We start from the raw sequence: 72,089 nt of genomic DNA on the forward strand, positions 1-72,089 counted from the left end.
ACACAATATCATTGTAGTGTGGCTTCCTGTTTATGACAACTGGTGTGTTGAGGATTTTAGTGTCAGCAGGACATCTGAGTTGTGACAATGGTGATCATACCTTGCAACATATAGGGGTGTGGTCAGTTGAATGTGCACAATGCTGTATGCAAGAGTGACTTTCGCGCAGCTGTGTGTCATTGTCGGCAGACTGTGAGGTGCTCATGTTCATGTAGTTGTGTTTGCAGTCACTCATATGTCAGATTTGAGTGATGTAGGTTCATCATAGTCCAAGAACAGTGTGTGGCAGGGGACAGACTGGTGCACTTGTCAGCTGTAGTGTTTGGTATGGGCAAAACCTATGAATGTGACACAGTGCAGACTGATGTTGTCCAGATGCATTGCCCCATGACATGTGACAGTGAAGACTGACTTACCATGCATGTCTGTGCCAGGGCATTGATTTGAGAAGAGGGATCCTGCATTGGAGTCAGACGTGCTCCATGCACCCCATTGTGTCATTAACTTTCAGGACGTAAGGACATCATTGTGTGTTGTGCTGCTAGGCATCACAAGATTGTGAAATGAGAGTCTGGGCATATATTCATCCAGACCCCTGTACTGAGTGATTGGCATGCAATGTGATGTATGTCAATAGTACTGTACTTCTACATGGTCATTTGCATGCTCAACAACTGTGTATGAGGTGCATGTGTGCTCTTTGGGGTATTATCAGCCAGCATGCAACAGACATAAGAGTACAGGTCCAAGAGGGATATGTGTGCCATGGCTGATGTTCAGACTGGCTATTGCCCTATGTACACCTGTGTGTGAATTTTGAGCAAATATCAGCTAAGGATGCCAGTTTATGGCCTGTGATGTGTTGTATTTACAGTGTTGTCACGACACTCCTGAGGCACAGCCGGGAGCTCTGTCCGTTTGCTTCGTTTTTTTAAAATGGTTGTAACTTTGAACTATTTTTAAACATTTCATTCCTACCTTGCCTGTGTACTCTGGGGCACTTCTCTCCACCCTGTGACCCCCGCGCAGCCGGGGTAAACGCTGCCGCGGGCTAGGGAATTTACATTTGCCGCCATCAGCGAGCCTGACCTCAGGCCACGCCCACTTTCACTAGGACACGCCCCCCTCCCCCCCCATCCCCCCCCCCCTTCATAACCGAGCTGCTTACGAGCTCGATCCCAGATCACGACACTCCTGAGGCACAGCCGGGAGCTCTGTCCGTTTGCTTCGTTTTTTTAAAATTGTTGTAACTTTGAACTATTTTTAAACATTTCATTCCTACCTTGCCTGTGTACTCTGGGGCACTTCTCTCCACCCTGTTGTGAGAAGTTGGCCTGATATGCAGTGCTCACTATTCTAGTGATCACTATGCATCAGTCCAAACGACCCTTATGGTGATTGGTTGTAAGTCAACCTTAGACCAGCTATCCTAGTAGCGTGGATACGAGCAGTCTTCGGGCTAAACTCTAGAGGGCGTGTTGAGCCAGCTGTTATACCATCACATACCCCTTGAACACCAAGTGAAAGGACACCACGCAAGTGTTATGAAAATAAACAGTGTATTTATTGGAATCACAACAGCCCTGTACTCTTTATGAGGACAGGGTACTAAGCACACAACAAAACTCTTAGGAAAATACTTCAAGTGCACAATCTACACAAATGCCCGAGGGCACGGAAAGTTTAGTGTTCTCGGGCGAACCCGATAAGGTAAGTCGGAAGCGACAGGGACTCTGGACCCTAGATAATGAGGCTATGCGGGCACCGAAATGCCGAAGTTACCTAGCCCAGGGGCTGCGGCTGCATAAGTCTTTTACAGACGTCTGGAATCCTCGCTGACGAACCAGGAGCCGGAAGGAAGGAGTTGCTGGCCGGCGACCAGTGGAGATAGTTCGTAGAGATCCAAGCCTGGATCAGAGATGGATGACACCTGAAAGCAGAGGGGACCAAGTTCGTAACTACTAGCCAGTAGTCAGAGGGTACCAGGAGGGCACCGGATGATCGTCACCTCGGCTAGGTGAGTGGGCGACGCTAGGCTCTGCAGTCTCACGGACCAGGAGGCGTTGTCGGCGACCAGGATGGAGGTGCGAGCTGTCCCACGAAGGTTGATGCTGTCGGCGTCGCTGGGCCCAGGATTGGGGCAACAAGCCTTGGCAAATTCAGGGCCACGTGGTGGACCTAAAATGGCGTCTTGAGTGGACCAGGAGGGTCCGGGGTGCTCCTCTTTCAGAAGGGAGCAAGGCCAGTCTGGAGCAACCAGACCAGCAGCGTTGGTTGTCGGGCATCGTCGAGAAGGCCACAAGCCGGCGGGCTAGTAGCCAGACAACGTGATGAGCAACAAAAAGCAGAAGGGCCCCACGCAGATCGTGGATATGCTGGGAGGCTGAACTTCGGTGCTGGAGCTGCTCAGGGTCGGGGCGTCTCGGACCCCAAAGCACTCACCAGAGGATCCCTCGGCGGTCGTGCTGGTTTAGAAGTCGTGCAGGTTCTGATGATGGCTGGTCCCTTGAGGTCTCGTCGCACCCACGGATCTCAGCTGAGCTGACGATGTGGGTAGAGGTCAGAGGTGCCAGGGAAGCCGGTTCTCGTCGAGCTGGGCAGTCGGATTCCTGAGGAAGGACGTGCAGCAAACCGCAGAATTCTTAGATGGTGCCTGCGGATGCAGGGTGACTACTCCTTAGCCACAAGGGAGAAATCTTGAGAAGAGTTTTGAGTTTCCTTTCGTAGAAAGTAGTTCTTGATTCAAAGATGATCTAATTTGGAAGGGGGCCCGTTCCTAACTTTATACTAGGAAAAGGGGCTGACCCGGTGACTAGGTCCTGCCTATGGGTGGGACTAGGAAGGGGGGTGGTTACACCCCTCTCCCATGCCGGACTTTCCCCAGGCCAGGGGCTGGTGTGCCCCTGGAACTGGTTCTGGCCGGCCTATGCGTAGTGAGCACCGGGGTGCCACTCTGCAGTCACCTTCCTGTAAAGCCCTGCCTACCCAGGATACACAAAACCCTGTCTGGGATGGTGCTAGCACCGCCCCTGACAGGAAACCCTTTGTCCAAGCTCCCCTCGCTGGGAGGACTCCCAGCTGTAGGGGGTCAGACTTGTGTCTGTGGTAGCAGCATCCATTTTGTGATGCTGAGGCTCGAGTTAACTTTAACCGGGGTTCAGGGTTGCATACATGTCGTGTCCCTCTAGAAGGGTGGAATGCTAACCCCGTCGCCAGAATTGGCGAGGGGTTAGTATTCCAATTCGTATGACACCTTACTCGACATGTTTTGATAAAGCAATACCAGAGTTAGCATATAACCGCGAGGATTATAATGCACTTAAGAGTATATGGTATGCGTTATCAAGGAACAGCTATTAGGACTTGGTTCCGCAAGCTGCAAACGGGCTCAGCTCATGCCAGAGCACCATCTCACACGATTCCAAGCACTCTGCCTTCAGGATTGTCAAGGCCTGCCATAGGAGTGACTGATAGGAATCTGTGTGTCCATTTTTTAGGGTTAGATATAGGTATACTATATCTATAGCAAAGGGTGTTTACACCACCTTGCCCCAGCTGTCGTGCAGCCAGTTGTGTCAGATTTAGATGGCTAGCCAGGGGTGGCATAATACATGCTGCAGCCCCTGGCAGCCCTGGGTACACCTATGCCCTGAGTTACAGGGTCTGATAAGGTGGCCCAGTACCAATTGGAAATGTACCTAAGGTACATGGAATCCATTTTACAGAGAGAGCAGTAGGCCTGGGGTCCTGATTGGCAGGGTCCCAGGTCGACTATGTCAAAAACCAGCTAAAACACAGGGCAAAAAGTTGGGGGCAACCATAGTCAGGATTTACCTTCCTACACAACCCCCCCCCCCCCCCCCAAACGAAAGGAGATAAGGCTATCCTTGTCCAGGTAAGCCTCTATTACCTAAGTGGCCATATAAGGAAGGACCAGCTCTGGCTTGGTTTCCCCCTGTGTCATGGTCCACTAAGCAACCCCTCACCCTAAGGGTATCTGAGGGTCTCCACCATAGGGAATCTCTGTCTTTGGTGTGTCTTGGGAAAGAAAAAGGCTGATGCTGGGATGGAGTGCTGAAGTGAGGCTCCTCTACCTTTGGGCTCAACTTCCTCCAATCACCATCCATCATGTGTGCCTTTCTTTCCTTAGCTGAGATGCACTGTGCTCTCAGGGTCAGCCTCTGGCTACCTAAAGCTGGAGGCTGAGTCCCTCTGTTTGGCTTACTGGAGGGACAGGTCAGGTTTAGGGTTTTTAGGCCCCATGTTTGGCTGTGCCCAACAGTGTCCAGCTGTGGGAGGTCCCTAACTACTTTTAAGGGGGATCCCTCAGGAGTCTGATTTATTTCCACTTGGCTAGGTTTACCAGCTTCAGTGATCCTAATCTGTTGATTAAGGAGTTCTGTTGGACAGGGGTCCCTTGGGGTCCACCACTGGCCTCCCTGACCTCTTCAGCCCTGGGCTGACTGAGGCAGGGTAGAGAGGGGCAGGTTACCTGCTCCAGACTGGGTCCCACCTTGGAAGGGTCCACTGACATCAGGGGCTCTGCCAGGCTAGGCCTGACTACCTCTGGGGCAGTTCCTTCACAAGGGGTCAGATCAGTTCCCTGAGGAGGCTGATCCTTTCCTAGAGTCTGGTGGGGGGGAGATTTCTCTTCCTCCTCAATGCTCTCTGTCTGAGTGGAGTGATCCATTATTTCAGGCTTCACAACACTATCTGTTTGAGTGGAGGCTGAGACCATTACAGCCTTGCCAACCTTTTCAGGAGGGCACTCAGTTTGTGTTTGGGCTGTGACTGTCACAGCCCTCCTATCCTGTCCTGGGAAGTCTGTCTGAGCCTGGGCAGTGGCTACCACTGCCCTTCCAACCTTTTCAGGGAGGACTGGTGCTTGGACTGGGGCTGCAGCTATTACTGCCCCACTAACCCTTCTGGATAGGCCTATCATCCTGGAGTGGGTTTCTTGCTCCACCTCAGCCCATGCTGAGAGTTCCAGGTCATTCCCCAGTAAGCAATCTACAGGTAGGTTATCTGTCACTGCCACTCTCATGGGCCCTGTGACATTACCCCAGCTGAGCTTGACTACTGCCATGGGATGCCTTCTTTTCACTCCATGAATGTCTGTCACCTGATAAGTAAAACCAGGGGTCAGTTGAGCAGAGGGGACCAGATGGTTTAATTTTAATTTAATTTAATTTAATAACGATTTGTAAAGCGCCTGGTGACCCAAGGGCATCCCCGCGCTCTAGGAATTGAAGTCCAGTTGAGGGAGAAGGAGAGAGGAGAGACATTTATTAAGGGAATTTATTTAGGGAATAGGTGTGTCTTCAATTTTTTGCGAAATACCAGGTAGTTGGGTTCAAGTCTGAGGGAACGTGGTAGGGCGTTCCATCCAGTGGCTGCTTGAACAGAGAAACGTCGTCCTCCTGTGCGTGTCCTTTTAAATCTGGGAATGTTGGCCAGGTGCTCATTCTCGGATCGTAGGGATCTGGGTACTTTGTAGGGGGTGATCATGCTGCTAAGGATCGCAGGGCCAGATCCATTGATCAACTTGTGTGTCGTGCACATGGCTTTGAAATGCACCCTTTGGCGCACAGGGAGCCAGTGCAGAGCCTTGAGGGCAGGTTTGGCGGACACTCTGGAGGGAAGGTTGGTGAGCAGGCGTGCTGCAGCGTTCTGTGTCCGCTGCAGTTTCGTCAAGGTGGCCTCAGGGGCTCCCAGGTAGACCAGGTTGCTATAGTCCAGGCGTGACAGTACTAGTCCCTGGATAAGCAGTTTCCTGGAAGCAGGTGGCAGTAAGGGGAGAATCTTGCGGGTCGTGCGCATGAGCCCGAAACAGGTGCCCGAAGTTTTGGCTGCTTGCGTCTTCATAGAAAGCTCTGGTTCGAGCCACACACCGAGGGTCTTGATTTCACGCTTCGGGGGGGGGGGGATTTCCCCGAACACGTCGGGCCAGAATGCTGGGGGGATGGTCGTCCATTGTTTCCCCAGGAGCATCACTTCCGTCTTTGACCCATTTAATTTTAATGATGAGTCACTCATCGAGCTGTGGATTTCTGTGAGGCAGTTGGTCAGGTTGTCTGGGTGGTCGATTAGTTGTGATAGGGAGACGACCAGTTGAGTGTCATCAGCGTAGCTTACCATTTTTATGTCAAATGGTGTCACCACGTCTTCAAGGGGGGCCATATATGCATTAAAAAGCGTTGGGCTCAGGGAAGAGCCCTGAGGGACCCCGCTTGTGAGGGGGAGGGTGGACGAGTGGTGATTGTCGTCCCATACCTGGAACGTGCACCCAGTGAGGAAGGATTCAATCCAACTGAGTGCCGTCCCGGTGAGCCCTGCTGCCGCGAGTCGATGGAGAAGGACACAATGGTTGACTGTGTCGAAGGCTGCGCTGAGATCCAGGAGGATCACTGCCACTGACCCTCCTGAATCCAGTATGCGCCTCGCCTCCTCGATAACGGCAAGAAGGGCGGTGTCTGTGCCATGACCCGGGCGGAATCCAGTCTGGGATTGCCGTAGTACGTTGTTGGTCTCGAAGAACCGAGATAATTGTCCGTTGACCAATTTCTCGGCTACCTTGCTGATTCCGGGGAGTAGTGATATTGGTCGGTAGTTTGACATGTCCGCTGGGTCGAGCTGGGTTTTTTTTAGAAGTGCCTTTACCACCGCACTCTTCCAGCTGTCAGGGACAGATCCCTGGACAAGCGAGCTGTTGATAAGCTCCATGACCGTGGGAACGATGACAGAGGCCACGGTTTTGAGGAATCTGATGGGTGCCGGGTCCAGAGGTGATCCGCTTTTAATTTTAGTCAAGGTTCGTTCTACCTCTAAGCAGGTTACTGGCCGGAATGTCGCAAGTATGGGGCGTAAACTGCTTTCGGCCTGGCAGGGGGATGAACGGCTGTCCATGTGTCTAGGGGGGCCGGGGGGTGGGAGGGAAGCCAGGATGCGGGAGATTTTGTCGTTGAAATAGGTGGCTAGTTCATTACTTCGGTCGACCCGGGGGGTGATGGAGGAAGGAATGTTAGGTACTTTGAGCAGCTCCTTTACAATTAGGTAGGATTCCCTGGCTGAGTTGGAGGATTCTTTTATCCGCGTGTCGTAGTGGGAAGATTTGGCGTGCCTGATGGCCTTTTTGTAGAGTCTGACTGTGTTGTGGTATGCTTCCTTGCTGGCGTGCTGCCAGTCTCTCCTCCAAAGCCGTTCGGCTTTTTTGCAGTTTTTGCGAAGTAGTCGGAGGTCCGAGGTATACCACGGGGCAGAACCGGGTTTACCGTTTTTGTCCTCCCTAGTTCTAAGTGGGAGCACTGAGTCCAGGGAGGTGGTGATCCACTCTCTAAATTTTTTGTCGGCGATAGCCGGGTCTTCAGCGTATGCAGGGGTGGTCATTTTTAGGATCCTGGCCCATTCTTCGGTGGGGAGTCTGGACCAGGTCCTGTCCCTGATGTAGGTGGGCGGTTTTTGAGGTTTCCTGAAGGTTCCTGGTAGTCGGAAGGAGACTAAGAAGTGGTCTGTCCAAGGAAGGGGAAGGGCCTGCTTCGCTTGCATCGAAGGGGAGCTGGTAAACACCGGGTCCAATAGGTGGCCCTTGATGTGGGTGGCTCCGGAGTTAAGGAGGCGGATGTCAAGTGCCGCCAGATCTAAGATCAAGTCGGTAGCTACCGGGTCTGCAGGGTCATCGAGATGAATGTTCAGGTCACCTACTATCATGAAATTTGATAGGGAGTGGGCCTGAGTTGTTACAGTGTCCAGGAGGGAACTAGCGAAAGGGCCTGGAAGGCCGGGGGGGCGGTACACAAGGACTCCTGTCAGTGAGTTGGTCGGGTCTAGTTTAATAGTAAACTGAAGGCTTTCAGAGTCGGGGATCTGCGCATCACTGGTTTTACAGTGAAGATAGTCCCGGTGAATAATGGCAACACCACCACCTCTGCCTAAGGGGCGGGGTAGGGACTGAATAAGGAAGCCCGGTGGGGTTGCTAGTGCCATATCTGATTGCGAATGTGGAGCGAGCCAAGTTTCCGTGAGGAAGAGGATGTCTATCTCCAGATCCTCTATAAGATGGTTGATCTGTGTCCCATGTTTAGGGAGCGAGCGACAGTTTAGCGATGCGAGTTTGAGGGAGGCGGGCTTGTGAGGTTTTATAGGAAGTTTGAGCTGGACTGGCTTGCAAAGGGAGCAGCGAGTGAAAGGTCCATTTAGATCATGGACATATTCACAGGAGGAGGCTGGGGGTCTGAGACTTAGTAGCTCTCGACGTGAGTAGCTTACCTTTGGGTCAGCTGTGTTCGGCAGGGGTTCTGGCCCTGGGCCCGGTCGTGCGCGGACGGGCGCAGGCGGGCTTGCCTTAGGCGCGCCTTTGGCGCGCAAACGGCGCTCCCGCTGCGCTCGTCCGCTGCGCTTGCGCTGGTGGCACATTTGGGGAGAGGGGTTGTGGGCGTGGCCTGCCAGGGGGCGTGGCCTTGTGTCACGAGTGTTTGGCGTTCGTGCTCAGACTCTGGCACCTGACAGCGCTAGGTCCGCTGTAAGTGGGGTAGTAGCCTGGCTTTTTATTCAAGAGCAGGTTTTTAAAAACAAGTAAACAATCAAAGCAACAATTTTAAAATGCGAGTGTCTAACCTCCGGCTTCCGCCTCAGAGGGTGTCAATTTCAATAAGACGCGCTATTGGTCGGCGCTGTCTTATAGGCGGGGGTTGTGGGCGTGGCCTGCCAGGGGGCGTGGCCTCGTGTCACGAGTGTTTGGCGTTCGTGCTCAGACTCTGGCACCTGACAGCGCTAGGTCCGCTGTAAGTGGGGTAGTAGCCTGGCTTTTTATTCAAGAGCAGGTTTTTAAAAACAAGTAAACAATCAAAGCAACAATTTTAAAATGCGAGTGTCTAACCTCCGGCTTCCGCCTCAGAGGGTGTCAATTTCAATAAGACGCGCTATTGGTCGGCGCTGTCTTATAGGCGGGGGTTGTGGGCGTGGCCTGCCAGGGGGCGTGGCCTCGTGTCACGAGTGTTTGGCGTTCGTGCTCAGACTCTGGCACCTGACAGCGCTAGGTCCGCTGTAAGTGGGGTAGTAGCCTGGCTTTTTATTCAAGAGCAGGTTTTTAAAAACAAGTAAACAATCAAAGCAACAATTTTAAAATGCGAGTGTCTAACCTCCGGCTTCCGCTTCAGAGGGTGTCAATTTCAATAAGATGCGCTATTGGTCGGCGCTGTCTTATAGGCGGGGGTTGTGGGCGTGGCCTGCCAGGGGGCGTGGCCTCGTGTCACGAGTGTTTGGCGTTCGTGCTCAGACTCTGGCACCTGACAGCGCTAGGTCCGCTGTAAGTGGGGTAGTAGCCTGGCTTTTTATTCAAGAGCAGGTTTTTTTTTGGTCAATCACCATGGTGATGCTAGCCCCTGTGTCTCTGAATGCCTCAACTTTCTGACCATTGACTAGGAGCTCTTGTCTATACTTTCCCAAAATGTGGGGACCAGTAGTGAAGTTGGCAAACCCCATGCCAGTCTCACAGACAAGAGTTGTGTCAGGGGATCTGGCTAGGCCATAATCCACCTGATTGCCCAAAGTAATGCCCACCACATTCTTGGGGACACTCCCACCACCTGGGGGATTACCACTAGTGGTAACAGGAGGTCTGGGAGTATTACCTGGGGGTATGTTTTCCTTATTGCTATTTTTAGGGCAACTGACATCACTTTTGTAATGGCCCACCTGTTTACAGGTATGGCAATAAGGTTTCTTCTGTTCTGAAGGAGTGTTCTGGGACCCACCACCCTTGTTGGAGTTTTGGGGCCCTTGGGAAGTCTTCTCTGTGGATTTATCCCCACCCTTCTCTTGAGGCTTGGTTGATTCCTTCTTTTGGTCACCACCCTGGTTCTTAGGCCTGACCCTGGTTCTGACCCATTTGTCTGCCCTCTTACCCAATTCCTGTGGAGAGGTCAGAACAGAGTCTACCAGGTGCTGGTGCAATAACTGGTTCTGACAATTACTTAAGATTTGCTCCCTCATAATTAGATTGTACAATCCTTTAAAATCAGTAACCTTACTACCCAGTCGCCAGCCTTCAAAAGCCTTAGTGGCACAATCAACAAAGTCAGTCCAATCCTGAGACTGAGTTTTCTGGGTGTCTCTGAACATCATCCTGTACTGTTCAGTGGTTAAACCAAACCCATCAACCAGTATATTCTTAAGGACTTGGTAATTGTTAGCATCCTCAACTCTAGTAGTGAGGAGCTTATCTCTACCTTTACCTTCAAAGGAGAGCCACAAGATAGCTGCCCACTGACTTTGGGGAACACCCTGCACAGTGCAGGCCCTCTCCAAAGCAGTTATCCATTTGTGGATGTCATCCCCTTGTTTAAAGGGGGGCACTATCTTACTCAGGTGTCTTGTATCAAAACTCCTGTCCCTATTGCTAGGTATAATGCTGCCACCAGTGGGATTTGTCCCACTCAATTCTTGCTCTCTAGCAAAGGCAAGTCTCTCTTTGGCCAGGGCAAGTTCTTCCCTTTCAATCCGCAGATTGACTTCCCTCACTTTGGCCTCATACACTCTCCTCTGAGGGGATGTCATCCCTCTGTGAGAAGAGCCCTGAGAGCCATTGGTTCGAATGGATCTGTTAGAGCCTCTGGATAGAGACCTAACTCGTCCATTCCCAATGTTAAGCTGGCCTGAGAGGGGCCCCAGGGGTCTCCTAGTACCATTCTCATGCCTGCTTAAGTTGTCCCTAGTTAGCTGACTAACTACTTCTGGACCTTTGTCTGCCTCGTCCTCAGATGGCTCTAGATCCTCATCCTCCTCTTCACCTTCTGCGGAGAGATGGATAAGGTCAGGGTCACCTAAGGTTCCCTCGAGTGGGGGCATATTCCCATCTGGATGAGAAGGTTCTGTGTTACCAGCCCTTCTAGCATCATAAGTCTCTAAGAGACCAATCAGAAACGGAATGGTAGGGTTTGCACCCTGTTTTAGCTTCCAGCATATCTGGAAGTGACCTGTGGAGGGTCGACTGACACAAGGGGAGACTCAGAGTTTCCTCCTTTGTCTGACATGCTGCTTCTAGTGTGGTGTAAGTGATGCACCTACCTACACTATATGTTTACCTACTGATCCCTTGCTAAGAGTTGTAGCCAAGGTGTGCTAAGCCTTGAGGAGCTACAACAGCTGGTTCAGTAGAACTCAGAGTATTCTAAGCTAAGTTATATGTACCTGGAGTACTTATGCGATCTTTCACAAGATATTCTTAGGATACGCGTGGTAGAACAACAGCAACCTCAAAATCCCAACCGCTGCTCACCAATGTGAGAAGTTGGCCTGATATGCAGTGCTCACTATTCTAGTGATCACTATGCATCAGTCCAAACGACCCTTATGGTGATTGGTTGTAAGTCAACCTTAGACCAGCTATCCTAGTAGCGTGGATACGAGCAGTCTTCGGGCTAAACTCTAGAGGGCGTGTTAAGCCAGCTGTTATACCATCACATACCCCTTGAACACCAAGTGAAAGGACACCACACAAGTGTTATGAAAATAAACAGTGTATTTATTGGAATCACAACAGCCCTGTACTCTTTATGAGGACAGGGTACTAAGCACACAACAAAACTCTTAGGAAAATACTTCAAGTGCACAATCTACACAAATGCCCGAGGGCACGGAAAGTTTAGTGTTCTCGGGCGAACCCGATAAGGTAAGTCGGAAGCGACAGGGACTCTGGACCCTAGATAATGAGGCTATGCGGGCACCGAAATGCCGAAGTTATCTAGCCCAGGGGCTGCGGCTGCATAAGTCTTTTACAGACGTCGGGAATCCTCGCTGACGAACCAGGAGCCGGAAGGAAGGAGTTGCTGGCCGGCGACCAGTGGAGATAGTTCGTAGAGATCCAAGCCTGGATCAGAGATGGATGACACCTGAAAGCAGAGGGGACCAAGTTCGTAACTACTAGCCAGTAGTCAGAGGGTACCAGGAGGGCACCGGATGATCGTCACCTCGGCTAGGTGAGTGGGCGACGCTAGGCTCTGCAGTCTCACGGACCAGGAGGCGTTGTCGGCAACCAGGATGGAGGTGCGAGCTGTCCCACGAAGGTTGATGCTGTCGGCGTCGCTGGGCCCAGGATTGGGGCAACAAGCCTTGGCAAATTCAGGGCCACGTGGTGGACCTAAAATGGCGTCTTGAGTGGACCAGGAGGGTCCGGGGTGCTCCTCTTTCAGAAGGGAGCAAGGCCAGTCTGGAGCAACCAGACCAGCAGCGTTGGTTGTCGGGTGTCGTCGAGAAGGCCACAAGCCGGCGGGCTAGTAGCCAGACAACGTGATGAGCAACAAAAAGCAGAAGGGCCCCACGCAGATCGTGGAGATGCTGGGAGGCTGAACTTCGGTGCTGGAGCTGCTCAGGGTCGGGGCGTCTCGGACCCCAAAGCACTCACCAGAGGATCCCTCGGCGGTCGTGCTGGTTTAGAAGTCGTGCAGGTTCTGATGATGGCTGGTCCCTTGAGGTCTCGTCGCACCCACGGATCTCAGCTGAGCTGACGATGTGGGTAGAGGTCAGAGGTGCCAGGGAAGCCGGTTCTCGTCGAGCTGGGCAGTCGGATTCCTGAGGAAGGACGTGCAGCAAACCGCAGAATTCTTAGATGGTGCCTGCGGATGCAGGGTGACTACTCCTTAGCCACAAGGGAGAAATCTTGAGAAGAGTCTTGAGTTTCCTTTCGTAGAAAGTAGTTCTTGATTCAAAGATGATCTAATTTGGAAGGGGGCCCGTTCCTAACTTTATACTAGGAAAAGGGGCTGACCCGGTGACTAGGTCCTGCCTATGGGTGGGACTAGGAAGGGGGGTGGTTACACCCCTCTCCCATGCCGGACTTTCCCCAGGCCAGGGGCTGGTGTGCCCCTGGAACTGGTTCTGGCCGGCCTATGCGTAGTGAGCACCGGGGTGCCACTCTGCCGTCACCTTCCTGTAAAGCCCTGGCTACCCAGGATACACAAAACCCTGTCTGGGATGGTGCTAGCACCGCCCCTGACAGGAAACCCTTTGTCCAAGCTCCCCTCGCTGGGAGGACTCCCAGCTGTAGGGGGTCAGACTTGTGTCTGTGGTAGCAGCATCCATTTTGTGATGCTGAGGCTCGAGTTAACTTTAACCGGGGTTCAGGGTTACATACATGTCGTGTCCCTCTAGAAGGGTGGAATGCTAACCCCGTCGCCAGAATTGGCGAGGGGTTAGTATTCCAATTCGTATGACACCTTACTCGACATGTTTTGATAAAGCAATACCAGAGTTAGCATATAACCGCGAGGATTATAATGCACTTAAGAGTATATGGTATGCGTTATCATGGAACAGCTATTAGGACTTGGTTCCGCAAGCTGCAAACGGGCTCAGCTCATGCCAGAGCACCATCTCACACGATTCCAAGCACTCTGCCTTCAGGATTGTCAAGGCCTGCCATAGGAGTGACTGATAGGAATCTGTGTGTCCATTTTTTAGGGTTAGATATAGGTATACTATATCTATAGCAAAGGGTGTTTACACCACCTTGACCCAGCTGTCGTGCAGCCAGTTGTGTCAGATTTAGATGGCTAGCCAGGGGTGGCATAATACATGCTGCAGCCCCTGGCAGCCCTGGGTACACCTATGCCCTGAGTTACAGGGTCTGATAAGGTGGCCCAGTACCAATTGGAAATGTACCTAAGGTACATGGAATCCATTTTACAGAGAGAGCAGTAGGCCTGGGGTCCTGATTGGCAGGGTCCCAGGTCGACTATGTCAAAAACCAGCTAAAACACAGGGCAAAAAGTTGGGGGCAACCATAGTCAGGATTTACCTTCCTACACCTGTGACCCCCGCGCAGCCGAGGTAAACGCTGCCGCGGGCTAGGGAATTTGCATTTGCCGCCATCAGCGAGCCTGACCTCAGGCCACGCCCACTTTCACTATGCCACACCCCGAATACCCCTATGAAAAAATTTGCCTTCCACGTACGCGCAGCGGACGGGCGCAGCGGGCGCGCCGTCTGCGCGCCGAAGGCGCGCCTAAGGCAAGCCAGGCTGGGCCCGTCCGGGCCCGGCCGGCCCCAGGCCCTGTCACTATGACCAAATCCCCCATAAGTCGCCTTACCTATACCCAAGGCAGGCTCCTCGCACTCAACCCTTCGAAAGACACAGAATGTAATTACACCTATACAGGAGAAAAACCTTTTACTAACTGCGACCTCTGCAACCCGGCCCTTACCGACGCAGAATACCACGGCCCACAGCTCGGCCTTCTTAACTGTAGGTCCCTTCCCAAACACTCCCACGAGATAAACCTTCTCATTCAAGATCTAGCCATCGACATTCTGTTCCTTACGGAAACTTGGCTCACCCCTACACTGAATCCGACATCGTGAATGCCCTACCACCTGGATACCAAATCCATTCTCAGAACAGACCCCTCGGCAGAGGAGGTGGCCTGGCTATAATATACAGAGAGTATTTTTCCTGCAAAACTAACAATGGCAATATCGATGACTGCGAAAGTTGTCATTTTGCTTTACAGATTTCACCTGTAACCTCCCTCTCTGGTCTATTGATATACCGTCCACCTGGAGCCCCAGCCAAGTTCGCTAGCGATCTCGTTGAGGCCGTTACCCTTATGGCAACAACAACTTCCAACTTTCTAATCCTGGGAGACCTCAATCTCCATCTACTAGACCCCAAGGATATAACCGCCTCCGAACTTCTTCTTGACTTAACGTCTTTTGGCATACGACTAGTGAATGTAGAGCCCACCCACGACAAAGGACATCTTCTGGACCCCATTTTTACAAACATCCACGACCTTAAAACCTGTACTCCCCTCCCTCTACCATGGACTGACCATTTCTTGATTCCTATCGACTGGCATCTCTTTGTCCCGCCACCCCAAACGTCCAAAACCCGGGTCACCAATAGACACTGGCACAAACTCTCGCCTGAAGAATGGGCCTCCACGCTCATGGTAACTCTCCCCCCCGGCCCCTGACCCAGTTACTGCAGATATGCACTTTAACTCCTGGCTCACTCACTCACTGGACGACCTCCTCCCCAAAACAAGTACCTTGAAACGAGCCAAAAGAGTGAACGCGGCCCCCTGGTACACCCCTGTGCTTAACCTACTACGTAAGGAGTGCAAAAGGACAGAGCGCTCATGGAGGAAGGACAAATCCACAGCCAAAAAAGATGCCTTCCGCGCCTCCCTAAGAAATTATAAACTTGCGCTACGCAATACCAAAAGCCAATTCTTTGACGAAAGAATAAAAAACTCCTTCTGTTCCGCCAGAGAAACCTTCATCATCTTAAAAGAACTACTCAAAGTCCCGGACCCTCGGCCAGAGAAACTCCCAGATCCCATCACCTCTGAGGATAAATGCCACAAACTGGCAAAATACTTTGACGAGAAAATTCAGAAAATTCTCGCCACTCTACCCCCAGTTGACTACAGTCTCAACGATGAGGGTTGCTTCAAACCTGACCCAACCACCATCCACCTAAACACCCTCGGCCCGGTAACCATTGAAGAGGTCTCGACTACGCTCGCCACAATCAAAAGTGGTTCCCCCAGCGACCCGGTGCCCATGCGCATCCTCAAAAAAGTGGCTCCTACGATCGCCCCCCCTCTTACTGACCTCATCAATTCGTCATTACTTCAGGGAAAAGTCCCCCCCCCAGCTGGAAAGCGGCTGTTGTCAAGGCCCTCCTTAAAAAACCTCTACTAGACCCCCTGGATTTGGCCAACTACAGGCCAATCTCCCTCCTCCCCGGAATTAGTAAAATCACTGAAAAAATAGTGAATAAAAAGCTCTCCCAGTTTCTGGAGTCTAACAACCTGCTCAGAAGCTCACAGACTGGATTCCGCCCAGGTCAGGGCACGGACATCGCCCTCCTGGCTGCAGTGGAGGAGACCAGATGTATTCTGGACGCAGGAGGATCAGTGGCAGTGACCCTCCTGGACCTCAGTGCGGCCTTTGACACTGTTAACCACCAGGTCCTTATCCAGCGACTCAGAGACATCGGTGTGGTGGGCACCGCCCTGGCTTGGTTCGTGTCATTCTTAAACCACCGCTCCTTCCAGATCTGGGATAACGACATCCGCTCACCAGCAGTCCCCCTCCAATGCGGAGTGCCGCAGGGCTCCTCACTTAGCCCGACATTATTTAATGTCTACATGTCCCCATTGGAGGAGATAGTCACCCCGTTCGGTGTGAAAATCATCAGCTACGCGAACGACACCCAGCTAGTGGTGTCCCTATCCCACCCCAACCAAGAACCAGCTAATCTCCACAGCTGCCTTTCCAAAATCCAGGGGTGGATGACCAACTCAGCGTTGAGACTCAACGGGTCCAAGACGGAAATCCTGCTCCTTGGGCAAAAAGGGCTCTCCCTTCCCCCTAACATCTGGCCCTCCTGTCTGGGTGAACCCCCGGCCCCCAAGACCGAGATCAAGAGCCTGGGAATCTGGCTAGAGAAAGACCTGACCTTCATAACCCAAGCCAAAAAAAACGCTGGGATTTGTTTTGGGCTCCTTAGATCAGTCAGGAAAATCCTGCCCTTACACCCTCCCATCTCCTGGAAATTGCTTATCCAAGGCCTCATACTATCTAGGCTGGATTACAGCAATGCCATCTATCTGGGAGCCCCTGAAGCCACCTTCAACAAATTACAAAGGATTCAGAATGTCGCAGCCCGGCTTCTTACCAACACTCCGGCTAGATCTTCGGCCAAACCAGCTCTGAAGCACCTTCACTGGCTTCCAGTAAGAGAAAGAGTTAAATTCAAGGCCCTCTGTCTGGCCCATAAACTCCTGCAGGATAAAGGCCCCCCATCCTCAAAAACTTTATCAGGCCTTACAAGGCTACAAGATCCCTTCGCTCTGACCACGAACACCTCATCACAGTTCACAGAGTGAAAAAAGCGCACAGGCGGAAGGCGATTCTCCGTGAACGCAGCCAGCCTTTGGAACTCCCTCCCCCGTAAACTAAGGATGGAATCAGATCACCTCCTGTTCAGGAAAGCACTGAAAACACACCTCTTCCCCTGATCCCCCCTCCCCTTTCTTTCTCCCTGTTAATCCACCCTCTTGACTGTCCTGGTCTCAGCGCTGGGATGCTTCCGGGTTACTATGCGCTCTACAAAACCCTAATAATAATAATAATAAGTTGTGTGCAGTCAGTGCAGGCAACTAATGTGGTCCTTCTTTTCCTACTTATATGCAGATACATCCACGGGCACAGGAGACAGTGCCATGGAACAGGAGGAGCCGCAGAGCCAGCCTGGGCCAGCACCTGAGAAGTCGGAGGGACCCAGTGGCACGGAGGGTGAGTGGAGCCACACAGAGGAGTCCTCAACACCGTCCACCTCAGCTGAGGACGACAGCAGCTCAGAGGATGACGCCCTTGTGGGGGCGGGTATCAGCAGCCAGGATACAACGGATAGTGAGGCTGTCCCCACCACCACCACCACCACCATCACCCTCCCCTCTGCTCCCATCCTAGAGGTCCGTGTTCGGGAACATGTCTCCTTCCTGCCAGGCACTGCGCCCCCTGCCCCTGTGTCCCCTGCTGCCCTGAGTGTGGAGTCTGTGGACCTACTTAAAGAGATCCATGTAGGGCAGACATCAATGCGGAGTGTCCTCCATGCACACACCGGTCTGTTGACACAACTGGTGTTGTTCATGGAGGGCATCTCATCTAGCACGTCTGCCCTACAGAGGACCAATCAGTCCATGGCCTCCTCCCTGGCTGCAGCAGTATCCCTCCTCCAGCAGTCCCTGACCCCTTCAGCCTCTGCCCAAACAACTACTCCTAGCACCCTACCTGTCCCCAGCACACAAACACCTGCACGGTCACCCAAACACACAGACACAGACAGCACACAATCACCCAAACATAAGTCAAAATGTGCACACAAGCTAAGTCAGGGGACTGATACCACACACACAGGGGATGGGTCGCAAACACACACACAGGCATCCACAACCTCTCTGCAGTCCTCAGATCCCTCTCCCTCCAAGAGCCCTTCCCTTGCCTCACCTGCAACCCCATCACCTAGGAAGCTCTCCCTGTGTGACCTAGGCCTCTTTCTCTCATATCCAGCAGAATCAAGACTACAGGGGGAAGAGGAAGTCCCCAAACACAGAGAAGAGTGCCCCTCACACCCGGATACCCTCCCCCAGGCACAGGCAGACTGAGGCCCCACCCGCAAGTCACCCCGTACCCGGAAGAGCAAGACCTCACCGCCACCCACCCAACTCCACTGCACAGTCTCCTTCCTCCATCCCCCAGGTCAGCACACCACAGGTTCCCCCGCCACTCCCTGTCCCAGGTTCCCCCACCCATAGATACATCATCCCCAAAATGCTCAGGCCCTCCCCAACTCCCACTTGCTCTTCCACTGACACCACCACCAGTCTGTTGCTGCAACTACTGTGGGGAGCTTGTCCACCCCAGCTGTCCTGCCAACCTCACCTGAACCCCTTTCCACTCCCATGGGGTAAGGCACTGCAGTGGAGTCCACGCCCACCCAGTCTGACATGGGCACTGCAGTGGGGACCATCTCCACTACATCTGACCTGCCCACTGCAGTGGTTCCAGCACCCACCCCATCAGACTTGTGCCCCACAGTTGTGGCGGCACAAACCATGTCAGACACCTCCACTGCAGTTGCCACTGACTCTCCTGCACCCAGCACTCCTTCACAGCCTCCTTCTGATGAGCCCTGATCCTGTCCCTGCGGTGCCTGGCCTGCCCCATGTATGCCCCTCAGAGTGGATTTCCCTAGTCCTTATCAGTGCAGGCAAGCAATGGGTGACAGGTGTCACTCACACCATCATTGGACTTTGGATTTTCAAAAGGACATTGGACTACATTTCATTTTTGATTTTCCCTTCCAGATGGCAGATTGCCGAATAAAGCATTTTTAGTTCTCCTTGTGCATTTGATTTAGCTGTAGATTTTGTTGATGCTGTTTACCCTGACCTTGGTGTGATGATGCAGGATTTACAAATGTCTGTCACTGAGGTGTTGATGTGGTGTACTCCAACTCCAACCACTGGTAAGCGCTATCTTTTCCTTCCTTACAGGTTTCCTAATCTAAGTGGCCCACCTTTTCTCCCACAGGGTCATCCCCTTGCCACTTCTCTACCTTGAAGTCATATACAGCTAAAACTAGCGTAAGAAGGTCCTCTTGCGCCTCATCACATTTATGCACCATTTATGTGATACCCGTGTTTTAGCCACGCCACGCCCGCATTACTAGTGCGAACCTCACCATAATGGTACCACCAGTACCATTACACCGTAGCCGTCTATAGTCAGCACCCCTACCGCTACAGTGCCGGCACCTTGATATGTATGACACTATACACTCTAGTGACTCTTTTTTCCTTGTATGTTTTGTCTCTGTCCCCTGTATGTTACATGTACAGGTGCTTTTGAGAAGGGAATCCCCCTCTCACACATAGATAAACACTTTAGGGCGTGTATACACATAGTCTGGATTACACACCCATTACCTTTAATTCACACCTACACCCTTTTATCTTGGTCCTGAAGAAAGCCAGCACAGTTATAAGGCACTGGCTGAAACATGACCAACCACTGGATGTGAGAGGTCGTAACTCGCCTCCTACATCCAAAAAGCCTTATTTTTAACCACTGACGGAGGCCCAGTTATTAAAGTTTAATTTACCCTCGCGTACTGGGACCCCCGCCAAGCCGTTTTAACATCACTATACCTTACACCTCACACTGCACACTCAGCAATATACCTGCTCCGCTGTAATCAGGCGTCGAAGCACACCCGGGACACGCTAGGTATTACTGGGTGGGCCCGATGATGAAGCATGCCACCAACTAGGTTGGTGGGTGAGGGCTTCATGAACACACCTACAAGGTGTTCCTACTCCCTGACAAAACATATTTGAGTCCTTTAACTTAGTAGTTGATGAGCTAGTCTCCTTTTGATTAAATATATATAAACCACGGGGATACGGACTAGCTATCTGGTCCTCTCTCTCTCTCTTGATACGCATATGTACTCCATGTGGGCCATGAGATTCGTTTTATGTTCATGTTGGTATCCATGTCATCCTTTGCAGCTGAGTGGGTGTGTCATGATTAACTAATTTAGCACAGGGATGGTAACATTTCATTGGCATGGCCACATCTGTGGCTTGCACCCATGCACATATGATGTGCTTCACAATGTCCAATTTGACACTTTCGCTGACTGTTGTGCCATCTCCACTGTACATGCAGGTGTGGGGATCATTGCTGTACAGTCAACTGTGTCCTCTGTGCAACTTGGTAGACATATGTATTGTCTATGTGCAGGTGACTTAAGGGTCAATATCGTACCCAGGCGTATGTCACCAGTGCCTACATTGGGTGGTAGATGAAGGTTGACTGTACAGGTGTTGTGCTGACATGCCCAGGAATCATACATACTGTTTGGCATGTGCTGCTATTTCCATGATATTTAACAACAAGGGGTGGTGATGGACAGAGTTTCTGAATTAAGCAGAATACTCTCACCCAGTCAAGAGATCAGGGCTAGATCCAACACCGTTTTTTAGCTCACTGCACCATCCCAGCTCAGAACCTGGCTATATGCAAATTAGTCTGTTCCTGTCCCAGTGCATGATGGGAACAGGGCAAACCAAACTACCAAGCCAATTCTTACACTGGGAAGGAAACAAGCTTCCGGGGACCGGTTTCTGGCATTTCAGCCATTGTCGGCCCGGCTTGCTTGAATCCTGATGGTGCAATGAGCAAGGGACTCACATCTGAGTATAACCTTCCACGCTTATGGTGGACAAAATATTTAACAACAAGGGGTGGTGATGGACAGAGTTTCTGAATTAAGCAGAATACTCTCACCCAGTCAAGAGATCAGGGCTAGATCCAACACCGTTTTTTAGCTCACTGCACCATCCCAGCTCAGAACCTGGCTATATGCAAATTAGTCTGTTCCTGTCCCAGTGCATGATGGGAACAGGGCAAACCAAACTACCAAGCCAATTCTTACACTGGGAAGGAAACAAGCTTCCGGGGACCGGTTTCTGGCATTTCAGCCGTCGTCGGCCCGGCTTGCTTGAATCCTGATGGTGCAATGAGCAAGGGACTCACATCTGAGTATACCCTTCCACGCTTATGGTGGACAAAATATTTAACAACATCGACACCCCCTTTTCTGAATCGCTATTTCCATGATGACACCTACCTTGTGGTCACTGTGATGATGGGGGATTTTCACACTTTGCCACAATGCTCAACTTTAGCTGCAGTTTGTGTCCAGTTTGTGTCCACACATTTTACATTGGATGTACACACTGATGGGGGGTTATCACACATTTGACCAGTACTATTTCAAAGCTTGACTTGTGTAGCCCACACTCTGGTGTTGTTCACACATGTGATGGTAGTTACTTTGTGTGTCATGAATCAAAATCACTGTTAGGGCTATTTGTCAGGCACTACACACTATTGGCATGATGTTGTTGTGAAATGTATTTGGCTGACATGCCTGTGGTAGATGTTTGATGGATGTGTGTCGCATCATCCTCCCTATGGGTGGGGGTCTCAATATTGTCTGCCACACTGACCCCTATGGGTGGGTGAGGCAGTATTGCTAGGCAACAAGCCCCTATGGGTAGGGTGGCATCAGTGATAGGTAACAAGCCCCTATGGGTGGGGTGGCATCAGTGATAGGCAACAAGCCCCTATGGGTTGGGTGGAATCAGTGATAGAGCACATGACACATATGGGTGGTGTGGCATCAGTGATTGAGCACATGACACATATGGGTGGGGTGGTATCAGTGATAGTTAACATGCCCCTAAGGGTGGGGTGGCATCAGTGATAGGTAACGTGCCCCTATGGGTGGGGTGGCATCAGTGATAGGCAACATGACACATATGGGTGGGGTGGCATCAGTGATGGGTAACAAGCCCCTATGGGTGGGGTGGCATCAGTGATAGGCAACATGACACATGTGGGTGGGGTAGCATCAGTGATAGGCAACATGACACATATGGGTGGGGTGGCATCAGTGATAGGTAACATGCCCCTATGGGTGGGTTGGCATCAGTATAGGTAACATGCCCCTATGGGTGGGGTGGCATCAGTGATAGGCAACATGACACATATGGGTGGGGTGGCATCAGTGATAGGCAACATGACCATATGGGTGGGGTGGCATCAGTGATAGGTAACATGCCCCTATGGATGGGGTGGCAGTAGTGGTGGCCATGGGTTCCCTCAGGAGGCGTGGTACTGGTGGGCAGGGTGTGGACCCCTGGGTTTGTTTGTAGGGTGGGTGTCTGTGCCATCCGCGTCTGTTCCTGATCCGGTCATATGTGTACAGGACAGGTATGACCTGCGCAATTGGATTCATGCTTCATCTCGATCCGTTGCTAGGTGCTCCGTTTCGAAACCGTGGAAGGGGTTAATGGCGCGAATCGGAGTTTATATGCAGCTCTCCCGTGTCCTGAGATGTGCTGTACGTGGCGACCCATCTGGAACGTAGGAACTGCGCATCGTGCTTGACCGGCCGGAAGTAGCAGTGTTTATGGTGCGGTGCAGTGCGAATTGAGTGATTCCGGGTCAGGCTCAGATGGATATTGTGGACGGAATCGGAGCGTGCTTGTCGGTCGGAAATTTGGCACTTGTCTGCATCGTACTTCCTCGCCCGGACGGTCCCGCTCCTGGTACAGTTCGGTTGTAAGGTAAGGCTACTGACACGTCTCGGAGGGGTGACTGACCGAGATCGGAATTGGCCCCATAGTGTGAGGACTTTGTAAAGTGAACCATCTTACAATCTTGTGTGTGTGAAAGGAATGGTTGTTGGTTGTTAATTACTTCTAATGCACAATGCTATTTTAATACCTATAAATGAACTGTACAAATATTTCAAAATAAAAAAAAGTTAGGAAAGCATGATTGGAGCATTTTTTTCTAATTCTGAAGTGTGATGTAAATAAAGATTTTAATAGGAACAAAACAAATTAAGACACTTTAATTGGTGATGTGCAAATGACAATTATTCTCTAAAACCTAATTTCCACACATTATTATTTGTGTGCTATATAGTTTTATCAGTAAAACTATGTCTGTGCAAATGTTGTGGTCATGTCAATGGAATTGGATTGCCTGGAAATGAAATTGTGTTACCACACCATGCTTTAGTAATGTATTTGTGACAGTGTGCTCCAAAATGCACAGTACCCACATACCACATCCTTACCGCTCTCCAGCTGAAAGAAGGAGCATCATTTACGACTCTTGTTCTTTGTGTGATGCTTGAATTTTTCAGAATCTCTAAGAGTTCAGTGATGGCAGCACCCCCAGTCTGACATTGTTACAGCTCTACTGTCACATACAGTCTATCAGTCAATCTGACTGAAAGGTATTCATTCTAAAATGGTGCCAGATTTGAAGGTAGGTCATTAAAAGCAGCAAGTGAAAAGCTCTGGCTAATCTCCCCAAAAGCCTCAGGCTAGTCAACAACTTTAGCTTTAACCTTAAAATAAGACAGTAAGATAATATCTGCGTATGCTATACACTTGGGGGCATATTTATTAACATATTATGTAGCGCTGCAAGTCACCTTGCCGCCATCCCGGTGTCGCCGGCAGGGCAGGTCGAATGCTTTACAGCGTTACACATGCTGGACCCAATCAGTGTCTTCTAACTACTGGCTACTGCTGTAAACGATTTTTGCGGGCAGTATTGGTCTACCATGAGAGTACGGGGTATGTAGACTCCACTCACCTTGTAGTGTAGATAGTGTGACTTTGATCCTGAAGAAGTTTTCCGATCAATTTTGACATTTGAGACACGAAACATGTCGATCACTTGAGAGCTGGGCATACTCAACTAGACACATTACGACTAGTTTTTGGCCCCGCTCCACCTTTTAAAATTAGGCAGTTTACCTTCAGAATAAATATTGTTTAGGACTAACTGACCTATTTTAACTCACATTTTCCTTACATCTACACACACTAGGCCCCTCACCCCCACTGCAGCCACCGGCAGAAACAAAAGATCCCCCAAAAGAGCCCCGGTGCAGGGTGCCCATCAGGTATTGCAACGCCGACCTGACGAGGGGCAGGCTCAAATGATGAAGCATAACACCTAGCTTGGTGTGTGAGAGCCCTAGTTCCAAGAAGGAGAATTCCCTCTCCTCCCCTCACATAATAGTGGTTCTCCAGTGACCCTACTACCTTTACATGCTCCAACCATCCTAACATACTATCACAGATGAACTCCTTTGTAAATGTAAATGTATAGGCATTTATATAGCGCACTACTTACCCGTAGGGTCCCAAGGCGCTTCGACCGCTGCGAAACCCTTCCTGGCTTCCCTGAGAGATGGTCCCTTAATGGGTATCTCCAGGGTGAGACCAGGCATCCCCGGCGGTCTGGTGGGGCCGTTAGTGAAGATGAGGCAAGCTAATGCCCAGAGTTGCCGAGTGTGATCGCTGATCAGAGTGGGCACCGAGGCGAGAGAATTATCGAGTCCGCTGACCCTGGTCCAGAAACCTGCCGCGCCTGGAATCGAACCCTGGTCCATGGCCGTCCTCTGCTCTCGGGTCTGCCGCCTCTAACCAGTGAGCCACACTACTTCACTACGCCCCTGTTACTCCGTACCCACCTTGTACACATTACCACTATATGTCATTACATTTGCGCCCAACGCCTCCTGCTAATGTCTGCCAGATGCCCACCTCAAGTTAACTTAAAAAAGTATGTCACACACCCAACACCCAATTCTACGACCACCACCACCCTTCTCCTACCATCTTGGATGTATTCCTGATTTGTAAAAATGTGCTGTGTTTGAAAGGAGGAGACAACGCTGCACCCTGTTTTTCGCCTCGTGCTCTGCTTTCTGAAGGGATGTGACTGGACGAGCGTAATGTAAGTTACGTAACTCTCAGCATCCGAGAAGGATCGGATGTGTGGAGTGCTGAGTGACTGCTGGCTGCGCGCCGGCCACGTAAGGGGCCCCTGTAGCGCGGGCCCCCCTGCACCATGGGGGCCTGTGTTACGCCCCTGTTACCAGCATGAGAGCAGCGTCTGGATTGCCCATGGGGTATCTGGGAGCCTATGCATTGGCTTCTGGGAGTCAGCAGGAGCAAATGAGCAGAATACCACCGAGGCCGTGGCCAACAGGTAAATAGATATTTTCTTTTCCACTTTGCCTTCACAGTAGCCGCCACTGTGTATGTCAGTGTTGTGTTATATTTCTGGATACAATACCAAAAACATCAGAGAAGTACCAAAATACTGGTTGGGTGGCACACTAATGCATTTTACATGTTTAAGCCACGCCCCTTTACAGACCCCCACTATTTTCATGCCACTTAAAGCCCTGGTCGCATTAAAACATTTAACAAAATTAAATGGCGCCCCACTGGACTAAAGTTGAATTTCTATATTTAAATTTTGAACATCAGTCCTCTGATTTTATGAACTACTTACAGTCCCACCAATAATGATGAAAAATGCAAATTCTACCAACTAAGAATTTCTGTAGAGTTAATTTCAGAGAGTGTATGACATGCACTGAGCACATCTCTCGGTGTCATGATGACAAGACGTTAAATTGATAACAGTTATTAATGCTACAGGATGCCCGGCGGTCACCGATTCATTGATTGACATTGTCATAAAGTACATCGGGTCTATCACAAGGAGCCATCACTGGTGAGTAATGCTCACCTTCGTCACGGCTGCACAGCTCGTACCCTAGCTGCCGCCTGGCACTGCTGCAGGCAGGAGCAGTGACTTCTGAATATAGCGCTTGAATCTCCTCGTAGCGGGTGTCCGGGGGTGAAGCGTGTGGGACATGCTCAATAAGGGAATAAACAGTAGCCTGCTCGAGGGCTCCTGGCTCCTCCGCTGATGCATAGAGTCGACTTTCGAACATGTTCACCTGAGGAGGATTAACCAGCCCGATGCCCGGATCCCTCGGTGCACCCTCTCCCTCCAGGGATTTCTTTCTGTTCCTTAATATTAGCCAGGACGTCACAGCTGTAAGTAAAATCATCCCTAAAATGGCAGCCGGAAGCAGGGACTGGGTGAGTCTCTCGGGTGCAGAAGGAGCTTCTGGGTCACCTGCAGGTGCAGCGCTGGGGGGGTCTGAAGGTGTGACGTGGGCACGAGCGGAGTCTGTCTCTTCGTGTGCATTTGATTGGGGACCTGGCGGCGTGTCGGGTGAGACAGGGGCTGTGACTGGCAGACCCTTTGCTGTGATTGATGCCTTTTCAGTTTGATAAAATCCAGGATCAGATTTGGAAACAGCCACTTTAACTTGGTACATTGTATCCGTGCCTACCCTCTCCGTCCCGCACCAGTACAGGCCCGAGTCCTCCTCTTTGAGGCCTGTGATGGTCACTGTGAATATGCGTGCTTTGTGATTGTCTTTGATGGTAAACCGACCCTTCGTCGCTTCCTCCTCGGATCCTGTGCTTCGTAGAATGATGGAGCAGGCGAGCCAATCAGCTCATTTGCACCAGTAATGCTTGTACTTTACAAACCTCCGTGCGTATCGACAGTGCACAGCGAGGGGCTCTCCCGAGACACCCGTCACCTCTTCAACATATTTTTCAGCAGCTCCGAATACATCTGCACATAACATCAACGCCAGAACTGTGACAGCTCTCATGGTGCTGCCTCTCTTCAGCGGTGCACCCTGCCCCTCTTTTCTCTCCTAGCGGTCTCTCCTCTGGCAGTCTCTCCCTCTTCATTGGATGAGGCCTGGCGGGCTCTGTTCAGGGCAGCTTCCCGCCTCGTCTCCCAGGTTCTCCTGCAGGTTCACCTTCGAGTTCCTGATAACTCGACTTCAGTGTGAGCCCTGCTCGATGGGCAGCAAGAACTATGCACCGCGGTGTATGAGTGTGTCTGTGCTATGAGGGCGGCTGTTTCCTCTGGTTTCCAACACATCCTGAGCGCCCCAGTGCCCTGTGTCCAGCGTGGTTTCTTTCACATCCTTTTCAGCAGCAGCACGCTTCCTTCCTCTACAGTTCTCACAGCTGAAGGGGGCAGTGGCTAATTACACCATCTTCCCTTACACGAATAGAAAGGTACAGGGCCGGCACTAGGCATAGGCAGTATGGGCAGCTGCCCAGGGCCCCACGGCCTTCCAAGTCTAGGGTGACCAACTGGCATTGGTGCAAATTCAGGACGGGGAGTGTAAAAATTCAGGACAAAGGGTCGAAATTCAGGACACAAATTCAGGACAGGAGGTCAAAATTCAGGACAAAACTTCAGGACAATTGGCTAGGTTTTACAGACACATCAGAGGTCGAGCAATAGTATAGAAGTAAGCCCAGCCATATCCAAACATATTCAACAATTTGCAAACCTATCCATCATGTATCCTTCCATCTATCATTTCACTCATCCATCCTTTCACTCATCCATCCATTATCCATCCATCCACCCTTTCACCCTATCCATCTGTACACTCATCCATCCACTCTATCCATCTGTACACTCATCCATCCACTCTATCCATCTGTACACTCATCTATCCACTCTTCTACCCATCCCTCCATTCACTCATCCAGCCATTTGCCCTTTCACCCATCCAGCCATCCTTTCACTTACTCATCCATCCACCCAGTCACTCATCCTTCCACCCTTCCACTCTATCAGTCATCCATCCATCCTCCCTTTCTCTCTCCATCGACCCTTTCACTTAGCAATACTTCCTTCCATCCACCCACCATCCATCTACTAATCCACTCATGAATCCATCCATTGACCCTATCACTCATCCATCCTTTCTCTCATGCATTTATCCTTTCACTCCTTCACTCATCTATTCATCCTTTTGTTCATCTACCCTCCTTTTCACTCACTCATCCATCCTTACAACCACCCTTTCACTCATTCGTCCATCCATTCAACCTTGCATTTATCAATTCATCAATCCATCCATCATTTCACTTATCCATCCACCCACTCACTCATCATCCACCTTTTCACTCATCTATCCTTCCACTCATCCATCCACTCTATCCATCTCTACACTCATCCATCCACTCTATCCATCTGTACACTCATCCATCCACTCTTCTACCCATCCCTCCATTCACTCATCCAGCCATTTGCCCTTTCACCCATCCAGCCATCCTTTCACTTACTCATCCATCCACCCAGTCACTCATCCTTCCACCCTTCCACTCTATCAGTCATCCATCCATCCTCCCTTTCTCTCTCCATCGACCCTTTCACTTAGCAATCCTTCCTTCCATCCATCCACCCACCCATCCATCTACTAATCCACTCATGAATCCATCCATTGACCCTATCACTCATCCATCCTTTCTCTCATGCATTTATCTTTCACTCCTTCACTCATCTATTCATCCTTTTGTTCATCTACCCTCCTTTTCACTCACTCATCCATCCTTACATCCACCCTTTCACTCATTCGTCCATCCATTCAACCTTGCATTTATCAATTCATCAATCCATCCATCATTTCACGTATCCATCCACCCACCCACTCACTCACTCATCATCATCCACCTTTTCACTCATCTATCCTTCCACTCATCCATCCACCCGTTCACTCATCCAGCTACCCTTCCACCCATACATCCAGCCATTTACCTTTTCTCTCCTCCATCCTTCCAATCACTCATCAATCCATCCATCCCCTCTCATTATCCATCTATTTAATCTTTTATGCATCCATTCACCCTTTCACTAATTCATCCAGCCATCCATTCATCCCTTCACTTACTCACTCGCCCACCTTTTCATATTCATTTTGAGCAGAGCCTTTTTGACAAGAGGCCCATCAAGAACTTCACCCTCGCTGCAGGAGCCATTCCAGGACTGGGACAGAAGCCACCCAGGGCAGAGACAGGATCCACCACAGGAGGGGGACAGGAGCCATCACGGGCAGGGGGAAGGTGGGGGGGACTGGAGCTATCACTGGGGCGGGGCAGGAGCCATCACAGGAGGGGGAACAGGATCCCCCAGGGTGGACACAGGGGTGGGTATGCAGTATTCTAGTATCATCTTGGTCTCTTCCAGGGTGGGGGAGGGCTCCTCACCCCCTCCTGGACAAGACAACGAGAAGACAGGCTCTTTCCAAAATGTTAGTTGTGCCATCCCCCGCTGTGATGTACAGTACTTACAGGAGATGCTCCAAGAGAACTGATTGAACTGATTGTCCTCCATACTTTGTTAATCAGTGTGGGTGCGATTGTGTCATTTCTTAATTTTATTACATTAAGACTGCATGTTAGAAGAACCGAGGATTTTTTACAATTTAGTGACAGTATTTAAGCTCTGTGAAGAGAACCACGTGCTGCCCCGGTGTAATTAGAGCCGGTTCTAGGATGTCTGGGACCCTCGGCAGAAATTAAATGTGTGAAGCCCTCCTAAATCGCAGAGACATGGCGCATTCAGGGCTGTTTGCATCTGAATAGATGTCGCAGCTCCTGAAGCTGCAGCCCCTCCCTCTCCGTCTCCTTCAAGCCCCTCTTAACAGCTCATCAAGGGCTGGAGGTGTGAGGGTTGCCATCCCGCTGTGCCTCTCCAATGATGCGGGGTATCTGAGCTTTGCATCCGAGTCAAGAAGGGAGGAGGGTGGAAGCTGTGCCTGCTTTAGGGTAGTGCTACCAGTGCCCGAGGTGAAAATTACGGACAAATGGCGTCCGTTAAAGAATCCTTCACGGACAGCGGACAGACGGCCGAAATTACGGACTGTCCGTGAAATTTACGGACGGTTGGTCACCCTACTTCCAACTGCCACGGGGCCCCCCACGAGTCCATCATCATTTTAAAAATGCGCCATTGTACGAATTCCAGATGGACAGCCCTCTCCCTTGGTGTTTGCAGCCATCATACAGCGTGCAAGGCCCAAGGCGGGGCCCCCTCACCTGTGGCCTGCTGCCATGGGCTGAAAGGGTAATGTGACACCTGCATCCCTTTCAGTTGCCGCAGACAGGGCATGGCTGGGTTTCTGGCCATCCTTTGCCGGCTCCTCTTTCTCTTTTTTTAATCGCCGCATCGACATGATAACAGCGGCTAGGCAGATGCTTGAACTGGCATTAGGTGTGAAGTGAGCCCTGCCCCTGCATCAATGTAAAGCAGAGCATCCTGCAGGGCACACAACACAAAAACAAGTGACCTTATGTCACGATGGGCGCCGCTCACTTTCAATGAAGGGAAAGGGAGAAGAGCAGAAAACTGAGAAAAAGGTTATTATTTTTCTTTTTTTAACAGTTCCGTTTTATTGTATTTTTTTCTCCAAACAAGCATGTGCATTCAAAAGGAACATAAAAACAGTTAAACATAAGTAGTAACTCCAGTTCAGAATAAGCGTTTGGCGATTTTTACTTTCATGTAATTTACATGAAACGAAGGAAGAATGAACAACTGGGTGTGTAAACGAATAGAGATGATAACATTCAGATGTGGGGAGGGACAGAGGGGTGCCCCACATCCATCCTGGGGTGGAGTGAAGAAACCCTCCAAGATACACCCAAGTTATATAGCCCCTCAAGCCACCCACACACCATGCCTTGTTTTATACATCTGAAAAGGTTGCACTACTCCCCGGCATCATGTTTGTTCGCATCTGAAATCCCTAATTCTCATGTTCCTGGGTGCATCTTTACGTCTGATGTTCCTCTTTTACTTTTAATAGAAGTATAAAAGGAGAGGCACATCTAAAAGAAGTAAGATCAATAAAAGAAGGGAAGAGGTGGGGGAGATGATAGAATACAGCAGAGAGGGGCGATCTGAACATAATGGGCAAAGCAGCTGTAAAGAAGGAAAGGGAGATGGGAAAGAAAAAAGTGATGTGTCTGAATGGCAGAATCAACAGGAGAAGGAAAGAGTCTTGGTTAGGTACAAGGAATAGCATGCAAAAATGAAAGGTAAGATGCTTTGGGAGAGTGGGAGGATGGGAGGGGAAAGAATGATGTAAAGTAACACGAGCAGAGGTGTAACACAAAACGATGGGGTCCTGCACTGAGACTCCACATCTCCCAGATATTCAGCACACATGGAAAAAGCAAAGCGCCTTGGATTGTTTATGTGTAGGAAGGTGATCCTTCCTGCAAATACAAAGTCCTTAAAAAAATACATTTTGTAACTTCCATGTGAGCTGCATTAAGAAGCAATAGAGATTCATTCCTGCTACCGAACCGATCACTGTGGACCGGGTTTCGGACCCGCCAACTTCTTCCCCACCGGTTTGGTCATCGGGTCCTCCCGAGACCGTGATTCTTCAGACCGACATGGGGATTTATTGCTGACGCACAATTGACTCGACGCCTAAGCTGAAACCCAATACTACTCCAATATATTGAAGGACTGCCCCACGTGCGCCCACGGAACTCCGGACCTAGCATAGGAGCCCGACTACCATTACCCCTTATTCGCCAATCCGGCACTGTATTCTACCCATCTAGTCCTGATGATGATCTTAAACTGCATGGATCGAAACGCTGTCGACTTTTCAGCCAGACTCTAGGCGCTTTTTGCATAGCGGTTCTCTGTAAAAATGATAAACAAAAGCAATTGTTGAAAGTGTATTGAAACCTCTATGTTCAAAGTCACTGTAAATATTCTTGCACAGAGCACTTTGCGCCGTCCACGCTGATCCTTTTGTCACTTGCGTCGCCGTAGTGTCACTCACTTCCCACTCGTGCACCTTGTACACACTTGGGTTATAGTAGAATTTTTGTATCTACAATTGCAGTGCTGATATTAACTGTAAATAACTTTTCTGTCCTATTCCAAAAACATGTTGATTAAACTGATGCTTTTTTAGCACATGTAATGAGTAAATTGAGTCTCCTTGTACCTCCATGGATAATGTTCTCATATCCTTACTATTTGTCCTCTAATCATACCAGTTGGGATATTGTTTTCTATATATAGCCTATTACCACAATCCCAACCAGGTTGACGGGTTTCTACTCCTGTGGTTTTAAACAAGCCTTAAAAAGCACACATATGGGGAGGAGCCAAGACGGCGGCCAAAATGACCGCATAGAAGCCCGGCTCCGCAGCTCGCCCTCGCCTCCAACACCATCCTGTCTATGATCCTGCACCCCAGCCGTGGTCCAGTGCAGCGGAACTGCCGCGGAGCCCGACCGTGTGACTCCGGTTCTCGTACCGCCTCTGACGCCCGAGCATCGTCGTCCTGAAGTTTCTGGCCTTCGCTCTGGTGTGAGCCGGGACCTTGGGTTACGCTGCAGCCGCCCCGCAATGAGTAAACAACGGCCTCGATCGGCCATGATGGTCCGGTGGCCCGAGTGGTGAAACCGAAACTACTCTTTGCCGCAGCCCCTGGATAATTCGCGGCAACGGGCCATTGACTTCTACAGCGCAAGTCCCCGGCCGGTACCGGCGACTTTGGGAAGGTAAATCTGAAGGCAGAACAGCTTGCCTGGACCGGACTCTGGCCGAAATGCGGTAAGAGGCGCGTAGCGCTGTGTCTACATGAGGGCTTGAGTGTGACTCTTTCCAACTCCTTTGAACACCGCGCATTGTTCGTTGAAGCCGGGCCGCCGCTGAGACGGATTTTCTTTGTTCTGTGAGGCCCGAGGTCCTGGGGCGCTGGAAGTGAGAAAATGGCGCTTACGGTGAAGGATGTTTGGCTGGCCCTTCGTGACTGGTGCATTGACTTGCAAGGACTGCGGGCGAATGTACACACCTCGCAACTTACCACCTCTCCTGTCATGGAACACTTGGTCACAGCTGTGTGCACTGAGGAACGTGAGCCCGATTTCTCCCCGGTTGCTGCAGCTGAGGATTCCCAGGCATGTGTGATGCATGATGACGAGACCAGGGAGCACGATGACCGGGACTGCGTCCTTGCTACTCTTTTTGCTCTCCTACCGGCTGCCTTATTTCCTGATTACGATCGCCTTGCCTTCCTGCGGAATATGGTTACATCCCGGGAGAATGCTCTTGAGTTATTACTCTGGTCTTTGTTGCGAACCTGTGTGGCCCCTTCTGGTACTGTTGATTTATTGCCATCACCTGCGTGCCCTTGGGGAGGATTGCTGACTTTCTCTCGGACTGGCCAGGGCTGACCATTGCCTGTCTACGACACTTCTTTGTGACCTCGGTGCCGAAGCGGAACATTGTTTGCACTGGAGACCTTGGGTGGTTGGGATGACCGTACATTGGTGCCCACGTTCCTTTTAAGTGGGCTTATGCTTTTGGGAAAAGGGGGTGTACAAGGGGCTGGTGCTACGGCCCTCCTCTGTTCTTTCCCACTTTTGGGGTTCTTCTTGGGGCGACAGGCATGCCTATGGGGGGGGGGCGTGGCCTTCCGCTGGTATGCAGGGTGGGGGGTTGGGGGATGGGATGTGTTTTATGTTCCTCTGTGTTTCTATGGCCCTCTATCTTTCTTTCTTATTTCTTTTCCTTTATATACCTTATTCTTCATTGGGGATTGGGGTTTACTACACTGCTAAGTGTAGCACCAGCGCAGGGGAAACGCAAGGCTGCACCATATCCTTGTAAGTATGGTGCAGCCTAGTGTTTTTAAAGTGGCGGAGTGAGGCATTAACCCATGACGGCTAACACCTCACTCCACCACTTCCTCCTAAATATGCCCCTTTATTTTTAAAGATATTGTGCTTATTTTAAACAGAGTTTGTGCATTTGTAAACACATATTGCATAATCATTGCACCCATATTATAGTCTGTGAGGTAATAAGTAAGTAGTGTTTTGTGTACTTATGTACATGAGTAGCTCTGTTAGTGGCGAATGCTTAGATATTTAGACTCATTGGCATGCAATCGACTCAAAATCAAACGACATTTAAGACCTCATATCGGTGAAGGAGTGCCACGTATTGATACCCACTGAGATCTGGCCCAGAGACAAATCAACCACATCATTGAAGATCTGCTAACCCTGATACCTTTAAACTCCTATATAAATAAGCATTGGCAAACCTCTAAGGCCTGACTTTAATGTGCCAGTAAATGTAATCACAGGCCATTTACACGCATAGTGGCTCACATGCTGATCTTCACATTAAAGCCCACCCTAATCGCTGACAATCCTGGAACAAATATCCAAAACGGCTTCCTCTCTATATAGTTTCTGCATACCTTTAAATCAGTTAACAACACATTGGTTAAAGTTAATCATTTTACATATTTGGGGATAGTTTGTTCCTTTGCCACACGAAAAATGTATAAAAGGGGGTGGTGATGGACGGAGCATCTGAACCAATCAAACACTCACACCCAGTCAAGAGATCTGGGTTTAATCCATCACCGTTCTTTAGCCCACTCTGCCACCCCAGTTCAGACATGGCTATATGCAAATCAGTCTGACCCTGTGCCTCATGGGAACAGTCCAGCCCGAACTGCCAAGCCATGCCTTCCCTGGACCGGAAACAAGCTTTCAAGTACCGGTTTCTTCCATTTCAGCCGTCTTCAGCCCGGCTTGCTTGAATCCAGTGGCAAAGTGAGCAAGGGACTCACGTCTGAGCATACCCTGCCAACTTATGGCGAACAAAGCGGTAGAAAAGGGGGTGGTGATGGACGGAGCATCTGAACCAATCAAACACTCACACCCAGTCAAGAAAAATGTATTCAGTCAACAGGCGCTTTACTAAAACTATCCACTTATTTGGGATGAAAGCCTATTGTCCCTATGTTAGAAATGTATATATTAACATGCATAGCCACCACAACATATGGGTGCAGGGTATGAGGCTATGATCCACAATATGATAGAGAATTGTTTTTGCAGGTACACTCTTTCTGTACTGCCTTGCACTTCTCTCTGTCATGAGGAACTTGGCCCCAACTATTTTGAGGATTATATTAGGTTCAGACCCTTAGTGCTATAGATGTCGTTCTCGCTGAGTCCCTATGCAACCCTAATTTATTTAATGATAGAGAACAGTTTAACATGCAATAAAGGGATGTCTATCCCCGATTGTCGTATGTTTAATCTTATTTACTAAAATTGGTACACCTGTTGCTATTTGAGAATCCAGTGCCCATGATGGGGAAAGACAAACTTTAGGTAAAAGAGACGTTCACAGAGGGTGTATACCTAACCAGATAAAACGAGCAATATGATTCAAGTTTATTTCTCCACCCCATTCAAACCACCAATTAAATATATGCCGTTCCAAGGAAGTGTTATAATTGAATCAAAATCACACATAAATTGAAAAGAGCACTTTGTCTTCAGTGAACTGTACAATAAAGCATTAAAGTGCTACTGGGAATTCAAACACTCTGTGCAAAAAACGCTAATGTGGTACAGGGGCGAAGCAGTTTGATACCCATTATTTAACTATTTAAAACGTTCCTTTATAAACTTTTCCCCCACCTAATAAAAAGTTCACATAATTCGTCTCCCCGGAAAACCCTTAAAAAAGAAACAATTTTCGACAATAACAAAAGCGCTTAGAAAACCTAAGACCTATGCCGATGATGTCATAGCGTCGTTTAAGGATCCTTTGACCTCGCTGGCAGCTTTCATGAGAGAGCTGGAACAATTTGGTCAAGCGGCAAGTTTCAAGATCAATATTCATAAATCCCAAACTCTCAATCTATCTCTTAAAACCACTACTCTCATGGAACTACAAGATGCATATCCTGTCCAATGGGCTTCATTTGCACAACCATATCTGGGGATCCATCTCACTGAGAATACACAACACACATTGACACTTAACTATAATACCTTGCTCTGCCAAATATAGGAGGACCTAAGCAGCTGGAGAACGCATGCTCTTTCCTGGCTAGGTCGGGTACCCACAGTGAAAATGACTATACTACCTAAACTGCTATATCTCTTCCAATCCCTGCCATTGGAACCCCCACAGACTCCCTACAATCCATGCAACGGGAAGTAGACCAGTTTATATGGGCAGACAAGAGGCCCGCATACATACCGCATTGCAAATATGGCAAAAACAGAACTAAACATTTTAAATATATCATCAGTTGGGGGATCCTTTGACATCCCTGTGAGCTCCCTTTGAGCTTTCAGCCCTATAACTCTTTTCTCTTCCAGATGGATTTTGAAATCAGTTGGATTCTAATATAACATCGAACAAACCTTTACAATCAATTTCAATTCCTGATCACTGTACTGTATTGTAAAGGTATGTTGAAATTCCAGTTTTTTTCACTGTACTTCAATCTGTGACTTCCTTCTAACATCTTAGTTTTGGACAGATCCACCTTGTATCTCTTTGCCAAATCTGTTAGTTTCTAATGTGCTGACCATGCCTTTTGAGTCACATCCTTCGCTTTAAACAGCAACTCGTCAGGTTCGTATAAATCCACCATATCCAAAGGCAGGTTCCCATTAATGATTTAATCTACCTCAGCTTTCAACCTCCCCACGTCCAAGATCTTTGCTATGACAGCCAATTTCAGGGTCCCTCGAATAGGTGTTCCACTCAGTTCCTCACCCTCATTGCTCTGGTCCCCACATCGGTTCCCTTCTGCAATGTCCCTAAGAGCTGGTCTATTTCCTGCATTCCCATGATCCCACCCTCCTGTCATCCTGTCATTCTGATTCCTCACAGGTGGTGCCCACATCCTCAAATCAGATCTTGAATCAGTAAGAGACCTTGGCCTCACCGTCCTTACATCCACCTTTCCCCTTGAGAAGTCTGCAGTGGTTGGTAATGGTGTATGCGATTCTATGGGTCTCGGTAGGTGAGCTATTCCACTAACTGTACTATTTCCTCCCAAACCAGTTCCTTCTCCGGCTACTGACTGTGCTAGACTCCCATTCCTCACCTGGTCTGGATCATACACTGACCCTATGGGGCCGATGATAACTAGCACTGTAAGAGCATCCAGCAACCTCGTGACGCCTGTAACTCCATGAGTTTTTGTACTTGCAGGGGTCTGTGTTTCCATCCCTTCTGTTCCTGTTGAGATTCTCCCAACCACTGTCGCACTAGGTTGAGTCTGTGACCCTCCATTTCCCTCCGTAGATCCTGCTTTTCCCTCTTTTAAATCTGGATTGTATGGAGGCGGTCTCTCTGACAATAGTCTATCTCTCAGGCCGCCATCGGTATCACTGTAGTCCTCCTCACCACACTTCGTTTGGGCATCTCCTACCTCTACCAACAACAGGAACAGCCTATCTCCCTCCATAGTTTCCACTCTTCATATTTTTTCCAACACATCCCATTTCGCATCTTGAAATGTCCGGATCAACATTTTCACTTTTTCCTGACTTCAATCTCTCTTCCTGTCATGGGCTGTTTTAATCCATGCATGTAGTGCCTCAAACTGTGTTGGTCTGAGTAGGGGTCGTATGGAAGATATCACTGATTTTCAATTGATACAACACCTCCAACCTGAAAGTGCCATAGCGGGGAAAAGTAAATTCTGCCTTTCCTTCAGTCATTTCATGCCAATTCTCAAGCCAACGTATGGTATGCAAACCCACATTCGTGGCCATGTAATTGGCTGGGGTATCCTCGGGCAGAGCTTCTTCTCCTCCTCGAGTAACCACCCTACTTTCTTCTCTACACATATCTTGTAAAACTTTAAAACAATTCAAGGTAGAATCAACTTTTCCCTTTTTGCAGCGCTTCGTTTACTTCCTAATCTCAATCCACCAATACCAGCGCAGCTTCACACCAACCGACCTATCGCAGAGCGGCACTCTCTGACGTCACTATTCCTCCGCTTGCAGCGGTTCCCCTCCTTTACAATTTGTCTCTCATGCACTCATGCGTCTCTTTCATACAAATGAAATAACTGTTTGTCATCGAAACGACCATACAGTCTCTTCTCTGACTGTCTGTCCACCACACAACCGGACAGTCTCTCACAATTGTTGACCTCAACTCTGGCAACTGTCTGTCTGTGAAACGACTGGACAGCTCCCTCAAGACTATCTGCCCGCGAACGACCGGACAGTCATGTACTTAATCAATAGGATCCAATCACTCTGTTTTCCACATACATTAACCCACTACCTGCGTAGTTACTCACGCACTCACACACACATTTCCCTATCACCGGTAGGTTAGTCAACAACTTCTCTTGACTCCCACAATCTCTGGTCGGACAAATTCAGCTCTGGGTATCTTCTACACCACAATCTCTTATCCTGGGATATCAAAATCAAATCTCATGGACTGCACGCGTTCGGCTCGAAACCACAATCACTCAACTCTCACCCAACTCAGCAAGACAAATCAGACAACACCGCAATCTAACAGACACTTCTCAGCAGATAAAAAGGTCCAGTCGACCGAAGATTCTTAAAAATGGTAAGATCTGATAAAACGAGATAAGAATCTGGTGCAATCAGCTGCTTGGGTACATTGACACACTTGCTCTGGGACTGCCCTAAAATCCCTTTTAATTGGAAGCAAGTACTTGATGACATAGATACCCACCTAGTGAGAAAATCAAAGGGGGGAGGGAAGAGGTGGTGCTGTGTGGCACCAAGGTGGACACGTCCTCCTCTTGCAAAAGTACCTGTAATCAAAAAGGTCCACCTCACAAAAAAGGAGGGGGGGGTTTAGTGCGTATCCTGTTGTCCTTGGAATACACACATATGGTTAAAATACCCCTCACACACCAAAAGGGCCCTTGGTGTCATGCTTCATCATCGGGGTCTTCCCGCCCAGCTGCCGGACGGGGCAGTGCTGCGACAAGCGACTACGCTGGAGCACCTTTATAAATTGTGGGTGCTATGTGAGTGAATGGAGTGAGTGTCAGTGGGGTCAGGGGTGATAGACTAGTGATGTTAAAAAATACCTGGCCTAGTGATACAAAAACTATTTAATAAACACTGGCTGGTATTGTTAAAATAAGTGGTGTCGGAAAGGGTAAGCGGAATTATGAGCTTACTTTCCTGTGTGGGTCGACATGTTTCGGGGCGACATGCCCCTTCGTCAGGACCGGGGTAAAAGATCCCCCTGTCACTCACTAGTGTGTCGCCACAGTGGGTCTAATTTCAAAAAGGTGAAGAAAAGGGGTCTATGTGTATGTATATATATTTTACCTTTCAATACACATCCCTAACTAAGTAGTGAGATACTCATGTAGTATGCTCATTATGATGAGGAACAGTGCCTCATGGGCCAACACTAGATCGAAGGGTATTATAGGAGTCCAATCAGCCCTCCAGTTCACCTTGATTGTTCTTGCTCCGGATCCTTCCTGCAACCTTGGCCTTTGATCTGTGTTTATACAAGGATTTAGAGACTTTGCTCTGTGTTTGCCTGTAGGGCCTAGAGAACCTTCCTCTGAGCGCTTAATTCATGTATTTACCCTATACCAAGAGCTATGTTTTGAGTTTATCCTGGGGATTGTCAATTAACTCCAATCTCAATCAATCAATATAATCTTTACTTCCGAACATAGCCATAAAAGAATAAATAAAAGAATAATACATTACAAAAAATAAAAACAAAACAATGTACACAGCATACCAGTTCATGAATTTCCCATCCAATTTTTAGCAAAGCACTGTATATCCACAATCAAATATGCATGAAGTATAAAATACAGATTAAAATCAGTAAAATATAAAAACCCATAAGAACATCAAACTCATTGAAGCTATAAAAAAAGAGAAACCCACTAGCTGAACAGATGTTAATGACTGTGTATGCAGTCCTATAATTCATCATCTCCACGTTACAACAAACCGGTAAAATCCACTTGTATCTGATTACTTTGTAACCTGGGCAGACAAATATGACATGCTCGGTCAACTCCTCAGCCTGAGGGCATATTGGAGAAGAACTATCACCCTTGCTTAAAAAGTGCTTCAATTTGGCTGTGAAGATGCATAGGGGAAGAGTATCTAGGTGAAATTTAACATATAGGGTTTTTGCCGAAGGAGGTTCGATCTCACCCAAATATGTTTCCATACTGTAATCTATTCTGAAGCCTAAAAAGAATCAGTGATCGAGCCTACCCTTACAGAACATAACACTTGGTTGTTAGTATGTTGCCAATAAGCACTTTTAACCCAGATTTGGAGACCAGTCCAGCATCACAAGGGTGTGAACACAAATTGGAATACCCAATGTGTTCCAAACAAGTCCTCAGAAACCAAAACCAGGGAATTTTACAAACCCCAGGTTGCCTCATAACATCTTCAAAAGCCAAGCAAAAACAGGAGAGTTCACGGGTGACCCACAACCTAATCCAATACAAGAGTGGCCTTAGACCCACTACATCATTAATCCATTTGAGACCATAGTCAACACATAGAGGGACAAGCGGAGTGCTCACTGGCTGGCCACTCACTATTTATTTATTTATTTTATTTATTTAATCTTTATTTCGGCTCTTTTTGGCCATAAAAGATGCATTACAACACAATACATTATGCACAGTGAATACAACATATCAATTGGAAGCAGAATTTATAATTTCAACAATTAGAACATTAAAAATCATGCATGTTAAAATAGGCGTAATAGTTAAAAATCGAGTATATTTACAGTTTTCATCACCAGCATGTGTCAGGGCAACATAGCCTGCATCTAATGTACACACATTTGCTATCTATAGATCAAGAGCCAAGTTTTTCCGTGTATACCCAACATTCAATAGGAATCTGCTAACGCAAAACACTATAAGGCGTCTAGTGTCAGATTTAACAATCCTATATGCTTCCTGGTATGATCGAATACCTAAGGCTTTACACAGGGGTTTGATCCATCTTCTCCTAGCTCGGTCATAGGCAGTACAAAAAAACAATATGTGACTGTCATCTTCTCTTAAGTTTAGTTCACAACATGTACAATTTGTACTTTTTGATTGCCCTAAGAACTTATGCCATTTCGCTAGTACCGCTTTTGTTTTTAGTATGCTATATCTAAATTTGAAATAGAGGCTTTTTGCTAGAGCTGGTTGTATCTCATTTAAAAATTCTTCGAACAGTAGAATATCCTTAAAATCAAGAAAACTGCGTGTAATGGATCCACATGGATGGTTATTTTGGTAATTGTGTGTTATATAGAACCAAAATTGATTCTTAACATGGATCTTACATCTTTGTGTCAAACATGCTGGATCATCCCAGTAGTGAGCAAGGCCTATCCGATGGAACCAATTATTAACATGCTTAAGCCAGGGGTTTGTATTAAAAACATCCAGACTCTTAACTTCTATGATACCTTGTCTATAATCTGTGAGTTCGGGAGTACTCCAGAGTCTAACCCAAAACAATAGTGGCCTAAGTAGTGCAATATGATCCGTTCTTTTCATGTTTAAATCAAAAAACATTGGTACAAGTGGGGTACGTTTGGGCAATTTCAGTAGCCTTCTAAAAAAGTTATTTTCACAAGTCGTAAAGATGTTACCAGCTTTTATGCCCCAGATTTCTGCTCCATATAAAGCACCAGATTGAGCCTTGAATTTGTAAACTTCTAGTGCTTGTGAAATGGACTTACTTAAACTTGCCCCATGGCGCTTTATAATAGGTAAAGAGCTCTGGTTATATATAGTTTTACTCTTTTCAATTTGCGTACTCCATGAGGTTTTTGAATCTAGGGAAACACCAAAATACGAGAAATTTGTGACCAGTTCAAGCCTTTGGTTATTTAAAAGGAATTGCCCATTAAAAGTTTTATGTGGATTTATAGACATACATTTGTTTTTTTTTCGCATTTATTTCAAGACCTTTTGAGTCACAGTATGTCTTAAAGGTGTTCAAAAGGGTTTGAAGGCCCATGGGCGTTTGCGAGATCAGGATTGTATTGTCCGCAAATAAAAGGGAGGGGACCCTCACACCATTCAGCTTTGGGGAGTCATTACTACACCTATCTAAAAATTCTGGGATGTCATTGACAAATAAAGAAAAGAGTGTAGGGAGCCAACACACATCCTTGGCGGACTCCCCGTCTAATTGGTATGGGTTCTGTTAATTCCCCTTTCGGGCCCCAACGCACTCTAGCAAAATTATTGTCATGTAATCTTACTATCTGCTGGAGTATACAGGTTGGTAATCCCAATGCAAATAAACAATCCCATAAATGATCCCGCAAAACTAAAGCAAAAGCTGCCCTAAGATCAACAAAAGCTACATAAATATGTCCTTTTAACAAAAAGACATATTTCCAACAAATGCAAATAAACCTAAAAACCTGATCTATTGTGCTTATGTTCCATCTAAAACCTGCTTGAAATTTAGTAAGAATCTCATTCTCATCAATCCATGTTTCCATCCGATTTAAAAGATGCCTTGAAAAGATTTTTTGCAAAATGTCCAAAAGACAAATGGGACGATAGTTAGAAGGATCATGTTGATCCCCCTTTTTAAAAACTAATATAATTTCTGCTCCCCGCCAACTGTATGGTAAATTCCCACCGGCAACTAGTATATTAAAAAGCTTATTTATATATGCCGCCCAAATACTGGTCTCATGTTTGTATAAGTCCCCAGGTATTTTATCTAAATCTGGGGCTTTACCGTTTTTCACAGCAATTAATGCTAACTCGGTTTCCTCGAGACTAAACTCTACAGTATTAGTAGATGACACCAACCATGGGCTATTTCCAACAGCTGGTTTATCACTGTCAGGGGCTTTATACAAATGGGTGAAATGATCAACCCAAGTTTGCTCATTGATAAACACATCATCCGGTGACCTTCCTCCAGTATTCTCATTGGCAACTAATTACCAGAAACCCACATTATCCTTGGCTTTAACAGCTGTAAGCATGTTCTCCCAACATTCCTCATCCCAGTCAGTTCTAGCCATTTGCTGCACTCTCCTATATTCTTGCCGTAGGGTCCTAATTATGTGTGGTGTATTACTCTTTATTGCCTCTAGGAGTTTACTCTTGCAATTACGACATTCTTTATTATACCATTGTTTAGTACCAGTGGAGCTAATTTTATGCAACCTTTTTTTAGGTGGCATTTTCATCACAAGTGGTACCAAGGCTCTAAAAAATTCATTATGCAAGTTGATAAAAACCTCACCCTCTACTGGTTGAAGTAGATGTTTGTCAAAAATATCCGCAAAAAGTGAATAGATGTTGGATAATGCCTCCTTGTTGCTTAGTAAACTAGCCCATTTAAGGGATCTCCTGTTGTTACTTATTAAAGGGCCAGTAGTAGTTGGATTATCCATAGTATTTTGTTTAATCGGAATCCTAAAACTAGGGACTAAACTATAGTCCATTGACAAAAGCAGCGGGAGATGGTCACTTTCATATCTAGGGTCAATTACAAAGTCTAATAAGAAGTGCCAGATATCAAAAGAGACCAAAATATAATCAATCCGACTATGATGATTATTTTTAACGAAGGTCGGTGCTTTTGGGGAGTCAGATGGAAAACGACCATTACAAGCCCTCAAACCATGTACTGATACCAGTCTCATAATCTGGGTAGCTAGAGTCGTACAGCTCACACCCTCCATATATGATAAGGGGGGGATATTATTGGCTCTATCCTCGTCTGAAAAAACATCTCCAAACCCTATAATCGGTTCAAAATTACAATTAAAATCACCACATACTATTATACCAGTAGGCACCTCTACAAGATCAGTAAGGAGTTTGTCCAATTTATCGAAGATTACAGATTCCTTCAATAACCCACAAGGGCGATTATAAACATTGAACAGTACAATATGTCTTCCGTCCTTCAGCTTCACTAAGAGACCCAGTATATCAGCGGAGTCTATGGTTAGTTGTGTAATTTTTACCTCCAAGGACACACTAATCCAAATCGTGAGCCCCCCCCGATGGTCTACCCCTGACTGATGGGATTGCCACAATGTTGTAAGTCCTATATCCCATCCTATGTGGTATTTCAAGGGACCAACAGGCATATTATCAAGCCTGTGCGCTAAAATTATTGCCGCTTTATCGGCCGAAAACGGCCGATAAAGCGGCGATAATGGGCTTGATAATATGCTCTGTGGAATTCCAATCGAAGCCCATGTTAGATGTCTTCACATCTAACATGTGCTTCGATTGGAATTCCATAGAGCATATTATCAAGCCCATTATCGCCGCTTTATCGGCCGTTTTCGGCCGATAAAGCGGCGATAATTTTAGCGCACAGGCTTGATAATATGCCCCCAAGTTTCTTGGAGCAGGCAAAAGTCACAAGAGTCTATATAATTGGACCAATCAGGATCTGAGAGATTTTTGGTCAGACCAGCTATATTCCACGATAATAAAGTTATTTTTTGTATTGTGGTTGATCTTGTCCCTCCTGATGCTGATTTTTCCCCTACTGGTGGTACCCCCAGAATCGAAACCACACTGCTACAAGCCCCTAAAATAGGCCCTGCCACAGAAGAAACGGGATCACCAGTCACCTGCCCTGATTTCAAAACACCTCCAGCTTCAATAACATCTCCCCCTTGGTTGAACCTAGATGGTATCAAGACTTGGACCACTTGCTCTACAGCAAGAGTAGGCTTCAATATTGTATCACAATCATCGTTATGTGTAACAGATACTAGGGGGTTTGGGTAAATTGCGTCTGAGCTCTCCAGCACTGGATGTAGTATATTTTGCCCCGATTGACAACCACCCTCAATCTCCTCTATTTGTGTTACATTGGTATACCCAACTATTCGTTGGTCATTCTGTGGTCTTCAATCGCAATTGTCCAGACCAGAGAAGACATCGTACCTGTTTGCTGTCTCCAAGGGTGTAAAAGGTCTCAAATGTTCCATCCTCCTATTAGGATTTCTAAAAGACCTAGGAGGTACCTTGTTCCACCCAAAGGGGTCAGCAACAGGATGATAGTGTGGAGGTTCTAGCGGGAACCCAGAATTAAGGGACAATAGAGGAGCAATCTGGTTGGGTAACTGAACACCAATGTGGTTAGGAGGAAAAACTAGGGATCTAGGATAAAAGTAAGTCAAGGGGCGCGGTATAATAGAATTACTACCTCCACCCTGGGGCCAATTCAAAATATAGGTAACGGCTCGAGGGTCTCGAAAATTAATAACAACTAAATCGCCATCTATATCCTTAACCCTGCTGCCCAACCAGGGGAGTCATCTAACATGCACAATATCACCATCGATGTCATGTGATAGTGGTCTATATTGAGCTAACCAGTGCATGATCTTATTTTTGAGTTGGAAATACCCCTCCCTCTTATTTGTTGGTAAGCTAGGGACCCCCATCAAAACAACCACATACGGGGCGGCTTCGGGGGGAAGTTCTACTTGGGGGATTCTACGAGATGGTGGCCTATTGTATCTAGTTGAACCCCTTGTAGATTGTTGGGAAATCCCATTTAGCGGTTTTGAAGATCCCGTCGCCGCTATGCTTACTGTTGTAGGAATTGAACTAATGGTCTGTTTTGGAGGTGGAGCCCTTTGATGCTTAGAAGTAGTTGATCTGATCGATTGATCAGTACCTTTTGAGACACCAAGAGTACATGTAGGCCCCATAACTGGTAGTTCCAAAACCCCACTCCCCACGACCTTAGGTGGACTCTGGTGATTGATAACTGCCGCCTCAATTGCTTCAAGTTTTTTCTCCACCCTCCTCAGTCTCTCGATAATAGGTAGGATGAAGGACCTAATTAAGTGTTCCATATTATCGAGTGAAGCAACGGTAGAAATATCCATTTGTAGAGTATCAACCGGTATATCAGATGGAACAATAGTATTACCTGATTGAACAACTGTTGGAAAAGGTGGCAAGGTAATCGGGGTTGCCCTATTAGATTGTTCAACAACAGGGTTTTTAGCAATATTATTGGTATCTTTAGAAGATTTTCCAAAATCCGAATGACTGACCTTTGGCTTTTGCAAAGCCCCCCCCCCTTCCGTCTTTTTTTTTGCAGGCGGTGGACCATGGCTCTTAGCCTGCACAGGTTTCCTCTGTTTGCTTGAAACTTGCTTAGGCCGTGTCAGAGGCCGGGTAAGCAAGTTAACATCAGGCAATACCGATCTAGGGGGTGAAATATGTTTTGCAGGTTGGACAGTATGACCCCAGGGTGTTGGAGTGGAGTCACGTAACAACAGTGGAAAGCTTTCCAAACATAAAGGATCTTCAATGGAAGAGGTACCTCCAAGAGTAATCATGAGGTCTTTGGGTGGAGAAACGGCAGGGGCTTTGTTCTTAATACTTTCGATAGAGCGACGACGCTCTGCTCTACGAACTGCCAAAGTTTTCTCCTTATCTTGGTCAACGGAAGCCTTTGTGAAGTAGTTATCTAGAGGGCTATTGACACTACACCCAGCCTTTTCAATCAACATTTTCCCCGGACTTTGAGCCATCACAATACAGAGTACATAAACAACAATAAATTGAAATGAGTGGGCCCTGCCCGGCCTCACTCGGTCTCTGAGGTCCTCAGAGGGCCCGCCCTTTGCCCGGGCTTAACCTCGCGCTTCGTCCCGCGCGCGTCCGCCTGCGCGGAATAGGTAGCCTGTTTTATATCCTCCCAGGCAGATGGGCGTTGCCGCTGCGGGAAGAGGCTGCAGGTGTGTTAAAACCTGCCTCGCAGTCCCGCAGCGGTGTGGGCGGGTCCGGCAGCACAACCCAAGAGCGGGTGCCGCGACCAGGAACCACCAAGGCAGAAGGTTCAAAGTTAATCCAGCAGCCCGATCCAATGTCCCCAGAGCTGTAGCCGGTGAGTAGCACCCGCGAAGCGGGTGCTGCGAACTGTTATAGATGAGCCAGGCAGGGGGGCGTTGCCGCTGCGGGAAGAGGCTGCAGGTATGTTAAAAACTGCCTCGCAGTCCCGCAGCGGTGTGGGCGGTGTGGGCGGTGTGGGCGGGTCCGGCAGCACAACCGAAGAGCGGGTGCCGCGACCGGGAACCACCAAGGCAGAAGGTTCAAAGTTAATCCAGCAGCCCGATCCAATGTCCCCAGAGCTGTAGCCGGTGAGTAGCACCCGCGAAGCGGGTGCTGCGAACTGTTATAGATGAGCCAGGCAGGGGGGCGTTGCCGCTGCGGAAAGAGGCTGCAGGTTTGTTAAAAACTGCCTCGCAATCCCGCAGCGGTGTGGGCGGTGTGGGTGGGTCCGGCAGCACAACCGAAGAGCGGGTGCCGCGACCGGGAACCACCAAGGCAGAAGGTTCAAAGTTAATCCAGCAGCCCGATTCAATGTCCCCAGAGCTGTAGCCGGTGAGTAGCACCCGCGAAGCGGGTGCTGCGAACTGTTATAGATGAGCCAGGCAGGGGGGCGTTGCCGCTGCGGGAAGAGGCTGCAGGTGTGTTAAAAACTGCCTCGCAGTCCCGCAGCGGTGTGGGCGGTGTGGGCGGGTCCGGCAGCACAACCGAAGAGCGGGTGCCGCGACCGGGAACCACCAAGGCAGAAGGTTCAAAGTTAATCCAGCAGCCCGATCCAATGTCCCCAGAGCTGTAGCCGGTGAGTGGGAGTCCTAAAAAACCCAAAGTTCTCCTCCATACAGAGTAGCCCCCTAAAGTCTGACCTTTGTAAATCTCAAGGGAGGGAGACATTGGACATAAGGAGGAAGCTTGGTGCACCCTTAGAATACCCTAGTAGAGCTGCTCTAGCTTGAGGCCATGCATCCAAATATGGGACATCCAATCAAAGCTCTCTGTGAGCATAACCCCCAGGTATTCAAACACCTGGGCACTTTCCAAGCTTGCTGCATTAAGGGTAGGGTTAGGACAATTGGCTGTACAGGGGTTAAAAATCATAAACTTGGTCTTACCGAGGTTGCTCTTGAACCCTCGCTACCTGCAGAAAGACCCAAAGCAATCCAAAAGATTCTGTATCCTCAAAGTGGATTTTGATAGCAAAAGGGTATCGTCTGCACACAGGAGGGTAGGGATCTTGACCCCAGCAAGCTATGAAGCATCTCCCATACATTGCTCCAATTGCGATACTAAATTATTGATTTAGATAAAGAAAAAGGGTTGGAGCTAACATGCAACCCATGCCTAACTCCTCGACAAACAGGGATGGGGTCTGTCAGCTCACCTTGCAGTCCACACCTAACTTGTGCATAATTATTCAAGTGCAATCTATTGAGGATATCAACAAGGTACCCGGCACCCCCATCTCCTTCAAAGTCTTCCAAAACAGAACTCTAGGGACTTGGTCGAAGGCAGACCGAAGGTCCACAAAAATGACACACAGTCTGCCTCCACCCAGGAACACATATTTGCACTATATACAGTTGCAGGCAAAACACCTGATCCATGGCACCTACACTATCCCTAAAACCAGCCTGCAAGGGAGTTAAGATGTTACTGTCGGAAATCCACTCACTCAGACGATTCAGGATGACCTGGCTTAACAGCTTCTAGGCGCTGTCAATTAGACTGATAGGCCTATAATATGAAGGCGGGGACCTAGAACCCTTTTTAAAAATTGGGCTAATCTCAGCCCCTTCCCAAGTGGGGGGCATGGATGTGCAAGGCATATTGGCACTTAAATACACTGAGAAATAAGGACACCAAACATTCCTGTAAGACTTAAAAATAAATGGTCACCAGGTACCTTGTCTAACCCAGGGGCCTTATTGAGTATGATATGATCCATAGCTCTTGAAATTTGAGTGTCAGAAACATAGAAAATTACTTGCAGAGCTGATTCAATGTTAGGCTCTTCTACACCACTGTGAGTTGGAATGAGACTTTGCTCCGTAAGTGCCAGTGCACTGGGGACTGCCTGGTCTGATCCTTGTACCTCGACACCCGAGAATAACTGGGAAAAGTGATCTACCTACATAGATGCAGAGATGTTACTATTCAAGGGACCCAGGGTACTGGGGTCCTTGGTAGCAGCAATGTGCCAGAAGGTGCAATAGTCCTTGCTATTAATGGCACTCAATTTGAACTTCCAGATAGACCTCTCCCATTTTCTTTTTGCATCTGGAGATCAAACCCTTATAAAAAATCCTAGCCACCCTAATGTCGGCTCTAGATCCAGAATTATTTGCAAGAGATAGGGCACTCCCAGTTAGCTGACAAGAATTAGAATATCACCGGGTTTCTTCCTCATAGGGTTAGAGTGGGACTCCCCAAAAACATATCCCTAAGTGATGAGAATGTATGATTATGAATTTCACCTAGGCTAAACAACTGATCTACTTCAACTGGGCTCCACTAGAGAGACTACATCATCCAGTCCTGAAGCCGTGATCTTAAACACCTTACCCAAGGCCACCTTTGAACCTGCCATGGAACACCACTTGAGCCTACGCCTGTTATTAATAGGGACCAGCCTTTGATCAAGCGGCTTATGCAGCAAGAATGGAAGAGTTACTTATGTCACCCAGAGTTAATCCCAAAGCATTGTAATCACTATCCAGCCATATCTATCAGAGATTCTCATAGCCTTATGTTGTATTCTCTTCACTTATGTTTTGCTGTATCACTTTAAGTTTAACATTCCATTTCCTTGATGTCATTATCCACTGTATTCTGCCCAGTCAGTTAGCTCTCTGCTTTCTGATGGGATCACCAGCTTTTCTCTGTAGTGCATAATAAATGCCTTATAACCTTCCATGATCTCTCCATCTTCATTTACATCACATGGCGACGATGGGCAGAGAAGCTAAACAACTACAGAGGGAGTGAAACTCTACTGGTGAGAAAAGAACCACGCGAAAAGTTTCACTCCCTCTGTAGTTGTTTAGCTTCTCTGCCCATCGTCGCCATGTGATGTAAATGAAGATGGAGAGATCATGGAAGGTTATAAGGCATTTATTATGCACTACAGAGAAAAGCTGGTGATCCCATCAGAAAGCAGAGAGCTAACTGACTGGGCAGAATACAGTGGATAATGACATCAAGGAAATGGAATGTTAAACTTAAAGAAAATATACTCGATAAGACTAGTACACCTGGGGCGGTGGTACATCCGGTTACCCGTTAGATCCGAAACAGATTTCCCATTACATGACCTAAGTTATTCTTTGGGAGTGTACAACTCCAATCCATTGTTTTGGTTATTCTGTTTCCTTGCTGTGTTTCTGAAGGAGACTGTAAGTGTGTGCTACTGATGTTATTGCAAACCTGTTGTTCGAGAGGCCTGTAGTGTATCAATGGTAATTGCCTCTTCTTGTTATTTCTAGTGCATTGGGTCTTCACAAACTCAGAGGTCAGGGTTCTGAGTGCATCTACCTAGCTGACTTAGAGGATCTCCAGTTAAAACTGTACCGCACAGTTGCTTACCAGAACCAATACTGCAAGTCTCTCTTTTCTTATTTTGTCTCAACCCCCTTCCCGCCAAGGGCCCTGCCTTGGTTAGGGAGAAGCTATCCCTTCAACAGGCCAGGGTCTGGGGGGACAGGAAGTCCAGCATCAGTGGCAGTTTCATCTCCGCGCTTGGGACTAGATGAGTGCTGAGATTGAGTAGGGTTGCATTTTTCCTACAGCATTTTTCGTAGAATTTGAGTTAGAGTGAAGGCCACGGTTTGGGGTCACTTACGGTAATACTCAGCATCACATGCAAAGGTGATCTCTCCCGCCCTTTGTTTTCCCAGATTTTTCCTGCAAAGACTTAAGATTTCCCCAACTTTTGGTATCTGGCCCTTATCTAATTTCCTTGTCATAAATTGCAATTTTTCCTGCTTGGTTGAATTTTCTTCTTTCAGATTGGTATGCCTTACGTGCCCGACACAGCTCCCACAAACTGATCATTATAGTTATCCAGTCTCTGGTAGCACTTGAATAATATATTAATCTGATCTATACTGCACTGTTTATTAACCCTTTTGGCAGACCTAACTAGGGGCAGATTTAGAAGAAACTGACGCATCAGTATAGATGCGTCAATTTCCCTGCGCCTGAGTGAAAAACCCTTGCCCCTCCAAAGATGCGCCGTATTTACAATACAGCATACTATGGCGCAAGGACTGACAGATGCATCTGAAATTCTGACGCATCTGTTGGTGGAAAAGTCACGCATTGCTGGAATTGTGTCGCAAGCACTACCTAACTTCAGCAATGCGTGTTGTGGCTTATTTCCAATACACTGCGTCACTCCTTATACCTGCTTCAAGCAGGCGTAAGGTTTTCACGCAATGGCATCCTAAAAGTCATGCAGTGAAATCGTGTAGATTTCATTGCGTCACTTTTACGAGGCTTTCATGCGTGGGAACACCTACCCTTCAAACATTATACCTGACGCAGGTATAATGTTACACCGGACTTTACAACGTGACGCATCTCCCGAGATGCGCCACGGAGTAAATTTGCAGCATTTGTTAAGCACTGTTGTGTCACAAGAGTGATGCAACAGCAGGGTAAAAGTGACGAAAGGGGCTTGTAAATCTGCTCCTACATTTTTCCAAATGCTCATTTCAACCATCTGTAACTGCTGTATTGATTTCACATCCAATATTTTACACCCTCTAATGCAATTTGGAAGTTTTTATCTATTCACTGTTTTTATGTCTTGCTCTTTTATAATAATTTGTACTGTCGCTGGTATTTTTGATGTGTACTTTGATGGATATTTTATATCCAAATAAAGGTTTCTTTGTTTCTGTTTCTTACACCCATACAGCATCAAGGCTTACTACTTTTAGATTGTAGACCACTTTCAGAACTTCAGAACTTACACTGAGTGATATCCTAGTTCTATGCCCAGCATGCAGAGGACACTTGCTACTGCTATTGTTCTCCAAAATATTTTCCCAACATGGGCCTTAAAATTTAAATTATATTGAAAAATGACTCCCACGTACTTGAACACCAAAACTGTTTCCTAGCCCACCACCACTTTAAGAGCCACTTCTTACTTCCCTGTTTTGAGAAAATCATGATTTTTGATTTTCTATATTAACAATTAAATAGTTGCAGTCGCTATTAGTTGCGCATTCATTAATTTGTTGATGCAGGCCCACTGCAGTCAAATCTAACAGCACTGTGTCAGCTGTGTAAAAAAGGTGAGGTATTGCAGTATTAGCCAGTGTCGGTGGAAATCCTTAGACTGCCCCCAATGGTGCTGGGATATCTGATATTTAGATGGAGAAGAGCAGCGGTGCGAGGATACAACCCTGTTGCAGGCCATTTGGTGCTAAAATTTTCCAGAATAACGCACCATTACTTCCTAACTCAACCTTCATTCTAGCTCTTTCATGCAATTGGATGATCAGATTTAATAAGTTCTGCAAGATTTTCCTTTCCGACAATTATTTCAACAGTTTCCCTCTATTTATAGTGACAAATGCTGCTGTTAAGTCTATATACCAGTTGACTCGATTTAACAATATACTGTTCTGTCATTAGTTTTAGAGCCAGATAGCTATCTATAGTTGAGTGGCTGAACATAAACTCCAATTGGGTCATTGGCAAGATTTGTTCCGAATGCACCCATTTTTCAGTATTTGTAACAGATATTTAGCATAGATTTTACATAGATTTTATGCAGTATGTCCAATAGAGTAATAATTATATAATTACTGGAGCAGAATTTTTGTCCCCTTTAGCATAAAGGGATCCTGACACTTCTCATCCAGGATTCATGGATTACATTTTCCTGTATAACCACCTCATATGGAGGAACCAGGACAGGGGCCCACAGACTGACGTCAAGTTTCACCAGACAGGCCATCCTGACCTTGTGATCTTTAGAAATTCGAATTCCTTCATGCCACTCCAATTTCCCTAATTGTGGGTGGATTCACCAACCCGGGCCACTGTTCCCTCTGGTTTGCTTAGGTTTTGTGCGGCCTTGATCGCCACTCCTTACTTTCCCTTGTGATCCTTTATCCTACAGAGACAATTGACATATTGATTCCAAGCCTCCTCGTCCATTGAATGAGCTACCGCTATTTACACAGCTCCCTTTGATTTTCACACAATGAAACAATGTGAGGGAGGTCCATCCCATTTACCATCTGAAATACCAGAACTGTGTGACTCCACGGACAACCTAATTAGACCACAGGGTTATGCTCGGTTCCAGGAACAGTGGATCTATACTCCTTGGAAGAGGAGTAAGGTTCTATCCCTAAAGAGCCAGCTGCTGGACCCTCAGAAAACCCCACTGCATATTATAATGAATTGACGGAGGCTGCCTCCTCCACAGTGATGACGTTAGCTGAAATTGAACTGTTCTTGGGTCTGCTGGTACCGATAGATATGTGGCGGCAGGTACATACACAGGATCATGCACTGGAGTTGGGTGGTACATGGGATGAGATCAAGGCATGGGATAAGGAGCGTAAGCCTAGCAACAAGCTGAAAGTGGAGCTCCTAGCTTTGCCGGGGCATATTATTACTTACATGCACTCTCTTAGCCCGCCGAAAAGAGTGGATTGTGATAAGTTGACTGCATGTCCTCAAAAGAAGGATGAGAGTGTGTCTGATTTCTTTACTAGATTTGAAGGTTTTTTTTAGATTTTAATGGTCAGGACATGTCACAGGAGGGTGGTGTTCATTTGTTTGTTAACAGATTCGTAACTAATCTGCTTCCCGAGATCACAGCTAGATTGTAGGCTTCGGAAAGTACTTGGACGATCTCATCTCCATCAGTAATTTTGAGTATGGCACAGTACTACGGGCATAGTGAGAATGAGGACAAAGAAAAGGTGGAGAAAAAGTTAAAGGATTTGAAGACGAGGGTGTTGATGCAGCAGGTTGCGAGGGGGAGAGGCAGAGGTTCGGCTCAGCGGTTAACCAGGTCTGATAGGGGTGGTGCTTCGAATGCGCCCCTTTGACTTAACCAATGTGCGTATTGTAAGCAGGAGGGACCTTGGCGGGATGAGTGTCCGGAGTTGCTGCAGGAAGGAGAGGCCCCGAGAGGTCAAGGGTTTAAAGGGTGGAGACGAGAAGGAGGAGGCCGAGGGGAGCTGCAGTCAGAGAATGCATCACACAATCAACAGAGCAAGAACTATTTGGACGACCCCGAGGAAGGCAGTACTATCATGATGATTTTGACATGGATGAGGTGACGGGGTTGTCTCATAGCTATGACAGCCAGAGACAGTGTGAGGGACCAGTACCGGTACCTGTAGATCAGCGCAGACCCTATCTTATGGCGGATTTGCAGGGTACAACCAAGAAATTTGTAGTTGATACAGGGGCTATGAATAGCTCTGTTTCCCATTTACTGGTTCCGGGGGCAGCTCTGTCTGGCCCAAATAATGTTTTGGTAGGCTTTTCAGGAATGCCGGTTCTTAGCCCCATTTCCAAACCTCTTGCTTTGACTATTGGCCCCTTCATTGTTGATTCACCATTTTTATTGTGGGGAGAATTTGTTGTGATTGGATTTGTTAAAAAGGTTACAAGCAATCATATTTTGTTCCCCTGATGGTGTATACATGACTATTGGCCCACAGGTGGCCCATGCAAAATGCTTTGCAAAAGACACTCCCCTCCCTGCAGAGTTCAAGAACTTAATGCATACATTGTGGGCTACAGGGGACATGGACGTGGGGTTGCTCCAGATCCCACAGGTCTACCTCCAGATAAAAGACAATGCCAAATTGCCATGCATTCCCCAGTACAATATCTCAAAGGCAAGAGAAAAGGCTTTATTCTAAATAATTCAGCATTTGATTAAGTCTGGTCTGGTTGAGGAGACAGTGGTGAATGTGTGTAATTGCCCTATTTATTACTATTCCTAAAAAGACTCCCTTGGATTCTTCTGATGCCCACCCTGATGTTTACCATTTTGTGATAGACCGTAGAGAGGTAAATAAAATAGTAGTTCCTCAGTACCCTGTGGTCCCAGACATTACTACGATCTTGACAATGATTCCCCCGTCAGCAAAATTCTTTTCCGTCATAGATTTGAAAAATGCTTTCTTCAGCATACCAATCCATACAGATAGTAGATATCTGTTTGGATTTGCAATAGCCGGTTGTAGCGTTAGATTCTGCCCTGCTCCACAAGGCTATACAGAAAGTCCTAGTATCTATAGCCAAGTCTTGAAAGCTCAATTGGATTCTTTGGAGCTTCCCCCTGATAATGTGCTGTGGCAGTATGTTAACAACCTCCTTAAGGGTGGGCGTTAAATCCGTTTCTCGGGCGAATTTGTGGATTTTCCGCGATTTCGCGATCCGCGAATCTCGGGAAATCGCGGTAAAATCCGCGAATCAGCGGGGACGAATTTTCAGCCAAGCAAGGGTTACAGCAGCAGGTGCAAAAGTTGAACCTAATTTCTTTGTAACCTTTTACAAAAGAGTTACAAACAAATTAACTTCAACTTGGACACCTGCTGCTAATTGCTTCCTGGCGCCTCGTTGCCTACTTGCAAGTATTCTCTGACCCTGCTCTGACCCTTGAAGCAGGTAGGCAACGAGGCACCTGTCCAAGGAATTAAACCTCATCAGGAAGCACTTACAGATATAAAAAACAGGAAGAAGGGAGAGGATGGCAAATACACCCATTTTGAGTTGTCAGGAGGGGTTAAACTAAAAGAGACCTTTACAGCACAATTTTCATATGCATTTTGCTAAAAATAAAAAGCTGTATGTTCTGTAGGGGCAACTCAGGAATCTGGCCCTTCAGAGATCCGGCCTCTCTTTCTTTCTCTCGTTCTCTCTCTCCCTCTCTCTTTCCCTCTCTTTCTATCTATCTATCTATCTATCTATCTATCTATCTATCTATCTATCTATCTATCTATCTATCTATCTAACTATCTATCTATCTATCTATCTATCTATCTATCTCTCTCTCCCTCTCCCATAAACGACTGCATGGGTAACTTCGCTATGCAAGCGGCTCGCGAAGACGCAAAAATCCCCGCGAACACGCAAAAAACCCCGCGAACACGCAAAAACCCCGCGAACGCGCAAAAAAACAAAATCCGCAAATTCGCACAAATCCGCAAATTCGCGGATCGTGAATTCGCAACATTCGCCCATGCTTAGACCTCCTTATGGCTTCAGACACTGAGGATGGTTTCAAAGAAGCCACAGTTAAATTATTGCTGCATTTGGCACACCATGGGCACAAGGTGTCACTTTCAAAATTCCAATATTGTCGACACGAGGTCACCTTTTTAGGTCACCTACTGTCGAAGTAGGGTCGCAGACTAACACCTGAACGCATAGCTGCTATTACCAATATGCCTGTTCCTAAGACCCAACGCGAGGCATGCACATTCATGCGGTACTGGATCCCTAATTATTCCCTACTAACAAAACCCCTTCTTTACCTGACCACCAAAGATGTGCATGAACCCCTGCCCTGGACATCTGCATGCCAGAAAGCTTTTGAGCAATAAAAGTTGTGCTTTGCTCTGCTCCTGTGCTTGGTACTCCTGATTACCAGAAGCCTTTTGTGCTCTGCATACATGAGGCCGATGGTTGTGCGCTTTCTTTCCTAACACAAGGTTTCGGTGTTAAGCAGAGATCCTGCGCCCATTTCTCTGCCATGCTTGATAACATCGCCAAGGCTCTTCCAAGTTGTCTGATAGCTGCCGCGGCGGTGGCAGTTTCTATTGGACAATCGGCAGGGCTCGTCCTTGATACTGATCTCACAGTAATGGTTCCTCATGCTGTGGATACGCTATTGAATAAGACAAAGACGCATCACCTTACTAGTGTGAGTCTAACTGGATATGAGGTACCTTTGTTTTCTCCGCACATTACCATCAAACGATGTGCCACTCTGAACCCAGTCATGTTATTTCCACTCCCTTTGGAAGAAAAGGGCAATGATGTCCATGATTGTTTATTTCGGACTGAGGAAGAAAGAAAAGGACGGGTAGACCTGACTGATGTTCCCTTATCTGACCCCCATGGGGAACTATATGTCGTTGGCTCTTGTTAATATCAACACCGACAGCCAGTATGCCTTTGGAGTGGCTGATTTTTTTGGCCACCTCTGGGCGTAGAGAGAGTTCTTGACTTCGCATGGACTGCGAATCCAGAATGGCCCATTGATACATAGATTGCTATCCACATTCACACTTCCTGATAAGTTAGCAATAATAAAATGCAGCTCTCGCAAAGCCATTACTGATGATGTTGGCTGGGGAAATGCGTTCACAGACCAGACAGCTGAGGAGACAGCTCGATCAAAGATGAAAAATTTGTTTGTGGCAGGTACTGCTAGGTGGGTCCCAGACAATAGAATGTTGGAGGACACATTGGAAAATGTCAGTGAAATTCAGGGTGAAGCGATCCTATATGAATTGACAATGTGGGAGGAGAGCACAGGTTGTTTGGGCGAGAATGGTTGCTGGAATAACTTGTCTGGGTAACAGCAATGGTTTCTGCCCAATTCGTATGTGCTCCCTGTTGTTACCATGGCCTATGGCCCAGCGCATTTTAGAACCAAAGAAATATGCAAGCTACTGATCCCAGTATGGCAAAAGGATAATATTGCAAACATCCAGACACCTAGTGAAGCCTTATATCATTTGCTTGAAGCATAATCCTGGAAAAGGTACTGCTACACCTGCTGGTGACTATGGACCACCCTCCTTCCCTTTTGAGGTTCTCCAGATGGATTTCATCGAAATGGAACATGTTAACAATTTGAAGTATGTGATAGTAGTGATTTTCAGTAAATGGATTGAGGCTTACCCCACAAAAAGAGAATACAGCTATGGCGACGGCGAAGGCACTCATAAAAGAGTTCTTCCCGCACTATGGATTGCCATGTGTGATTTGGAGTGACAACGGAAGTCACTTCAATTCAAAAGTCATTGAATTGGTGTGCAAAGGCTTGCATAGAGCGGAAGTTCCCCCATTCACCCCCAGTCAGCAGTCCTGGTTGAGAAGTACAATGGTACTCTCAAACTGAAGTTAGCGAAGATTGAAGAAAGCACAGAACTGCGATGGCCAGAAGCGTTACCTTTGGCTTTATTATCTACCAGAGTGACAGCGCATTCTAGAACAGGGTTTTCCCGGTAGCAGGTGGTCTTCGGACACCCTGCTATTGTCTAGGGCATCCCAAGACCTAAGTGCTTTTCTGAGACAGAGTACCCCTTGCTTGTAGATTATCTGTATGAGTTGTCTAAATATCTTCATTCCCTTCACCAACAGATTCATGTCACACTGCAGCCAGTACTAGAGGGGCCCTGGCATCAGATACGTCCAGGGACTTTGTTCTTGTCAAGAACTTTCAACGAAAAAGTTGCTTGGAGCTGAGGTAAAAAAGGCGTCTCATCGTCCTTCTCGCCACACGCACAGCAGTGCAGCTTGACAGCAGAAAACACTGGGTTCATAGTTCACACATCAAACAGATACCTCTACCAATTCCGCATGACCGTTGGGTCCTCGAAGACATCGCTGATCAGGAAGGAAAGGGTGCCACGCTTCGTTACCTTCTCTGACGCCGGATTTAGATGGGCGCAGATGAACGAAGAAAGTGACGCAGCCCTGTTTGAGGCGATCCCAGCGGAGATAAGGGCTGCCTCGGATAACCCAGTTTCCAATACACCAGAATCTGAGTCTCAATGCCCACCTGACCCTGAGTTTCTGCCCCTTTTTGTTGATGAAACAGTGCCTGCAATAACAAAGTACAACCTGAGACACCGAAAAAAGGACGGTGCACCAGCCGAATATACCAGGAGTTAGGGAAGGACTTGAGCTTAAGGCACAGGTGATGTGCCTAAGGTGCCTGTATTAGACTAGGGTGGGCTACACTGGAGCACTGCCCTGGACACTGGACAGGATAGTTGAGGGTACTCGCCCAGGAGGAAGGGTACCCTATCCTGAAAGAAGAGGATTTGTTTTTCACAAGCTTCATAGCACCATCGTTGATGAACAATAGGAACCTACCGACGAGGCTCTAAAAGGACAATGGGTGACTTGTTCCCCTCTGGGTGGTTGTATTTTTGTGGCCCCAATTCTCAAGATTTCTTTCTATGTACCCATTTGGCCGTGCAGTTATGAAGGAGGAGCAGCCCTTGGTGGCCCCTCCATTACAGCAGAATGGTCCTGTGTGGTCTAGTTGGTCTACTGGGAGTAGGGTAGTAGTGGTAGTGGTCATCCTCATAGTCATGCTAACACTATTTGGGGTGGGATGGTATTTATAAGAACAGCATCCTGTGCACACTCTGGTAGGGACTACAACGATTCCCCCGAGCACCTATTTGTTACATTGGCCCACATAAAGAGAGACATAGACAGACATACAGAGAATGCATTTCTTCAGATGCTTCATCAGGTGCACAGTACCACTAATGCCATGAATTGTTGTGTGTGTGGTTTACTTCCCTCTGTTATGCACAAGAATGATTTGGTGGTGTCATTGCCCCTGTCATATGTGGATAGCTGTGATGCATGGTTTCAATTGATTTCTATGGTATACATGCACTTTCATGCTGACACTATGAAAATGGTAAAGTCTTATTACGAAGCAGTGTTGGAGTATATAGTGGTACACCAGGGATATACACCTGGGGCAGATGGCAAGGAGGGTACCCTGCATCCAGAAGCTTGCATGTACCTCTTCGAGGCTAATTAAAATGTCACTTGGTTACAAAATGAAATGCTAGTCTTCCAAGGATTTAATGTTACTGAATACTTCAAATGTTTCCGGGAATGAAATATCATTGAAGACAAAGCCATACCCATCCCTGTGATCAATGCAACAGCTAGTTTCTGTCTTAAAGGCTCAGGGAACGTTCATGTAGTACAGAGCAGTTGTAACTACACATATTGATTGAACACTACTAGTAGACCACCTTTGCTTACACCTCCGAATGTATGCTTCATCTGTGGGGAACAGGCTTATACACGGCTTCCCAGGGGATGGTCTGGCGGGTGCTATGTCTCTTTCCTCTTGCCTCCCATTTACATTGCACCGTCTAATTATCACAAGGATCATAGGCTACAGCTTAGGTATCGCCATCTGCATCGAGTTAAGAGAGTTGTTAATCCAGACGATATTGATCAGACAGATACTTCCCTACAGCAATTTACTGACATAATGAAAGGCATTCTGCCCTTTTGGGGTCCCATGTTCAATGGCCATAATATTTGTCACCTTGCCAGAGTAGTTGTGGGAGTTATTAATACTACTGCAGGTATACTTACTAATATTACTGTCGAGGTTCAGGCTACAAGGCTCGTTGCTCTTCAGAATCAGATGGTTTTAGACGTCATTCTGGCTGATAGGGGTGGAGCCTGCTGCGTCATCGGCAGCGTCAGCTGCTTGTACATTCTTGATAGCGCCCCTACCCTGTACTCTGCAATACAGAAATGACACAGACTTGCTTCAGACATCCATCAGGATAATGGTTCGTGGACCCTCACGAAGTGGCTCTGGGGTCTATTGACATCATGGGGTTGGAAGATAATACTTTTCATAATAGTTATCACTGATGTCATCTTTTACATGTTGCTCATGTATTAATTGCCTTCCAACATGTTGCACCTATTATGTGAGCAAGCTCACCCCTACTCCTAAGTTCTCAGAAAGTGATAACAAGGTCTCAACTATGATGATGCAGGATAGCCAGGAATCAGTTATGATGCTCATTGACTAGGGCATTTTTGAGTAGTAGCTGGATTTTCATACTAAGTGTGTTACTTTCTTCTCCATTGTCACATGAGTACATATGCATTTGCTCCCCCCCCTTAAAATTGGAAAGACGCTAACGAATAGCTCAATAAAGCATTTAGCCACCCATGCTAAAAGGAGGGTTTGTTAGGATTAAAATTCCCATTCCTGCAACACACTTGTTTCATGCTATATGAGGTTAGAAGTGTGTGGCTAAATAGTGTAGTGAAGGCAGGCCCCTGCTTGCACACATTGCTAAGTTAGCATAAGCTTATTAGAAGTTTAAATGCCATTTTGCCCTTTTGCCACTTTTGCACACAACACTGCATGTAGCTGTTGTTGTAAGTTTAACTACGTGAATATCTTCACATGAGAATGGCTTGTTTTCAACATCCCTAGACTTACACTCCGATCTTAGTCTGCACAGTGAGTGCTAACGCCTCCAAGGTTATCATAACAATGTTAGCTGTTTTTCAGACTGATCGGCTCATGATTAGACCTTTAATACCCCCTTTTTTGAATCGTTTTTGGCCACTATAGGTGTGGCAGGGTATACTCAGACATGAGTCCCTTTCTCACTGCACCCTCAGGATTCAAGCAAGCCGGGCCGAAGATGGCTGAAATGCCAGAAACTGGTCCCCGGTAGCTTGTCTCCTTTCTGGTAAAGAATTGGCTTGGTAGTTTAGTCTGCCCTGTTCCCATGATGCAATGGGCCAGGGACAGACTGATTTGCATATAGCCAGGTTCTGAGCTGGGATGGTGCAGTGAGATAAATAACGGTGATGGATCAAGCCCTGATCTTTGGACTGGGTAAGAGTGGTCTGCTTAATTCAGACACTCTGTTAATCTCCACCCCCTTTTCTGAATCGTTTTTGGCCACTATAGGTGTGGCAGGGTATACTCAGACATGAGTCCCTTTCTCACTGCACCATCAGGATTCAAGCAAGCCGGGCCGAAGACGGCTGAAATGCCAGAAACCGGTCCCCGGTAGCTTGTCTCCTTTCTGGTAAAGAATTGGCTTGGTAGTTTAGTCTGCCCTGTTCCCATGATGCACTGGGCCAGGGACAGACTGATTTGCATATAGCCAGGTTCTGAGCTGGGATGGTGCAGTGAGATAAATAACGGTGATGGATCAAGCCCTGATCTTTGGACTGGGTAAGAGTGGTCTGCTTAATTCAGACACTCTGTTCATCACCACCCCCTTTTCTGAATCGTTTTTGGCCACTATAGGTGTGGCAGGGTATACTCAGACATGAGTCCCTTTCTCACTGCACCATCAGGATTAAACCAAGCCGGGCCGAAGACGGCTGAAATGCCAGAAACCGGTCCCCGGTAGCTTGTCTCCTTTCTGGTAAAGAATTGGCTTGGTAGTTTAGTCTGCCCTGTTCCCATGATGCACTGGGCCAGGGACAGACTGATTTGCATATAGCCAGGTTCTGAGCTGGGATGGTGCAGTGAGATAAATAACGGTGATGGATCAAGCCCTGACCTTTGGACTGGGTAAGAGTGGTCTGCTTAATTCAGACACTCTGTTCATCAGCACCCCCTTTTCTGAATTGTTTTTGGCCACTATAGGTGTGGCAGGGTATACTCAGACATGAGTCCCTTTCTCACTGCACCATCAGGATTCAAGCAAGCCGGGCCGAAGACGGCTGAAATGCCAGAAACCGGTCCCCGGTAGCTTGTCTCCTTTCTGGTAAAGAATTGGCTTGGTAGTTTAGTCTGCCCTGTTCCCATGATGCACTGGGCCAGGGACAGACTGATTTGCATATAGCCAGGTTCTGAGCTGGGATGGTGCAGTGAGATAAATAATGGTGATGGATCAAGCCCTGATCTTTGGACTGGGTAAGAGTGGTCTGCTTAATTCAGACACTCTGTTCATCACCACCCCCTTTTCTGAATCGTTTTTGGCCACTATAGGTGTGGCAGGGTATACTCAGACATGAGTCCTTTCTCACTGCACCCTCAGAATTCAAGCAAGCCGGGCCTAAGACGGCTGAAATGCCAGAAACCGGTCCCCGGTAGCTTGTCTCCTTTCTGGTAAAGAATTGGCTTGGTAGTTTAGTCTGCCCTGTTCCCATGATGCACTGGGCCAGGGACAGACTGATTTGCATATAGCCAGGTTCTGAGCTGGGATGGTGCAGTGAGATAAATAACGGTGATGGATCAAGCCCTGATCTTTGGACTGGGTAAGAGTGGTCTGCTTAATTCAGACACTCTGTTCATCACCACCCCCTTTTCTGAATCGTAGACCTTTAATATGGCACTGCATGCGTGATTTTAGACAATTGGAGAAATTCCGTTTCCAGAGAGCGAGAGCTTTTGCAGATCCTGATGTGATTCACCTCTGCTGATCTTGGAGTTATGGGGTCCCCTATTCAACCCTATGAGACCTTCTATATTTTATAAAACATAGTTCCTAGCTAGGGAGGGTGGCATACTAGACACTATAGGACATGTTTCCACTATCATTATAAATTGATTTCTCCTTTTGTGTTTTATGGAATTGTAACAGTGCTGCTTGTATTATTTTCAATCATATGTCTGCTTATGTTGGCAAAAATACTGCATCTTAGAGCACGTCGTTAAAATAAACATGTTAAACTTTATTAAGTCTCTTTTTACCCATGTTGTGGACTGGTATGAGAAAAACAAACCAAAGAGTGTTCTTGATTCCCACCATTCCTGAGAGTAACCTAAGTCTCATGTTCTGGGTTGTCTAATCATTGGTTCCTTTGGTATAGGACGAAGAGCTAATGTGACACTGATGCTATTCGGTTAGGGGTTCTAGGTACTGAGGTGAGTTTTTTGGTCCACCACAATTCACTGAGGTCCTGGGTCTCTGTGCACAGTTTTGTGTATGAGCAGAATCCCTGCAACAGTTGGTGCCATTTGTATTCACGTTATGCAACCCACTTAGTTATCCCCGTAATGTGCAGGCTTCAGTTAGCGAGTGTGACTCCATTTTGCATTTCGTAATCCCTATTAGACTGCTTACACTGTGCCTGAACTAGGCCTCATTACTCGTATTGCTTGCCTCAGCAGAACACTGTATGTCATTATTTTCTCTTCTGTTCAAAGCTGTTTATCAACTTACTATTGAATAGGCCATTCTGCCCTTGCATACCTATCTTTGTGTGTAGTTCTGTTCCCACATTAAGAGACGTTGAGGACCTGAGGCCCAAGGAGTTAGGACTACCTGCATGCAAACAGAGGTCAAATCGGACGATATCAATGGGGAGCCATATGCTGCATGCTTTTTTAATTTTACAGAAGCAGTTCCCATACTTTGCATTGAAAAACAACCATCCCTGAACAATTACTGTGGCTCTTGAATTGCCTCTGCCTAAAAGTGAAGGGTGGGCAGGGCACAGTTTTCCTGTGTTGTGAATCTCAGGGAGGGACACAAAGCTAGGTATGAAACAGCATCTCTCTAGGGTGCCTGCTACCTGAAAGAATGTAAATATGTGCAATTGGTTAATCACTTAGGCCCTGATTATGATGAGCCCGCATGATACCATTGCGGAATGAGAATGGACTGACCTCAGGTCGGCGGATCCAACTGCATCTTTTGGATGCAGCCACACAAAGTGCAGTTGGAAACATCTATTCTTCTATGGGAGCTTGTGAGGCGGGTAGAAAACGCCCGCAGCATAAGCTCCCATAGAAAAATGGATGTTTCTAAACATCCCTGCACGATGTGGAAGGCAACAAATGGTGCCTGCCACACAGTACAGGGATGTTTAGGGGGACAGGGCCAAATGCAGAGGGCCGGGGGGCCTGCTAGGGGCCCCCCAAGTCAGTTTCTAACAGCCAATCCATGTTGGAAAGGCCTACATGGATTGGCTGTCGGAAACCAACATCATAATCCTGATGGCGGAAACGCCATCCTTAAGGGATTAAGGCTACTTGAGCCAATCTGAGCCGGGTCAGCTTCCAGTTCGGTTTAAACTCTGAACGCCGCCATCATACTATGGTGGTCGGACCTTAAACCTCCAATGCCGGTCGGGATTTTGTAATTAGTCCCTAAATGTAAAGGCAGCTTGGAAGTCAGTTTAGGCTTTAATTCATAGAGGCACCTGAGGCTTAATGGGGACAATGAGTTATTCTTTTTCATGCTTAATGTCACAGTGTTATAAGTTGAGTTCTAAAATGTGTACTATTAATAGACAAATGTTTGCATTAGGCAATGTTTACCTATTACTAAAATATATCTGTTGAAAGCTCTTGCTTTACCTTAAAACACCAGATCATTTTGCAGCAGTCTACCTTACACTTTATATAATAGAATTTAAAAATAATGACTTGCATATTCACAGTGCTGTCTGCTCCATTCTGGGACCTTCTAGCATTATAAATATACAAGCCACTATTATTCATATTTGTAGTGGCCACATTACCCGAATGAAATTTCAGAATGTAAAAGAATGTGGTTCTAGCTGATTAGCTTAAATTACATTTATTTTTCATTTAAGGTTTCTGTATTATTTTATATGCAATAAACTGAAAGTGAAAAACAAAACACTTGAAGAATATTTTCTTGTTTTTAGCCACATTTTGACACTGCCACCACATGCCTAAAAGGAATAAAATATTCTGTAAGTGGCTTGTTTTTTTTACACTTTCAGTTACCTGCGTATAAAATAATACAGAAACGTTAAACGAAAATAGATGCAAGTTCAGCTAATCTCATGGAAATAGATTCTTTTAAATTATGAGGTCCCCATGTGTGAGTTTTATTTTTTACCAATTCAAGGACTGCATGTAAATGAAGACAGCCTGGAACGTTCCAAGTTGCGCTTCCAGGCCATCTTCATTTACAAGTACTTGGCGAGCCATTTGCGCCCCCCCTTGGAATCCCGCCAGGGGCCGTGCCCCACAGTTTGAAGACCTCTGCCTTAGAGGTTCATGACCTTATAAAGGAACCGTCTCTATATGGTCACATTACTCCTCTGTGGCTTTCATATATTTTGAATGTACGGTAGGATGTACTTTATCCGAGATATAAACACATGATCCCACCCATCTTCATAGCCAGTAACAAGATGTGTCTCAGAATTGAGAGTAAGGTTAACTGAGTTTTAGGGAGCATCCAATTATGCGACTGGGAGGTAGCCGGTTCACAAACAATTGCTCACCTGCTTTTAAATATATACATTCAACTCCTCAACCATCAACCTAGGAGCTCAAAATAGACACAGCAAGAGCCAATACAAATCCCTTCTGCCTTTAAACAGTGTAGATCACTTGTAGATCTCTGTAACCGGTAACTGTTCTCCCTGCCACCTCACTCACTCATCTCTCTCTGTCCTTTCTCTTCAGAAGTCCCCTCTCACTGTGCCTGTTGTAATTATTTTTTTAAAGCTAGAAAAAGTACCAGATGTGGCAGCAGCAACCCCCACTCTAAAAACAGGCCTCCTAGGGCCCCATCCCGCAGGAGACATGCCCAGTGGAAACAAGTACTGAGAAAGCCAATAGGTCTTGCCTATGCAAGAGCTATTCTTTTTTAGCTATGTTGTCCAGCTGCATAACTGCTGTGCAGCATGGCTGTGATCCAGCGCGGCTCCTGAAATTTTATGTAAACCATCACCGTACTCCCTGGAAGCTATTCACACATTACTCACCAGTGGGGCCCATAACACTGTGAGTCATTTATACACACATTCACCCTGCTCCAAGGATTTGGTGAAGACTAGAGGAGAGCTGCTGGATTTTAGACGAGTGTCTAAAATGTTTACATCATATACATCTGCAGCTTGTCAATATTACCATGGTTTTATTTTCAAGAAAACATTTAAACACCCCACCGTTAATTGTCAATGGATCTGCTAGTAAAAGTTAACTAATGGGCAACAAGACCAGCTTAATTCTCCATTTATTTAATTTTTATTTTAGAGATTAAATCGTCTAGCATGACCTTACTTTTATTCACTCTAATTTCATAGTCTTTCAAAACATCAATAACCTAAAGAGGAAAAAAGGTTAAATTCAAACATTATTTATTAGCATAACAGTTCAGAAAAGATAAGTTGAAATTTATATTACCAAGATTTCAGGACACGGACATCAGTATAAGGACAGAATAGTTCCCAAAGACCATCTCTCTATTCTCTCTTGGTGTTCACCTCCCATAAGGACTCCGCACCCATTCAAAAGTTAAAGTCCAGAAAAATTTCAAAGTCCTTGCACCATAAGAAAATCAGCAATCTGGCAGCATGTCGTGGTGCAAAATAAAATCAGAAAGCAAGCTTTTTTTCTAACATCCAAACGTCCTCTTTTATACCCTTTGACCCTAACTTATCTATCTAAAAGTTGTAACTTTTTGGGTCTTTCTCGGTTCTGATTGGATAAATCAAGGGGTGGATGAGCATAACCTCATGACCTTATTGTTCGTATTTCTGCAAAGTCATTGTTATAATTAAAAAAAAAGTCTCTATTGTCTCTTAGCAGTCCTTTCCGCTTGTGTCCTTTAATTCACAAGTTGTTTAGATTTTCCCAGGCCCACAATGCGGACATTCAAATTTGTTGGCACTGAGTCGGGCATCCAGGCCACAGTGTCCTTGACCCATACTGTGTGAACAAAAACCCTAGGCAGTCAACAATATGGCAAACAAGCAAAATAACATGACAGCGAAAACTACATGCAAGGAAAATTCAATTTAAAATAATCATGATTTTAATGAAGATAAGTAAAAATCATACATGTAAATGGTATAACCATCACTGTATGATAGTAACATAAAAAACATATTTCATACATTTATTATTTCATAATACACAGTACATTCATATAAACAATATCACTAGTATCTACAGAAAACCACACTGTGGCGAGAGAAACTCGGCATGCGTTTCGGCGCAAGAAGCACCTTCTTCAGGAGCCACAAAATGACAGTGATATCTGAAACATACATGTAGAAAGAAAACATCCTGTTACAATATATACAAAGGAAATTTTACAAGACATAAAAAATTATTAAAACAATATAGTTAAACAAGTATTTAAACACGCATCCAATAAAAATCTGTATTTCGCTGTCAAATTACTACATCGCTTATCTTGTTACCATGACAGAACTGATAAAGTCATAAAAATAAAGATTGTACAGTACTCCGAACTAAAAAGACATTCAAAGGTTCATTGTTTAAAGCAAAAAAATGAAACACAAGCATCATGTATTAAAATTAATGCTAAAGCATACAGATATTCTATTTACATATTGGAGACTTTGATTCATATAAAACCTAAAATGATACAAGGTTACTAGTCTCCACCTATGTACAACTATCTCTTCAGCACATGGATGTATATTGTATCAAGCTAACTCACAGTTCTGAGAAGATATCACAGAAAGTAAATTCGTAAAACACACGTGTATACAAACATTCTATTTACATATTAAAGACTTCAATTCATTTTATGACTTTCAATGATATAAGGTTGATGTTTTTCACCTTTATATGACTATGTAATATTTTAAACATATTGATGTATAGTATAGCAGACTCCCTTACAGTTCTGAGGAGATATCGCAGAGAACGAATTCAGGAAACCGACATGCAATTTATGGGCACTCAGGAAATTGTTTGGCCACAACAGTTGTATTCCTAAAGTGTATAAAATGTCAATATTTAGTCCAACATATCCTGCGAGGTGCAATATCTAATTTATATGGACGAAAGGTGAAATTTCCAAGATATAGATATATCCAAAGTACATAATGAAACGTGGAAAATAAGTCTTCACACCATAAATTTAAAAGTGAATACTATCTGCTTAATTTAATTTAAAAGGTTCAGTTTGTTGGCGTATTCATAACGGGATCAGTGACGAGAAAGCGTCTGGGCCACTAATGACAAAGAGATCTTGATTCCAAAAGAACCTAAATATAATAACAGGATAGGCACTAAAAGGGTACGGGAGAGATAAGACACGACTAAATATAGTCCATTGCACTTGGATAAGATCTATCAGTTGTATAGCAGCCTATAATGGTAAGCAAATACTGAAATAACGCGTGCTTACAGCATACAGAGTCATACATATATCTCTTTGTTAAGGCACTGGAAAATAAAAATAATAGGAAAAATCTAATTATTGATCTTATCAAGAACAATGTAAGGAATGGACACCCACAAACCTGTTATAAATATAGCCGTGAGGTTTCAATGGGTGAACTTGAGAACTTGAGAACGAATCTCCACAGAAATCGATGTATACATGTAAAAATCTAAAAGGATATATAAGAAAGGGATAGTTAAAAACCAAATAGATGTAAAAGATAGTGGAAATGAACGGACAGGATGGGAGGAGAAAAGGAAAAGGGGGTAGAAAATGGAATAACGGCGCTCTCACAATTACGGTGTTTTACCGTAGTCAATAACTTTACTGACTCTTCAGATTCTGATAATGAAGGTGCCAATACCTATTACGAACCGGATGGTAATTTCAATCACTTTAATGGAGCCCCCCCCAAAACAGCCTTCTTTATCCAACAGGGGGCTACGACAGGGCCATCCGAGAGTACATTTTCAGACCCAGAACAGGGGGAATTTCCAACAAATGCACCATCAACATTAGCAGCAACAGCAGGAACCCCAGTTTGTCTGAGAAACACGAAGTCGTCAATACTGGAGACAAGGGATGTAATTCCCATATTTAACTTGTCATCCAGAGACATAAATCCCTGCGTTGAGGCCCTTCTTTCTAAAGGCTTGTCATATGTTCCACATGCTCACGTTAATGTCTTTGAGTTACAACAAGACATCATTTCCTTCTTTCGAAGGATTAGACTTAAGAAGTTCTTTTCCTCAACTATAGATCAGAGTGAGACACCACAAAGTACGAGACAGCTAGCCCTACCTTCCCCCTTTTGTCCCTCTCTTGACCAACTTGGCCCAGAAGTGGCTGCTTTCGAACTCGTGGTCCTACAAAAATTAGAAAGGGCTTTACGTTACATACCTAAACCTATTTATAACTTAAATAGAGAGGAATATGAAGCCTTAACAGCCCTAAGAAAAAATGATAACCTAGTTCTCAAAAGTAGTGACAAAGGTGGGGGTATTGTATTATTAGACGCATAACAATATGAACAAAAAATGATGACCATGTTAGCTGATAACACTACATATTCTAAAATTAGATCCAACCCCTCTGATTTGGTAACCAAGGGAATTCTACTTCTCACTGAGCAGGCCTTATCTAATGGTGAAATTGATCAGAAAGATTTTAACTATTTGAATTTCAATCAAGGAAAGACAGCTTGTATTTATGGGTTGCCTAAAATCCATAAAGATCAAATAGACACCCCCTATAGGCCAATTGCGTCCACAATTGGAACTAATACTGAGCCTTTATCAAAATTCATTGACTCTTATTTACGCCCACATATATCTAGGATTACATCTTACATCAAAGATACAGGAGCAATGATAAAAAAGGTAGAAAACCTCCCATTTGATCCAAGGAGAGATATCTTAGTTACGATGGACATCGAAGCGCTTTACAGCAACATTCCTCTAACGGAACCTGTAAATGCAACAAGTTGGTTCATTGACAACTGTGAGATAATATGCCCTAAGGGTTTCATTCTTGAACTTTTGAAGATTGTTCTCAACGAGAACATTTTTGAGTTCGGGAAAACTCTTTATCGCCAAGTGAAAGGGGTAAGTATGGGGGCTTCTGTAGCACCGTCCATTGCAAATATCTATATGGCGTAATTTGAAAGTAAATTTATCTATAATGAGATTGCTCCGTTTTTTTAATCCATTTCCCACTGGTCCAGATATATTGACAAATGGATGCTGCCAAGTTTGGCAGGGTATCCGGTCGCACTCTGTTGGGGAAATTAATCCCTTTTCGCCAAAAATTCAACCTGATTAGGCAATGATGGTCATAAGTCAAGGTAGACTTTTAGTTATGCATGTTTATTCGCTTTTGATTTGAGTGCTTTGTCCTTTTTTGTGAAAAGGTAAGGCTGTTACATCACAGCCATATGTCATTTCAAATATTTTTCCATATACAATAGTTCATCCACAAAATGGAATTAGGACCCAATGCATTTCGTGCTAGACAGCACTTCGTCAGGGGAAATACATATCTGTGGGTTAAAGCCAAAGGTAAAACGTAATCAATGATAGGGAAGCAGTCCACAATCATATTAAAAAAAGTCAGAATGGTAAGAATAGAAACAAAGGGTAACTCAAGTTTCTTAGTGCAAGTGTGTCCTCTTGTTTAAACGCGTAAGTGAAAGTGAGTTGAAGGCTCCAGATGCTAGAGCTTCAAGGTGATGGACTCGGCTAGTAGAGAATCCGATAATAAGTGCGTGCAAAGGAGCCAAAAACATGCGAGTGAAAAGAAAGTATCCAGGTGCTGCCCTCGCGTTATCCAATATATTCCTACAGCGTGGTACGTCTGGTTATCTCGAAGAGAAATGAAATGCTCCGGTACAAATCACCAGTGAATCCGTTCGTTAGGTGCATGCAATAAAAACGCCTCTAAGGCGTGTGTCCTGAACTACATAGTAAACGGGCGAAGGCGCGCGTTCAACTAGTTCTATCAACATGCAGTGATGGTAAAAGCACTCGGGTCTTACCGGTTTAACGCGTAAGGTGCATCTCCGCTCTGTGCTCAAAGTCGTGTTAGTTCGCGCATGCGTGCAACGCGTATTATCAGAAGGTTACCATGTGACCCGGAAGAAGACGCAGATTACAAAACGAAGTTAAGGGAATTAAAGGAATAAAAACAAATTAAGCTGTAAAGTATGTGGAATGAAACGTGCAACAAATATAGACACTTTGCTTAAATGTAACAACGTTCCGTGTTGTATCCAAGCTGTGGGTGCATCGGACAGAGAAATTGTAATCGCGGCCATCTTGAGATGGTCAAAAACCAGTCTACCTGCATACAACTACATTGTGGGTAGAAAGGACCCTCATAATTGTGGATCTTATTTGCGAGTGTAACGCAATCAATTCAACAATAGACACTGTTATTTGCAATAAAGTTAACCCATCATTAAAGCAGTTTAAATAAAAAGCATTCATATAAATGTTTAACAGTAAAAATTAAATGTAAATGGTTATCAGAAAAAATCAGAAAAAATCAGAAAAAATGTCTGAAATAAGAGTTCATCACAGGAAGCTACTATATTCAAGGCGTTCATTTAACCCCATGGGGTTGCTGGAGTTCAATTTTTTGATCCAGAACATTTCTCTTTGGAGTAATCTCTGGAGCAGCTACCGGAGCTTTGGTGGATCTATTTCTGTGAATTTTGGGTTATTCCTGCAAAGTGTCGGCTAATGCCACATGTGACACCAAAAATGTGGTATACCTGCTGAAATGTCCATGCGGACTCCCTTATGTGGGGAAGACAGAGCGAAAAATTAAAACTCGCTTAACAGAACACAAAAGCACTATCAGAAATAGATCCACCAAAGCTCCGGTAGCTGCTCATTACATTTCTAATGGTCATAACATCAGCCAAATCCGTTTTCTGGTTTTGGAGTGTGTTCCCGCAAGGCAAGGCTGTGACAACAGAAAAAGATTACTCCAAAGAGAAATGTTCTGGATCAAAAAATTGAACTCCAGCAACCCCATGGGGTTAAATGAACGCCTTGAATATAGTAGCTTCCTGTGATGAACTCTTATTTCAGACATTTTTTCTGATTTTTTCTGATAACCATTTACATTTAATTTTTACTGTTAAACATTTATATGAATGCTTTTTATTTAAACTGCTTTAATGATGGGTTAAC

Source organism: Lissotriton vulgaris, chromosome 1_1 (assembly GCF_964263255.1).
Source record: "Lissotriton vulgaris chromosome 1_1, aLisVul1.2, whole genome shotgun sequence".
NCBI classification, from domain to species: domain Eukaryota; kingdom Metazoa; phylum Chordata; class Amphibia; order Caudata; family Salamandridae; genus Lissotriton; species Lissotriton vulgaris.